Source organism: Micromys minutus (assembly GCF_963924665.1).
Source record: "Micromys minutus genome assembly, chromosome: 9".
Lineage (NCBI taxonomy): Eukaryota > Metazoa > Chordata > Mammalia > Rodentia > Muridae > Micromys > Micromys minutus.
This window is the reverse complement of record NC_137978.1, coordinates 36783684-36854699: the sequence shown is the minus strand read 5'-3', so window position 1 is coordinate 36854699 and position 71016 is coordinate 36783684. Positions and strand designations below refer to the sequence as shown.

At 51.3% G+C, this 71016-nt stretch overlaps 1 protein-coding gene across 1 annotated transcript; it reads left to right on the top strand.

Annotated features, from left to right (window-relative positions):
• The first annotated feature begins 27436 nt into the window (after nt 1-27436).
• Nucleotides 27437-47842, top strand: FOXO6 (forkhead box O6). Its single transcript, XM_080921826.1, has 2 exons — nt 27437-28278; nt 45837-47842. Exons 1-2 carry the CDS (start codon nt 27865-27867, stop codon nt 47100-47102), a joined length of 1680 nt encoding a protein of 559 aa, XP_080777952.1. The 5' UTR covers nt 27437-27864; the 3' UTR covers nt 47103-47842.
• The last annotated feature ends 23174 nt before the right edge of the window (nt 47843-71016 follow it).

Sequence of the window (71016 nt, the reverse complement as noted above, 5' to 3'; positions counted from 1 at the left end):
TCATAAGGATGAAGTAAGGGGAACACCACAGGGATGCAGGGCTGGGAGGAGATGTAACATGCAAGAGAGGAGACACATGTACTGTCTCAGAGGACTTACTCTCAAGGCCCCAGGACAGCACTCGAAAGTGTATATTACCATTCCTATTCCATGCATAAGGACATCAGGGCCCAGATTGACCATACAGCCCAAAGGGGACCCCAATCAGCAATGAGGCTTGTCTCCGAGTGCCTTCCACCACTCCCCTGTCCAAGTCTCCAGCTAAGGGCACAGGATTTGGGGAAGCCACTTAAGAATTTCCCATGTGCAAACGTTCACCTTTCAGGCTTATGAGGATAAAATGGGATAATCCGTGTTAAGCACCTGGCAGTGCTTAGCTGGGCAGGCCCTTGATGAGGAACAATATGGCTGTGTGTGTGTGTGTGTGTGTGTGTGTGTGTGTGTGTGTGTGTGTGCGCTCGCGCGCGCGCGTGCGTGCGTGCGTGCGACGCACAGCTCAGTCTCACAAACAAGGAGACCAGTGCTGGAAGAATGTGGCTGTGACCTGAGAGGCAGGCTTCCTGGAGGAAGTGTGGCATCAGCCAAGGACTCAGTGGTTTCAAAGGTAGATCTGAGACATTTCAATGTTTACAGAACCAAACAAGGAAAAGGACATGCAATGGATTTTGCATGAAGCTCCCAGTGTTTAAGGAAAGGATTACTTTTATCTGGAGATTATGTCTTTCCTGCATTGTTGGGATCGAAGCATCTTTTCCAGAAAATGGTCGTGAATGGAGGGTGGTTTCTCTATTGTAAACGTCCTTACCCACAAGAGGAAAAGCTGGTGACTTTCTGCCAGCATCTTTGAAGTTTTTAACTCGTTCCTGAAATTCAGTCCTGAGAGCAGCTGGCAGCTGGAGCTAGAAGACATTCTGGGTGGGGAAAGTTGTGCAAGGAACAGTATGGAGTGTCCTGAAACTGTCAACAAGCGCAAGCCACATGGGCTGGAGCTTCTAGTGGGATCTAACAAAGATCCAGGAAACAACATTCTTAGGCTAGAGTGGTCACCCACCTGAAGTCCACCCCCCCACACTTCCCAGCTACCCAAAGTGGTGCTACCTCTCTCTGGGGGATAAGACTGTTCCCTAGGACTTCATCATAAGTGTGCATGGTGTGTATACGTGTGCACATGTTTGCAGGAATCCTGATTAGAAAAGGCGAGGACCAGGGTAGCATTAAGAACAGGCAGGTTCTCAAGGCTGGAAAGATGGCTACTGGTTAGGAGCACTGGCTGCTCTTGCAGAGAACTCAGGTTTGGTCAGCAACTTCAACAGACACCCATTGGGGAGAGCAGGAAGGCTCTCTGAGCGGAGTGTGCAGCTCCTGAATGTCTGGGCTCACATGAGAGTGTGCTTACATGTGAAAATGTATCTACTGTGTGCCTGTTCCTGGGAACATCTGCTGGTGGTGTTGGCCTTGACTGGGGTGTATGCTCAGTGTTGGTTAAAGAGCTCCTGGCTGTTGGGAAGGTTCCCGTAGGTGTGCATCCTGCTTACACATTTGTGTGGGGAACATGTTGAATGTGTGCTGATGGTGTTGAATTTGTGTTGTGTATGTTTATGATTCTATATAGGAAACCCATGCTGTGTGTTGATGGTACTGAGTGTAAGCTGTGTGTCCCTACATGTCTGAGTGGGTTGAATGTGTGCTAACACTATCAAGTGTGCGATGTTGTTTGTTTATGAATCTGTACAAGAAATTCAGGTTGAGTGTGTGCTGATGGTGTCTGATGTGAGCTTTGTGTGTCCAGTATCTGGGCTGGGCTCCATAGCTTGAGGGTGCTGATGGTGTTGAGATGGTGTTGGAACCCAGGCCGAGCCTTTCTCCTTTCCTGGTCCTCTGGGGACCAGGCTGCAGCTCCTCTTTACTTTTATGGCTCCTTATTTATCAAATAAGGACCAGGGACCTCCTAAAGGGTAATGGTGTAGGAGATAGAGAGGCAAAGTCCCTATTGGTTCCCTCTTGTCCTCTCCTCCCTCCCCCCTGCCAGGCACGTATCAGCCTCTGGTTCTCAGGTTTAGAACTGTGGTTCTTCTCTGAGGTGGGAAGACCTCAGGGACCAGAGACAATCCTCACAAAATCCTGTTCCCAGACTGGTTCGGTTCTATAGAGTCTGAAGGTGGTACCTCCCCCTCTCTGTATTTTGCTTAGTCTGTTTTTCTGAAACTTGTCCCTGGTGTGACCTTCTCACTAACCCTGTGAGTATGCTGGGGACTGAGGCCCATAGCCTTCATTTGTTACTGTCTTTACTACCCACCCTGCCAGCCTCAGCTTCTTTCCGGGTCTTCTCCAGATTTGAGCTCTAGGGAGGTGTTAGCTCACCAGCAAGAAGCTTTCCCACCACACTGACAGCCTCCTGGCCCTTACCTGGGATCCAGTCAGGGAGAGATCCTGCCAGGGAGAGATCTCGGGGTATGGGGACAGGATGAAGCAGCGAGAGGATGTGTGTGGTACGGAAGAGACAGCCTCTGAGTCTGTGTGTTTGTGAAGCCGTTTATCAAGTGCTCACTGATATCCAGGCGGAGTGCTAACAGCTTAACTCACATTATCTCATGTAATGGGTGTGACAGTGTGTGAGAGGGTGAGAGAAACAGGGTGACAAGGGGAAGTCGTCACTGGCCATAGCCAGGAGCCCCCGGCAATGAATTCTCTTGCTCTACACTGACAGTGCTGCGCTTGTGGGTCTGAACGGAGCCCCAGGATGGGGAGCAGACTCATGAGCCCTCTCCAGTGTGGGCCCTGGCAGGAGGAAGGAATGAGCTATGGCCAGGTCCCAGGCCCACCTCCCTTCCTCACCCAAAGCCAGGTTTTTCTTTTCTATAAGGTATACTTTCATACTGTCCAGCACTCGGGAGGTCATTAGCAGAGGCAAGGCCAGCTGAGAATGGGAAATACCTGTTCAACCTGGTCCTCACTCTGCAAAACCCAAACAGGGAATAAGATCTCCCAGGACTCAGAGGTCAGCCCCAGAGACACGGGTCCTCTCTCCTTGGTTTGCCTGTGGCTTCGCTGAGTTCTCAAGTGGCCTTTTGTCTGTGTACCTGTGAGCTTCTTTGGCAAGCCACTCTTGGGATAAAGTCACCTATCAGATCAGACAAGGGCTCACTCTTAGAGCTTCATTTCAACTTAACCACAACCTATTTCAATGTAGCCACATTCTGAAGTTCTTGGGGGTTAGGGTTTCAGCATGTGAGATGTCAGGGGAGGTAGCCCACCTCTGCCACTCCTTTCCTCCTTTGGGTCATTGCTGATGTCCTGGCTCTCACTGCTAGCAGCACTGTTGTGAAAACCCACTGTCTACAACCTAAAGCTCAGCCAGAATCTTCTCCCTCCAAAATGCCTCCCTAACTAACTTCTGCCTCATCTGGTCTCCCGTGGCCAGCACACATAGGCGTGTATGGTGGCACATGCCACACACCCAGCTGTCATTTTTCATGCCTGTTATGACCTGTCCAGCACCGTTTGCTCCCCAATTGTCACCCTTCCTCCCTGTGGAGAAGTAATGCTCCTTCCCCTTTTGCCCCCATGGTCCCGAGGCCGCTTTCAGTTGTAGCTCCTGCTTCTTAGCACAAGGATGAGCATGTGACTTGGGTAGAGCCAATCAGAGCTCTCCCCTGAGATTGCCAAACTGTGGGTACTGTGAGAAGAGGCCTGTCCTTCCTCTGGGATGCAGAATGATGTAATCCTGGCACTTTGCATGGCCGCAGCACCTGTCTGCTGGGTACGGAGGAGCTTGGGCAAGCCTCTCTGTGCTCCAGTTTTCCCGCTGTACCACGTGTGATGCTAACAGCACTGACGGGACCCTTATGAGACTTCCTGTTAACGCACCAGCTGAGGCCCACCCACTGCCTAAAGTTTAAGATGGGTGTATATGTGTGCATTGTGTAAGAAGCATGGTTAAATGCTTCAAAACGCGATGCAGTAAACTATACAGTAGAGTCCTGGTGTCATCGTGGCCCCTTTCAACCCTGGTCTCATCACTTAGATACTCCACTTATTTTGTCCAGCTCTTTGTTAAGATGCTGTCTTACTATATAGCCTTCGCTGTCCTGACTCACTTTATAGATCAAGCTGCCTCCAATCGGAGTCCCCAACCTCTGCCACCTGAGTTCTGGAATTACACAGGTATGTGCCATCATGGCCAGCTTGGCAGTTGTTTTTAAAACCTTTTCATGGGAGCCTGTGAGATGGGTCGGCAGGCAAAGGAGGCTGCTTCTAACCCCCGAGGACCAGCGATCTGTCCCTGTGACTCACGTGCTGCAAGGAGAGAAGCAGCTCCTGCGAGTCGTCCTCTGACCTCCACCCACACACTAAGCCAACTTGATTAGTTAATTGAAACTTCTTGGAGCTCATTCTAAACGGTTCTATATGGAAATCTAAACACTTTTATTCTTTCTTCTGAATTATACCCTATCTGATCTGTGTCTTTTTAAATTTTTCATTTAATAACGTATCCTGGGGTGATTTCCATAAAGTTCTCTCCGTCTGACTCTTTCTTTCCCATTCCATGTATGGGTGAACACGCAGCTCCAGTGCAATGGTAAGCCGGCTTTGTGTGTATTGTTCCACATAAGTGCTGTGGGCCCTGTAGACTTAAGTAGCTAAACCAACCAGGAAACACACACACACACACACAAGAGTGTACGGACGGATTTGTCTTCAGAGACGTGAATCAAAATGGCTGATGGTGAGGAACAGGCAAAGATACTGTTAACTAACTAAAAAGCCACCCTGAAATTTGCATCACACCTACTGGGGTGGATATGATAAAAACACAGGCCTATCTGTCTTTGTCTGCTCTTCTTGGGCTGCTATGGGTGGCTTTGGCCACAGCATTTACTGCTGAGGACCTGGAGGCTATGAAGCCCAAGGTCAAAGTGCCCACTGCTGTGGTGTCTGGCATGGGCTGTCTTCCTGGATTGCAGACATCTTTACCTCACTCAGCATCCATGTGACAGACTCTTCATTGTGCTGGGTGTCCTCTTACTCTCCACCTTACTTCCTGTGACAGAGTCTGTAAATGAAACTGAACTCTTAATTGGCTACATTGGCTGGCCAGTGAACTCCCAGAATTCTCCTGCCTCTGCTTCCCCAGTGCTAGGATTATGAACATGAACCATCGTGCCTTAAGCATGATTTTAAGCATGGTTTCTGGGGATCAAACTCAGACCTCATCATACTTGGGAGGCAAGCATTTTTTACTGACTGAGCCATCTTCCTCACTCTACTCAAAATATATTCTAATATCCTTCTGTTTCTATTATTAACTCATGTTATTTCTCTTTCAAATGTTGAGGTTGTATTGGTGGGAGAGTTCCAAATACCTTTTTGCTATTTGTTTATGATTATATTGTTGTCAGAGAATATACTTTGATCCATTTCAAACTTACTGCACCTGGTTTTATGGTCAAAATATTATCTGTTTGAGTAACATTTTTATGTCCATTTAAAAGTATATCTTTTGTTGTTGGAAGTCTTTTATAAAGAATAAGTTAGGTCAAGCAGGTTGATAGTGTTCTTCAAGTTTATTACTATCTCGTAGCTCCTCCTAGTTGAAAATCCTCTCCTAGAGGTAAGTTTATAAGACTCTGGAGTATATGAAGCACACAAGGCTCAGGAGCCTCCTAAAAATTACAGGATTCACAATGTCCATTGGGGCCTCTTGAGTAGGGATCTCTGGGAATGTGGCCTTCACGACTCAACAGCCAAATTAGGGGTAGGCTTTTTAATGATACATCTGCTTTTGTGTCACCTACATTCCTGTAAATGACTTTAGTTAACTTACCAGTTCCCTAGGCTAGGCTTGGCTGAAGTTGTTTATTTGGTATGTCTTGGTTAAGCATGAGGTAAGAGTTGTTTGTTTATGTCTCCCCTCCAGGAAAAGCTACCCAATGATGATATACCCCTGCTGATTTTCTGGGGTTTTTTTTTTTGTTGTTGTTGTTTTTGTTGTTGTTGTTGTTCTGCCAGTCATTGTGAGATGGATATTGAAATATCTCCAACTATAATTGGAAATGTATCCATTTATCATTGTAGGTCTATCAGTTTTTCTTTAATGTATTTTAATGCTCTACTACTAGGGATATAAATGCTTAAGATTATTATCTCTTCTTGATGAATTGATCTTTTTATCATTATGAAACAACTCTGCTTCTGATAATATTGCTTACTTGAAATCCATTTTGTCTTATATTAATGTAGCCATTTCAGTTTTGGAATGATTATTTTAATAGTGGTATGTATTGTTTGCTTTATTTTAATCAATTTATATCATATTGGTATGCAATATAGGGCTAGATATTGCTCTTTATAAACAAATTGACACTCTTGACTTTTTGCTGTGATGTTTAGACCATTCACATCTAACTCAGCCATTGATATGAGTTTCAAATCTGTCTTCTTGCTCTTTGTTTTCTATTTACCCTGTATGGTGGCTCCTTTTTCTCTTTTTCTACCTTCTTTGACTTGAATAGTTTTATATTTTATCTTCTTTATTGGCTTAAGTAGTTTTTGAGATGATACTATACATTTTTTAAAATTTATCCAGAAGCACCTTCAAGTACCTGGCAGGGGCTGGAGAGACTTGCTTGGTAAAGTGCTTGCCATGAAAGCAGAGACCTGAATCTGGATCCCAGCATGGCATGGGAAAAGCTGAGTGTAGCACTACACACCTGGAATGCCAGCACTGGGGAGGTACAGACAGGAAAGTCTCTGAGGCTTGAGAGTGAGTTCCTGGTTCAGGGAGGGACTCTGTCTTACAAATAAGGCAGAAAGTAATTGAGGAATGTAATCAACATTGACCTCTGACTTACAGCCACACTCACACATATGTCTCTTTGTCAGCCTTTGTGGTGATGTACTTTACACTCTATATAACATAAAACCAAACTATGTTTTACTTTATCCAATAAATTATCTTCATTAGCATATGTTTATGTGTGCTATCCATGCATTTATGCTTGTTCACATGTGTGGGCATGCATATATATATGCATGTTCATGGGGAAGTCTAAAGTGGATGCTGGTATCTTCCTTAGTTGTGTTTTGCCTTCTATGTTGAGGCAGGCTCTCTTGCTGATCCTGGAGATGGCTGCTCTGGTGAGTCTGTTTGCTCTAGGAGTTCTTGTCTCTGCCTCCATGTGCTGGGATTGTGGAAGAGTGGTCCTCCCCACCACCACCTGGATTTTAAGAGGGTTTGGGGAACAGAGGTCCAGGCTTCAAGCTTGCACAGCCTGTGCTTCATCCTCTAAGCCCCACAGCGTGTCTTATTACAGAAACATGGATGTCTGGTAGTTTTCCCTGTAGTTGTCTTTTCAGAGGCCTTCATTTCTTTCTGCAGGCCCCAGGCTCCATTGAGGAATTATCTTTCCTTCCGTCTCAAGAACTTCAACCTTCTTGTGGACCATGTCCATTTGAGATCAGTTCTTTTGTCACTTTTTTATATCTTCCAAAAGTGTGTATTTCACTTCTGTTTTCATATATATATTGCCATTCATAGAATTATTGATTGACAGGTCTCTGCTCTGTGTTTGTTCTCACTTTGTGCTATAAAGATGCTCCACGGTCTTCTGCCTCGGAGTATGTCCAACCGGAGTCTGCAGTCACTCTGTTCCTTTGTACAGATGATCCTCTTTTCCTCCACACCTTTTAGAATTCCTCTTTATTGCTGGTTTTAAACAATTTTATCATGGTGTGCCTTAGCGAAGCTTTATGCTTGATTGTGCTGTGCTTGCTGGCCGCTGAAATATTGAAATACACAGTTGTTTCTCCAGGCTTGGTAAGACTTTTTTGTTGTTGCTGTTATTCCTTCAAATATCTTTATGTTCCTTCTTAAAAAATAAAAAGAAAAGGAAAAGAAAAAGAACCTAGTTGTTCGTTTACTTTTGGATGTGTGTGGGTGTTTTGCCTGCATGCGTGTCTGCACACCACATGCCTGCAGCGCTCTTAGAGGCCAGAGGAGGGCGCCAGAGCTCCTGAGACTGGAGTTACAGTTGTGAGCTCGTCGTGTGGATACTAGGAACTGAACTAGGGTCCTCTTGTAGAGCAGCCAGTGCTCTCAACCATTGAAGCATCTCTTCAGCTCCCCTGTCCCATCCTGTCTTGTCCTGTGTCCTGCCCCCCACCCCTATTCTTAGGCATTCTAACTATACTACATTAGCTGCTGGACTGTCCTACGGTTCATTAATCATTTTTTTAAAAATATTTTTATCCTTGTCCTTTATTTTGGATAGTTTTAATTGCTACAACTTTTTTGTCTGCCTGCTTGCTTTTTTTTTTTTTTTTTTTTTTTGAGACAGAGTTTCTCTGAATAGCCCTTGCTGCCCTGGAACTCACTCTGTAGACCAGGCTAGCCTCAAACTCAGAGATTTCAAATTCAGAGATCTGCCTGCCTTTGCCTCTGCCTGGCGTGTGATACCATTGGCCAGCATTGGACCGTTTTTAATTTTAATTTGTTTATTATTAGTGTAGAATGTATGTCATGTGTACATGTGGAGGTTAGAGGACAACGTTGGGGACTCAGATTATGTGGATTCTGGGGCCTGAGCTCAGGTGTCCAGGCTTACATGGCAAGTGCCTTTATCTGCTGAGCATCTCATGGTTCTCTACTGCTACATCTCTAAATTACTACTGTTTCTTTCTTGTTGACAACTCCCTGCAGTAGGCTCTTTCCTTCCCAAATACTTTCTCCCCACCCCCATACCCAGAAGTTCAATTTGGTTTTATATTGTTGGGTTTTTTTCCCCTTCCTACTTAGCATGATCAATCATTGCTCTGACTTCCACAACCTATGGACTATAGTCAGCATAATTGTTTAATGTCTTTTGTCCTAATTCCATCTTCTGTGCTACTTGGGGGTCCACGTCTAGTGGTTCATCACATCCTCACATAGGTCATATTGCCCTATGCCTTTGCAGATCTGATGGTTGCTGGCTGTCTGTGAGCCATTGTGAATTTCACCTTGGTATGAGCTGATCGTTTTAGTATTCTGATAATATTCTTGAGCTTTGTTCTGGGATGCAGTGAAGTCACTTGAAAAGAGTGTTCTTCTGAGGCCTGCTTTACTGCCCTCGCAGGCAGAACCACTCTTTGCCCTCCGGTACAGAAGCACTGCCCTTCTAAGAAGCCTACTTAATGTGCTGGGAGCGGAGAGGCTTTGCACCCGGGCTGCTAGGCATGTAAAAGGTACCAGGTCCGTGTGAACTTTGGAGATGATTTCCTTGACTCCTTTTGGGGTGGTCGTTCATTGTACTTGGGTAGTCCACTCACGTACTGGTTCTGCCCATGTTCAGGCCTGCGGGGAGCCCCACGGGTCTTTGAAGCTCCCCCCCCCTCCAGCTCTCTTCTCTCCAGGTCGCTGCCCTGTGCCCTCCAGCTGTGTTGGCTGCTCAGGCTCCTGGTTCTGTCTCCTCAGCTCAGAGGGAGCTGTGGTTCCCCTCTCCTTGAGCAGAGTCTGGAAACTCTCCCCAGGTGGAAGCCGGCAATCCTAGGACCCAGCTCATTAGTTTGTCCTCTCTCAGGGACTGCTGCTTTGTGCTGCCTGGTGCTCAATGTCTGGAAACTTCTCAGTGGTTGTAGAACAGAGAGTAAATCGGCACTCTATTTTATATTCCCAGAAGCTTTGTAACTACATATTCACAATGAATTATCTCAATAATCCTGTATTTTAGGTAGGATAGTCTTACTTTATGGGTAGAGAAAACTGCATTTTAGAGATCAAATTGCAGTACAGTAGAATGGAGAAAATGTACCAGCTAAGATGGACGGTGGGGTCAAAAATCTGGAATTTACTCTCAGATTCCCTACTTCCTAGCTGTGTAGCTGTCTCTCTCCTCGGTTGTCTCCCTGGAACAGCTGGGATGGTGATGTCAGAGATGAACTGAAGAGGCTAGCAGAGGAAAGTGCAGAGGAACCGCATAAGTCGTGCGTAATGACTATGTACTAACTTCTGTTATGAGAACAGACTAGTCCAAAACCTAGGCTTGACTGAGGGCAGCCCACTTGAATCCTAGTGCCATCATTAACTCAGTGTGGAACTGTAGCCAGGTGTGTCAGTCCAGGTTGGATTAGAGAAGCAGACCCATTCAGAGTCTATAACCTGAGACTAAAGGAAAGGGATTCTGGGAAATGTGGTTCTGCCGACCTTCGCTGACTCTGAATTCTTCCTAGGCCACCTGACTGCTCTAAGTCCATGTCCTCTTCTCCAGGGATTAATAGTGATGTTCTCTCTGGATTCGCTGGGTGAATGGTGGTCATGGGAGTACATTAAATACTGACACATAGGTTGTGAGTGATCTTTGATTTGCTGCAGGCAGGCTCTGTGCAGGCCATCCTGTGGTGGCAGCTTACCTGGTTGGTGACCACAATCCTGGTGAACAAATGGGCTGGACAGTATTGTTGTCCCCACCACTACATAAGGGACTCCGAGACCCAGACAGATGAAGTCATCTGCACGAGTTCACAAAGTGACCAGATGACAGATAGGTCCTAGGACATGGCTAAAACATTGCTTTTGAAGACAGACACTACCCTGAGCTCAGAAGTCAGGGCTGAGTTAGGAGCCCCTCCCAGATCTACCCTCGCATCCAGATCTGCATGCAGGCATTGAACAGAAGTGCTGGTAGCTGTGGTAATGGAGGTAGTGTTGGTGGTGGTGATATTGGTGGTGGCAGTGGCAAGAGTGTGGTATGTATTAGGATACCTAAAATGATGGCTGATGGCTGATGGTGGTGGTGACAATGGAAAGAGTGAAGTGAGTATTGCAGTGGCCATGTTGGTGGTGGTGGTGTTAATGGTGATGGTGGTGTTAATGCTGGTGGTGGTGATGTTAATGGTGGTGGTAGTTGTGGTGTTAATGGTGGTGGTAGTGGTGGTGTTAATGGTGGTGGTGGTGTTAATGGTGGTGGTGGTGGTAGTGTTAATGGTGGTGGTAGTGGTGGTGTTAATGGTGGTGGTGGTGTTAATGGTGGTGGTGGTGGTAGTGTTAATGTTGGTGGTAGTGGTGGTGTTAATGGTGGTGGTGGTGTTAATGGTGGTGGTGGTGGTGTTAATGGTGGTGGTGGTGTTAATGGTGGTGGTGGTGTTAATGGTGGTGGTGGTGTTAATGGTGGTGGTGGTGTTAATGGTGGTGGTGGTGGTGGTGTTAATGTTGGTGGTAGTGGTGGTGTTAATGTTGGTGGTAGAGGTGGTGTTAATGGTGGTGGTGGTGGTGGTGGTGGTGGTGGTGAGGGTGATGGGGTAGTAGTGGTGGTGTTGGTGGTGGCAGCAGCAGTGGCAGCAGGGAACAGTCACACCTCGCTGTTTTGTAAACTGTTTCTCACAGCTTGTTTGTTCCGGGTTAGGGCTGGAGCGGCACCGTATGGAAGTGTGACTCATTGTTTAATGTGGCAGCTCATTAGCAGAGCTTGTTGCTGCCTCTGATTTCTCTGCTCTTGCTAATTGGAGAGCCCAGTGGGGCCCTGGCTTCCCAGGAAGAACCAGTCTAGATCCCCCAGGACTTCAGCTGGCCCTTGCCCCCCTGACTCCCACAGGAGGACACCCCATGCCAGTAGACACTGGTGTCTGCTAGAGAGAGTTTAAACCCTGCTTTGTCCAGACTATAGCTTTGGATAAAAATCCTTTGAGCCTCAGTTTCCTTATCCACCTAACTGGAGCGGGTGAAGATCACTGTTAGCATGTTAGTCTCCTGGTTTGTAGTATGTGCTCAGTAAGTAGCATTAGGCAGACGTCTCAGAGAGTCCCTCCATCCTGAACTTCCAGGCCAGCCACCCAACCCCATGGGAGGCCCATGTAGTTAAAGAAAGAAGATTGCTTCCACTGAAGTAACCTGACAGCATCTCTGCTCCTCCAGTCTGGGGAATGCACTTGGAAACCCCAGGCTCTTCTTATTACTGTGTCCTGGCTCGGTGGCTAGTTCATCTGCAGAATCTTCTGGCCTTCTGCTCACACTGAGTCCCATCTCTCCTGAGCCACATAGAACACCTGCTGCACTGTCCTGTGACAGTTCTTTGCTAGTTTATGGTGGGTCATGTCCAGTTTCTTCAACTGTCCCATATATGACGTGCCTCCTGAAGTCACCCAATATAGCCTCATTCTGAGGGCTGCAACCCTAATTATGCTCTCTGGACAGGCCACCCTGTGTTGGGATGGTTCCCATGTGAAGCCCTGTATTACACCCAGTCGCCTGTACTGTCCTGCAAAGCCTGCACTATTCAGTGGTAACATCGGGGATGCTAAGTGTGTCATTCACATTTCCTAGTAGTCAGCTTAATAAAAGAGAAAGTGAACAGGTAACCACCACTCAAAAATATTTTTTCAACCTAATTTATTTAAAAGAATCTCATGTCAGCATTTGATTAGTCTCAAAAATCCTTAACTAGATTCTAAAAGAATACATAAAATTTATTTATTAAAACAAACACAATTTTAAAAAATTTTACTCATGTAACAATTCCAAATCTTGGGGCTGGAAAGATGGCTCAAGGTCAAATGCTCGCCACACAAGCCTGAGGACTGGAGTTCAAATCCCTAGATCCCATGTAAATGTCATAAGGGTGTGGCATTCCACATGTAATCCCAGAATTCTGGAGACAGAGACAGCCAGCTGCACTAGCTGAATTAGTGAGCACTAGGTTCAAGTGGGAGACCCTGCCTCAATATGTAAAGTGGAGATTAATTGAGGAGGACACTGGCCTTCATGTGTGTGAAGGCCACACACACACACACACACACACACACACACACAGAGAGAGAGAGAGAGAGAGAGAGAGAGAGAGAGAGAGAGAGAGAGAGAGAGATCTCACTGTGACCAAACTCGTTAGAAACAACTGATTTATTTGGGCTTATGGTTTCAGAGCAGTCAGCCCTTCCAGGCAAGGAAGGTGTGGTAGAGCATCATGATAGGAGGGGGGGGGGACTATATCCTACAAATTAACCCAAGACCCCCAGTGACTTATTTCTGTCTGCTGGGTCCCAGCTAATGGTGCATTTACCACTACCCAAAACAGCACCACCAGCTAGGGACCAAGCCCCGACGCATGAGCCTTTTGGGAAGGACACCTCTTATATAAATGGAAACACCACATATGTGGCAAATCCATGCCTCCTTCTGGGTCCATTTTCTCATCTGGCAAATGAGGCTGCAAGAATGTCCTCTGTCCTGGGGACCCATTGCTGTTGTGTGTGTTCTTGCAAGCCTTTGGGGAAAGCCATGCTGTATGTTTTCTTGGCTTGTTTCACACTTGACACTCACTCCAGGGATGTGGAATCACACAGCCGTTTGAATATCGTGGACACCAACATGTCCTAACTCTGCCCCTTCCTTCCATGAGGAGCAAGCCAAGCACAGGCAGTAGAATGTTCTGAGGTGACTCTGCAGGTGGTCTACCAGGTGGAAGTGTCTCTGTCTGCGTAGGCATTTTGTCTGTCCCGGCAGAGCTGGCACACCAGCAGGCTAGCTGTGACCCCAGGTCTCAGTTTCCCCCTGTGCCTGTTACTGCTCAACTGTGGCACAGACGGAGTGCTACCCGAGGCTCCCTGCCCTCATCCCTGTCCTCCCACTCCTTCAAACCCAGATGCTCACAGGCTTTCCTCTAGTCATTAGCACCTGTGTGACTGAACGGAACTGTAGCCTTGGCAGAATTTGTTTCCATGGGGAACACAGGAAACATCCACTCTTCTGAAGCTGGCATGGTGGCCACCAACACGGTAGATGTCTATACCTTGCTCTACGCTCTGGGCATACGATCACTGTGGCTGAATCTTCAGGTCTCTTTTAGAACAAACTCGTCCTTGCTCAGGTGCACTGAGCCCTTGCCAGGCTTTTAAGTACACCCCGAACACCAAATGCCCTGACACAGAGAGAGCGTGGCTTCAGGCAGCCACTTCTCCCCAGGAACAACCAGCAAGCCCTGTTGAGAGTTGGTAGTACCACCTTGGTGTGCCCATCACCAAGGTCAGTGATCTTTTAAAAAACAAGAGAGATGTGCCACTGGCTAAGAATCTAGAGTGTGTTTTATGAGAGTAGTTGACCTGACTGGGCCTTCTGAAAGATTGAAGATCACCGCTGGGCACACATTTCCACAACATGCTGAAAGCACTAACGTTTCCTCAGGATCCTCTCTGTCTTGTCGAATGAGGTCTTTCAGGTCTCACACAACCCTGACCAACGCCTCAATAGTATTCCCTTTTCACAGATGAGGAAACTGAGGCTCACAGATGTTTGCAGACTACCAGAAGCTTATGAAGGTCTCCTCCTTTCCTTCTCCCCATAGCCTTTTGAGGGCATGCAAGGGCCCCTGTTGACAGGAGTCCTTATGGATGTCCTTAGAGCATTCTGGTTTCTGGCACATGTTCCCTCTTCTCTCTGTTCTTCTTCCAACTTGCTCCACAATCCCTCCCAGGGATGACCTGCCCTACAATTTCTCTATTCAGCACCAAAAACTGACAATCCACATTTCTCACCTACACCCTTCCTGAAACTCTCTACAGCCTGCCCAGCTGGATACTCCCCTGGTTACATACACATACACACACACACACACACACACACATACACATACACACACACACCAGTCCATGGCTAAGCAATGAAGCCTCCACATCCAGTTATCCACTGCTCTCAAGTGGTCCCTAAGCAACCTTAGAGCTTGATGTAACCCAAGTTCACAGATGAAGATACACTGGAGGTTCCTGGTGCACAGTAGACAACTGGCCGAGGCTAGCTTTTTCTATGCCTGTTGGCTTTGCTATTGTCTAAAGTCGTGTATTAAATCTTCTGTGATCAAGCTGGGTACACAGCTAGCTCTCCCCACCAGGGACAACTCTAGATGTCCAACTGGCTCTGAGACTCCATTTGGCAAATTGATCCCTCAGGCTGGCTCCTCCTTGGTTCTGTGGAAGCCTGACCATGAGGCAGCCCTGGGCCAGCCTCCCCCCTCACTGTACTTTTTCAAGCAACAGCCTAGGGACAACCAAGAGCAGAGCTTAAGATGTGGAAACAGGTGGTAGTGAGCCAATGGGAAAGCTTCCATCTGCCAGGTGTGTGGCCTGTCACTGCAAAGCTGTTCTGTCACAGTGGTTGGTGTAAAGCCAGATCTAGGCCCCATGTGAAGTAAGTATTCCAAGTGCCACCTTGAAGACAAACAAACCAACAACAGAAAAACAATAACAACAACAGAACAAAAAAAACTGGGATTCTGAGAGACAAAGCAACTTGTCCGAGGCTGTGGTTCAAGCCAGGTTAGAAAGCAGGGCTGCCAGCCTCATCAGTTGGCATGTTACTTTCAAGTCAAATGCCAAAGGAGGCGGGTTTAGGGCGATTAAACACTTTTTAAAATGCCTAGTCAAGGGCTAGAAAGGTGGATCAGGTAGGAAAATGCTTGCTGCACAGGAGTGAAGACCTGAGGTCAGAGTTCCAGTACCCACATAAAAAGCAAATGTGCCCCTGGAACCCAAGTGCTTGGGAGGTGGAGACAAGAGGATCCCTGAGGCTTGCTAGACAGCTAGTCTGGCCAATCAACGAGTCAGTGAAAGACTCTGGTTTTTATTTTAAATTAGAATTAATTGAAGAAATGACTGAGGAAGACACTTGCAAAATTCTGGCCTCCACCCTTCATATGCACGTATACACACACACACACACACACACACACACACACACACACACACATTCTCTCTCTCTCTATCTCTTCTCTCTCTCTCTCTCTCTCTCTCTCTCTCTCTCTCTCTCTCACAAACACACACACACACACATTCTCTCTCTCTCTCACACACACACACACACACACACACACACACACACACATGCACATATACAAAATGACTTGTAAAATGTAGGCATCAACAAAAAATTAAAAGACTCAGAAAATGCCAAGCACAGCCGTCACTCAAAGCTTTGGATTCTGCAGACACCTGGCAAGAGTTGCCCACAGGTCCCTTCTCAGTTACATCCTCACAAGGGGATTTCCCTAGATCCCAGACTTGGAAAAGAAGCTTCTGCCAAGAGCAGCAGCGTGCTCAGAGCCCTACAGGTGGCAGGTGATGCCTGAGGATGGAAAGCCAAGGCTCTGAGATGCCAACCCCATGCTTATTCCTCCACAAGACTGAACAGAAAGGACAACGAAGGCAGATTAGATTGTGGATAAAGATAGGCTCTTGGCCAGAGCACCCAGAGTCAGGACCTGGGCCTTGAAATAGAGCCCTTTATGAGATGCACTGTTTCCAGCCACAGGATGCCCTTCACTATCACAGCCACTACAAAATAGCTACCATCTTAATAAACATTTCCCTGGAAATACGTGGTTAGGAACAGCAAGGATACCAGATAACTTGCCTAAGATCACACTACTGATAAGTGTGTGGACTGAAGATAAACTAGGAAATCACAACACCCATTCAAGTATCTGAGGTAGTGTTAAGTTGCTTTATTGTTTCTTAATAAAACATCTCTCACCAAAAATAAATAAATAAAATAAAATAAGAGGATGAAAGGGTTTCTTTGGCTTACACTGGCAGGTCACAGTCCATCACCGAGGGAAGTCAAAGCAAGAACTCAACCAGAATCTTGAATCAGAAACCATGGAGAAATGCTGCTTAGTGGCTTGTTCCTGGTCATACTTAGCTAGTTTTCTTATGCAGCCCAGAACCACCTGCCCAGGGAATGATGCTGCCCATAGTGACTTGACCATCCTGCATCAATGAACAATCAAGACAATCTCCTACAGGCATGCCCACTAATTTGATAAGGACAATCTCTCACCTGAGACTTTCTTCTTAATAACTGTATGTTGTGTCAAATTAACAATTAAAGTAATAGGACATGGACTTCTAAGATCAGGGCCTGAATGGTGGTCACAGGGCACAGATGAATAGAGGTGGCTCTGAGTGCTGTGACGTCTGAATTACTATGTTCTGAAAGACTGGGAATAGGCACACACATCCTTTAAGTGGCAGTGGTGGTGGGTACTGAGGCCTACAGAACTACGGTAACATTTGAAGTTGCATAGTCAGGGTAGTGTAGCATTCACCTCAAATCTGCCTGCCTGAGGCCTTTGTCCTCTGCACCAGTTCACACTGTGGTTGCTAAAGGCACACACATTCTTCTTCTGAGTCTCCTCTATAAGCTGTAGCTTGAGTCCATATTCCCCTCTCTTCCTCTACATCTTCCCTGTTTACACTGGTCCTGTGCTGGCTTGAGAGAGAAACAACAGAAGACAATGGCCATGTTCAGCAGGAGTCCACAGGCTAATAGAAGGGTGTGAGAACAGAGAATTGCAGCAGAGAACCTGGAAACAACAAAAAATGTGCCCAAGGAACAAAGGAGGAGCTGCTGGTGCTTAATTTGTGTGGACTTGACTAGGCCCTGGGGTGCACAGATTAAATGTGATTTCTGGGTGTCTGAGAGGTGTTTCCAGAGGGGATCAACCTTTGAATTAGTGAACTTGAAGGAGGTTGGACTCCATGTTGTGTATGGGCGCTATCCAAGCTGAACCTCCTGGAAATGGCATGTTCCATGGAGCATCTTCCTGTCCTTGGACTAGGATCTTCATCCCTCTCTCTCTTCTGGTTCTTTAATCTTCAGGCTTGAACTAGAACTTCACCACTGACACCCTACATCTCCTGCTTGCAAAGGGAAGATTGTAAGGATTCTCAGTCTCCATAATTGCATAAGTCAATTGTTCACTATGAGCTATCTGTCTGTCTGTCTGTCTACTGAACTACCTACCTACCAATCTATCTGTCTGTCTGCTTGCCTGCCTGCCTGCCTATCTATCTATCTATCTATCTATCTATCTATCTATCTATCTATCTATCTAAATTTTTCTTCTGTCTGCCTAGTTTCCAGCTTGAAATGGAAGCTTGTAGGAGTGCTCAGCTTGCATAATTACAAGCCAGTTGCTATGTGTTATCTACTATTTATTTATTTTTCTATTTTTCTGTCCATCTATTTTTCTGTCCATCTAGGTATCATCCATCTGTATCTACCTTCTTTTATAACTCTCTACCTTATATCTTCAATCTATATTTATTTATCTATCTTCTGTCTACATATATTTATCTTCTATTTATATCTATTTGGGGGACTCTAATCAGAAATAATCCTAGAGATTGGACCTAGGGTCTCAAACATGGAACTACACCCCAGGCTTTCCATACCTATCTTCTCTATCTACCTCTCTCTCATCTATCTCTGTTAATCATCTATGGTCTGACTTCTATCTCTCTTCTCTATCTTCCTATCTTTTGCCTGTCTCTATCTATCATCCTTTGTCTGTCTCATCTTGGTTCCATTTTTCCGAAGGACTCTGATAAATTCAGCACCCAAAGGAATCAGTCTTAGAGAGGCTTCACAGAGGAGGTGACAGCTACACTGACTCCCAAGGTGAGAGCCCTTGTGAGCATGAGGGTGTCGCCTTGCCAGTGTCTTTACTCCGAATGTGACTTGCTTCCTGCATCTGGGCTTCTTTCCCTCATTCATCATTCTTGCCACATTTACTTCCTAAAAAGGATTTGGGGTAGACTCTAATTTTCAGAAAATGACATATACAATAACAATAGGCCCATTCAGTGGGGGAAGGAGGAAGGGCTTTCTAACAAAATGAGAAGAGGGAATGAGCCATAAGCTTAAAGTGAGGGTAGTTACTGCAGTCAAAAACAAGATTTAGCTCTATGCTTCCCAGCAGGCAGCAAGGTATCACTTGTACCCACTGTACCATGGTGACAAAGAACCTAGACCACCAGTATGCCCCAGAATCACCCACCACTCTCTGGTGATGTTACTCATGTGTTCCTGGCACTCTTGTACATTTGTTTAGTACTGTCATTTGGACCTTGAATCCCACATGATGGCGGGTTGGTCCCCAGCCCATGGTACTATGAACATGTATGTATGTATATAAAACCTTTAAAAGGCTAGGGCATTTGGGGGTCATACTTTTTAAAAAAATGCTCCGGTACATGTATGTGTTTATGTGTGAAGTTACACATGTGTAAGGCATGCATGTGCATGTGTTTAGGTCAGAGAATTACTTTGGGCATCACCTTCAGGAATGGTAGCCCCTTCCTTTGAGATAGAGTCTCTCACTGGTCAGTGACCCCAGGGATTTTTCCTTCTATCTCTACCTCCTCAGCAGTGGAATAAGTGCATGCCACCATGCTTGGCTTTTTAATGTAGCTGTTGAAAGTCAAACTCTATAAGGTCTTTGCATTACTGAGGAGCCATTCCCTAGTCCCTGGTTCTTAGCAGCTGGTAGGACTGTGGTCTCTATTTTCTTTCTCTACTTCTGGCTGTACTGCAAAGCCTTATCTGACACATCACTCCAGCCATGATGGGAATCTTTGAAACCAAGAGCCAAGATCCCTTCTTCTTCAGATGCTGATTGGCTCAGGTATATTGTCACAATGGAAAGCTCGCTCACATAGCCAGTCTGTGTGCAGAATTGATCCTGTATTGCATCTTATTCATATGATGTTAGAAGAGCCAGTGGTTTTGGAGTTCCCACTCTGTGCCACTCCTTGACAACTGTCCCCTTCTGTGACATACTTAGGGGATGAACAAGTGCTGAGGAGTATAGCCAAACAAGGTCCAGTTATTCCAGAGTCCCACATCCACTGGCACCAGAACAGTCTACTTACCAGGGGAGAGAGAGCTAAGGGGAGATGTTTCAGAACAAAGAACCAGGCTGAATGATCAACTTGCCAAGATGGCATCTCAGAGCCAGCTATCAGATGTACCGGATAGAAGGCTACATGTTACTGGTCCTTGAAAAATGTCTTTGTCATTATATTTTCTCTTATCCTCCTTACCACAGCTCCATGAAGAAGGTACTGTCAATACTGGCTCCTTGCTAAAAAAATGACATGCCAATGACATTTAATTGGAGCCAAGATTATATCCAAGGATCATTGGACTGAATTCCTGTGTTCTCTCCATATTATGGGACAGAGGATGGGGATAGAAACCATGGCTGAGGACAAGCAAACAGAAGGGAGCCAAGCTTAGGGTAGGTGTGTGTGGGGTGAGGTCTCTTTGTTAGGTGAGGTACCTTTGAATGGTAGTTGAAGAGAAAACTTCAATGTACATGTGGCCCAGGGCCCTGCAGCTGATGTGTTTGTTTGGGATAAGCAGACACAAATTACACTCAGTACAAGAGGAACAGTATACAAGAGGCAGCCAGGAAGGTGGTGGGGGGCAGATCTCAGGATCCCAGGCAGGGTCAAGCCCACCGGAGGACTGCCACCTGGTACTTGGATTGATCAGAGGCCTGAAAGACAGGAACGGTAGCACTAGCGTGTGCCATGCTCATAGCTTGGCCTCAGTAGGTCTAACCCAAGTATTACATTGCAACGATTTAAAAGTGAGGTTAGGGCTGGAGAGATGGCTTGGCGGTTAAGAGCACTGACTGCTCTTCCAGAGGTTCTGAGTTCAATTCCCAGCAACCACATGGTGGCTCACAACCATCTGTAATGGGATCTGATGCCCTCTTCTGGTGTGTCTGAAGACAGCTACGGTATCTCATATAAATAAAAATTAATCTTTAAGTGAGGTTAAACAAGCATGTGGTTTCAGATACCACTAGGGTAGAAACTGGCAAGCCCTGTCTCAGACACTGGTCTGGGCAAGCTGTGCCACCCATAGTTAGCACCATCCACCTATATATGCCGTGGCCAGGTTTAAAAAAAAATCAGCTGTAGTGGGCGGGGAAAGCAAACATTTTGTAGTGGGAAAACCCTGGCTTAGAGTCTGAATCTGTGACCCACAGAACATAATTCTATCTCTAAGCCTCTGCGGCCCCTTTTAAAATACTATCAGACTCTTATGTTCAGTTAGGGATTGAGTGAAAAGTGTGCTTGCACTCAGTAAATGTTAGTATCTCTGTCGTTGTCATAGTTGGTTAGGACCAATGCAGCAAAATATAAAAATAGTATATGAAGAGTTCTGGTAATTAGTCTAAACTCTAGGCCTTAGTAAGCTCTGTGCCTTGTGGGGTCTTCATTCCCCTGGGAAGCTATGGAAAGAGACAGCAAGCATCCGCCTTAGCGGATATCGCGTGTGTGACTCGAGATTGGCCCAGCGTCTAGTGGTGAAACAGTAGCCAAGCTGGCTACAGGGAGCTGCTCGGAGACAGGCTCATTGGCTAAGGAAGGTCTGCTAGGTTCATGGAGGACCTAGGGACCTGGCCAGAGAGGCACAGCAGAATGAAGCAGCCTTCTAGAAATCTCATACTGGTTAATGCTTCCTCTTGATGGTTATGACATATATGAACTCACATATGACTGATGTGAGTTCAAACAACATCACATTTTGCAAAGTGACCTCAGAGCTTTGCACTCACCTACCTTTGGGATGACCAGCTTACCTGTCCTCCACCATACACACACACAGACACAGACACACACACTCACACGCTCGTTAGAGACAAGTGACTCTGCCAAGAACATTTGGCTCCAAAGTACTGTTGAGTCAGAGAGACAATAACAGACGTGGGGTCAGAGGAGAGGTCACAAGGAAGTGCAGTGAAGCTGAGGGATGCACCCATGCATATTTTATCATCCCTACACTGTGTTTCCCTTGCCACCACTGTGGGAGGCTGGTGAGACACACACCTCAGAGGCTCAGTCAGGCAACTTAGTGAGGATGGCAAAATTGTAACATAGACCTTCCTGCCTGCACATCCCACACAGTTTCTGTGACCCCTCCACTTCTGGGTTCACTTGCACCCTTAAAACATAAGTCCTTGGGTTCAGGGGTTAAGAGCACTGACTGTTCTACCAGAGGTCCTGAGTTCAATTCCCAGCAACCACATGGTGGTTCACAACCATCTGTAACAGGAATTCAATGCCCTGTTCTGATGTGTCTGAAGACAACTATAGTGTACTCATATAAATACAGTAAATAAATCTTTTTTTTTAAATGTAAGTTCTTCCTGGAGTCTTACCATATGATGCTCATTGGGGAATAAAATCTGAACTAATACAATTAATTAAGAAGAGGACATAGTAGAATAACAGCAGGGGCCCCACCGCCCTTATAGGAAGAGGAGACACAGAGACAGACAACAGGAGATGGACCTGAGAAGACAGGCTTGGGGGGGACACCATGTTAATGAACAGGGAGAAGAGACCAGAGTGCTGTGTCCTCGAGATAAGGCCACCGAGCACCGCCATTGCCACCAGAGCCCTTAGCAGCTGCACAGCCCTGCTTGCCTTAAGCTTGGAACCTCCAACAGCCATTTCTGTGAGACAATAGAGCTGCTTTGTTATGGTGGCCCGAGCAAATGAGTGTGCGTCCTCACATGGTGCAAAAGGAGGGGTGACGCACAGGGCTGAGCTTTAGGGTAAACATAGAGCAAAGGACACAGGGGACGGGTAGGTGCAATTGTTTGACATCTTTTGCCATGGTTGGCTCTGGGCTTGGTTTTTATTTTATTTTTGAGATTGTGATGCATATAGTCCAGGCTGGTCTCAAATCCTCTCTGTAGTCAAGATGGTCTTGAACTTCCGATCCTGAGATTATATGTGTGCATCACCACGTTTTGTTTCTGCAGTGCTACAGATGACGCTGCATCTCTACATTCTGTCTGGGCATCTTGATCAGACCCCAGTTAAGGACAGCCATTCTTTTTTTTTTTTTTTTTTTAAAGATTTGTTTATTTATTTTATGAGTACACTGTAGCTGTCTTCAGACACACCAGAAGAGGGCATCAGATCCCATTACAGATGGTTGTGAGCCACCATGTGGTTGCTGGGAATTGAACTCAGGACCTCTGGAAGAGCAGGCAGTGCTCTTAACCCCTGAGCCATCTCTCCAGCCCAGGACAGCCATTCTTATTGCACAATAAGGAAACAGAGGCTTAGCTCATTTCCTGCAAGAGACTAACCCAAGGCTTGGGAGATGGCTAAGTGACTAAAAGTGTGAGGATCTGAGTTCGAATCCCTAGCAGCCATGTAGCACGTGTCTGTAACCCCAGTAGCTCCTAGGCATGATGGGCAGAGGAGATAGGAGAATCCCTGGGAGCTCACAAGCCAACAGGCCTCTCATACTCATCTGTAAGCAAACAAAAAAAAACTATGCCTTAAGATGAAAGACAAGCACAGACACCAGACATTGTCTTCCAACCTCCATACACATGTATGCCTTTACATGCACTGCACACACACACACAGAGGGAAGAGGGGGAGGAAGGAGAGAGGGGGGGGTCCCTGAGTACAGTCTGAGTCTCAAGGAGGCAGGAGTTTCACCTTCCTTCTCTGAGTCTCTTTCCTCTCATTTTGAAAGTAGAAATAACGTGCCCACCTCTCAGGTAAGAATGGTGTGAGCTCATGCTTACATTTGCCTCTGTACCTCCTCCTCAGTGTCAGCCTCTCCTCGAGGTCCTGAGGACAGAGCTGTGAACAGGATGGGCCAAGTTCTTGCCCACAAGGAGTTAGATTCTCAGTCAGGAGTTCCACAGAGGCTGGCACTCCGTGAGTGCTGAGTGAAACCGAGGGCATCAGAAGGCAGTATGGAAAGGAATCGTGTGTTCCGGGAAGAAGGGCTCTCGCTGGCATTGATTCTCTATCCCTGTTGGTAGGTGGACAGTTCTCTGGCCAAAAGAGAACATCAGGTTCTTTGGGCACTGTCCCTGTGTTCTCGGGAACTCTCCGTGGCTACTTGAGCTGCTTTCCTGATGTAGGGAACCCTGTGCCCCAGGAATAGTTTGTGGAAGCAATTGAAGTGGCTTTGGATCTTCTAAAGGGGCCTTCCATGCTACTGGGTCCCTTCGGCCTCGCCTCTTCAGCTCAGCCCCGCCCACTTCCGGGCTCTGTCCCAGCCTGGGCCAGGCATGAGCCTACTCTGGAGGTTCTCCCAGCTGTCCTGATGTCCCCTCTGCCTTCCATAGACACTCCCCTTCTAACCTGGACACCAGTCCCTCCCCCTGCTTCCAGAGGTGTCCCCAGACATCACCCCTGTGGTATTCTTTTCCCCTGCCACTGTGGCATCAAATGTCAAACAAGCTCTGCTGGGCATCAGGAAGGTGGTTTCTTTCTTTTTGTTTGCTTGTGTGTTTTGTCTGATAACTGTAGCTTAGGGGAGGGTTCGCTTGAGAATCCTAGGAGGGTCAGATGGGTTTTGCCATAGTTTAGCTCTGTCCAAGTAAAACCTATTCGTCTTCAAGCCCCTGGAGGGGAGGTGGACTCCTCGCTTTCACAGGGTGAGAAAGATGAAGATCAGGATTCCCTGGCAGGGTGGGTGCAGGTAGCAGCAGCCAAGCCCAAGTCCTGACTCCTGGAGTACAGAGCCGCTACACACATCAGAACTCAGAGAAGCCACCTTCTTGTCCTCACTTGCCCCTAAGTGAGCTGGTGAGGCTGGCACAGAGCAGCTGGACACAGGCTCTGGAGGGCCTTGGCGGCTCAGCAGTGGTGGCAGGGGCTATTCTGAGAGCTGGGAGGGGCTGAGACAGGGGAGGAAGCAGTTGTTGAGGGCCAGGGTGGGGGTGATCAGGGAGGTGGATGCATCGGGACACATACACATAGGTGGTATGTGCTTGGTCTGGACGGGGGTGGACCAGCTGAGCCATGGAGCAGGCTGAAACTGACCATATAAGCATTATAGAGCTGTATGGGCAAGCACACCGTGCCAGTGATCAAGTGTGTGTGCTTCACATGGACCTGTATGTTCTGGCTGAGGAAGGTGTGAAAGCAAGTGTGCCTGCCTGTGTGGGGGAGGAGGAGATAGAGAAAGGTAAGCAAATAGGAGCTGAATGGTTGTGGGAGTGGGTCGCAGTGAAAGGACACTGGGCTGGAGTGCTGTCGTGGGGGAGGGGAGGGAGGAGCCCGATGGTTAGGAAAACCATGGGAAGATAAGGATTATGTAACTAGACTTTGAGTAAAGGGCACTGGGTAAGTGTGTACTTGAGTGAGCCAGTGAATGTGAGTGGAGGTGTGTGCTCATCATACAAGCATCGGAGACTATGTGAGCTAGGGAAGATACACATGAGCAATAGGAATCGTTTCTGGGCTGATTCTGAGCCTGGCACTATTATTCAGAGTCTTATGAGTGTCTTGTGAATGCAGCGCCATGGTGATACCTGCCAACAGGGTATAAAACGAGCTTCGAGCAGCTAACTGACTTGCCATACTCCTTTAAGTCACGGTCAGAGTACCTCCTGATGAGTGTGTAAGCCAGGGTCAGCCTGTGAGTGAACAAGAAAGTCAGTGTGCCCTCATGAGTGTGCTAGGGAGCTGACCGTGCCAGACATAGGCCCAAGAGGAGAGGTCAGGCTGCAGCTGTGGCCACTAGACAGGCAGAGGCAAAGCAGGTCCTGAGTCAGCCTCTGGGCATTTCTGCCAACCCAGCTTCCCAGCCCTGCAGTGACAGCCTGTGCCAAAGCCCCCAGCTAAGTTTCTTCCAGCCATGGTAGAGTCCCCAGCAAGCTCTCATGTCACACTAAGAGCCAGGGCTGACCTCAAGGATGGCAAGAAGCTAGCCTCCAGAAAACTCAAGAGGCAGAGCCAGCGTTGACTCCCCAGGCAAGAAGGGCATCTGTGAACTGTGGGAAGGGGCCAGCAGTGATTTCAGCCCCAGATGGTTCTAAACCAAACCACCTGGAGCATGTGTATATGTAAGGGGGTAGCACATAGTTCCCGTACCCACCCTTGCCTTTGGGATGTGACTCAGGCTGATGACAATAATCTGCAAGATGGGCCGGCTCCAACCCCCACCCCCTGGGAGGGCTCCAGCCTGTCAATCAAAGCTCTACCTACCTTCCCTTATTTTCATTTTCATCCTCTCCCTGGGCTTCAATCTGAGGAAAGGAAGTTTTTAGAGAGGAGGCTGTTCCCCTTGGTGAGAACACAGCTCTTCTACTGCCCAGAGAACTCTACCTCTCTAGTCCCTTCAGGAACCAGGTACTGGCGAGGAGGGGGTTAAAGCTTGAAATTCTAGTGCTGGGGCATGCTAATTTGGGTAGGTTGCTTCCCCCACTCTGGGCCTCAGTTTCCTGACTGGCAAAACAGGGTACTGTGCCAAAGGGACATGAAGGTTTGCTGGCAGGGCAGCAAACATCTGGGCAAGCAGGGAATAGTCAGGCATGTGAGGGAGCTGGAGTTAGAAGAAGGGCCAGGATTCGATTGCTGCAGCTGAGTTTTGGTGGAGACCTTGTGGATGGGAATGATTGTAGACATATGGCATAACCTGAGCAAAAGCTGGCAGATGGAGTGGTGACTCGAGACTTAGCCTCCTGTACCCTGTGGGATGAGGTAATGGACTGCATAACCTCTCAGGAGCTGCTCCCTGTGAGGTCACGTGATGATGGGATTAACATCTGAGTCCTCTACTAGTCTATACAGTATGGACCTCATTTGTCTCTATTTGCTGCTCTTGCCATAGAGCCCTGAAAGGAGACAGGAACAATGGAGATGTTCAGTATATACCCACTAAATGAGTGAGTTCCTCCCCAACCATTCTTAACTTTAGGGGTAAGCACTTGTTCCAACATCCTCTTTGAGAACCTCCCACAGAGTCTGGAAAATAGTGATTTGTAAAGTGGGGTCCCTAGTGCCTGTGAGCTTGCTAGAAATGTGAAGTCTCCGCCCCAACACAGACCTGCTGCCAGACACTCGAGGGTGAGGGTCGGGGTTCACGAATCTGTTTTAATACTCTGCAGGATAAAACCTGCCACAAGATGAACTTTAAGAACCAGCGATCTAAAATTGTGCTTACAAGCACCATAAAAACTCAGGAAGCCCCATTTGCACAGAGAACAGGTAGGGTTGTGGCAACGCCTGGCCTACAATCCAGGAATCATTAAACCATTCCTTTTCCCTAGACCGGTCCATGGCACAAAGAAAAAGAGTTAGATCAACCCTTGGTCTGGCTTTTGGAAGGAAGATATGGAAACGTCAAGTGTCTAGAAGAGGAGGGCGGGGCATTTCTGGGGATGGTTAGAAGCGGGGAGGGACAAGTGGTCTGAGCCCCGCCCCATTTCTGTTGCCCCGGGAAACCCCGGGTTGTAACAATAACCTGCTGACGCGCTCCTGGGAGGAATCCTTTGAAGGTTGTGGGCGGGACAGCCCCGCTGTGCACCAATTGGAGCACTCGGGGTCCGCCCCCACGTTGCCTTCCCAAGCGCGGCAGGGGGCGGGGCCGCGCCAGACGTTTCTCGCCTGCTCCCTAGGGGGCGCTGTGGCGTGCGGGGCTTCGGCGGGGTCGCCCTTAGCGGGAGCTCCACGCCCCCCACAGTCTACAGGCGGGGCACCCAGTAAGCAAGGATTCCGCGGCCCCGGGCGAGCACGCCCCGCCTCTTTTTGCTCCGGGCCCGCCCCGTCCCCGTCCCCCGCCCATCCCGAGGTGCAGCCGGCGCTGAGCGCGGCAGGCGCGGGAGCTGGCGCTGGAGCCGGAGCGGCGGCGGCATTCACCGGGCGGCGGCGGCGGCGGCGCGGGCTCTGGCACGGGCTCGGGCTCCGGCATGGTGCAAGCGAGCTTCGTCCCGGGAGAGCGGGGCCCGCGCGCGGGACCGGCGCCCGCGGAGTGGCGGCAGCGGCGGTGGCGGTGGTGGCTGCGGGCACAGACAGGCGGCAGGTGCTAGAAGCCGGGCTGGGCGAGGTGTGTGCCCGCTGGGCTCCCGGGCCGCCGCCCCCTCACTGCCTAGGTCTTTGCCTCTCTCCGTGCTCACCAGTTCGTCCAGCCCCCTGCCTCCGCGTCCCAGCCCATGGCGCCCCGCGGTTGAGCCGGCGCCGCCAGGGACCCCTCCCGCGGGCCTCCCCGGGGCGCGCAGATCCCAGAGCCGCGCGCCCACCCTCCGCGGATTCTCCCTCCCTGCCTCGCCCGAGCCGGGCGGGACCATGGCTGCGAAGCTGCGAGCGCATCAGGTGGACGTGGACCCGGACTTCGCGCCGCAGAGCCGGCCGCGCTCGTGTACCTGGCCTCTGCCGCAGCCGGACTTGGCCGGCGACGAGGACGGAGCGCTGGGCGCAGGAGTGGCCGAGGGCTCCGAAGACTGCGGGCCGGAACGCAGGGCGACGGCCCCAGCGATGGCCCCAGCGCCTCCGCTGGGCGCTGAGGTCGGACCGTTGCGGAAAGCGAAGAGCTCCCGACGGAACGCGTGGGGGAACCTTTCCTACGCCGACCTCATCACCAAAGCCATCGAGAGCGCCCCGGACAAGAGACTCACGCTCTCGCAGATCTACGACTGGATGGTCCGCTACGTGCCCTACTTCAAGGATAAAGGCGACAGCAACAGCTCGGCCGGCTGGAAGGTGGGGCATCCGGGCTCCGGGCAGGCCACAGGGAGGGGGGCTCTGGAACACCCCTAGGGGTCATGGAGTGCGCGCCCAGGGCGTGGGGCAGGTCGGTTGACAGGCGGGGGCGTGCTGGCAGCAGCTGTATTCATTCACGTCCCCTAGGAAGGATGCGCGGGATTGGAGGTCTGGTAAGGTGACAAGGGATACCTTTCTGAGGCATCCCAGAGGAATATCCCTGGCCTGTCATTGAGGGTATAGTAGCATAACTCATTTCCAAGCCACGGACAGTAGGGAACCCCCTTTGCTTTGTGTGACTTGTTTTACCCTCTCCACCAGGGTATCTGCTTCAAAGAGCTGGAGTCATGACCCAGGACTCCTGTCTGCTTTCCCCCTCAAACCTCCCCTGCCCTTCCTGAAGCTGGCCCCATGGTGAAGAGTGCTAACAGATCATGGGCCCTGCAATTCTTTCTGTGGGGTCGAGAGAGTTCACCCTGACGCACCTACTAGTCGGGATGAAAATCATGGCAGGTCACCCGGGTTGAGTTCTTCACGGGGCAGGTGTTGTCAGCCCCTTCCCTGGTTCAGCATGGGGTGGGCAAGGGGCTTAAAGCTCCTTGCTGGTACTTATGGGAAGGGTTTTGAGGCCTGGGGGTCTATTTCTTCCCACTCTAGGCAACTTATCTTCCACCTCCCTGGCTTGCTGAGCCCAGAAGCACTTAAGGAGTGGGGCACTCCTAGAGAGTCCTCAGTGGCAGGCTGTGGAAAAGGGAGAGCCATCTTGGGAGAAGACTTGGATGGGGGCTTCATTGGATTGTAGCTTCTAGCTCCAGCTCCTTCTGGCCATCTTGTTGGGAAATGGGGCTAGCCTATGCATTTGAGGGTGAGGAGGAGGCTTGAGGGGACCTCTTATGGGAGAGGTAGTCACTATGAGGAAGACATGCCTGTGTCCAGAGATGAGGCTGTTCAGGGTGTTGATTGGCAGCAAGATCTGAGGAGAGGGGCAGGGGCCATGGACCTGGCCAGATCTAGATGCACTTGGGTGCACTGTCCTGATCTGGGAGCCCACAGCTCTTGGTATGCCTGTGTGCTGTCATCTTCTTTGGCTCTGCCTGACCATTACGGGGCAGGGACACAGGACACAGAAGTAGACCTGAGTTTCACCCCCTCCATTTTCCAATCCCCTGCAGCTCAGTTCCCACCAGAACACAACTTTCTTTCAACTGTGCCCTGCCCTTTGGGGTTGGCTCTGCTCCTCGTTTGCCGGGTCCACCTTCCACTCCTTCCTGGAGATGTAGCTGCTATCCTCAGGGGCACAGAGTCCTAATGTCTCCTCCAAGAAGCCCTCTTCAACACTTGTTAGTGAGATCAGGGCTCCCCCACTTTTTTCTTTGGTCCTAAGGCATGCATCATGAGTATGTGTGTCTTGGTTCCCACTCCCTCCCCCCTTCACCTTGGAAAGATGGTGTCAGTGTCAGGACTGTTCTGTCTCCATGACACCTTACATAGAGTCTGCCCAAGAAGCCATCAGTGTATGGGTACTGAGAGTAAAGAGATGGGTGGATTGTAAAGAGGCTGTGGATTGACAAAGAGTACCAGGACTAGAGCAGATCAGGAGGGCTTCCTGTAAGAGGCAGAGCTCCAGCAGGTTTGGATGGATGAAGGAGACTGGGGAAGGATGGAAAGCAGGGATTTGAAGCTGGAAGCCTGGAGACAGCGTCGGTTCGCTGAGCAAGCATGTTGGGGCTGAGCTCTGTGCCAGACTCTAAAGCTCTCAGTAGTCCCTGAGCTGGGTTTTACTATAACCATGTATAGGGGAGGTCTCTGAGGCCCGGAGCACAAGAGTCGGTTAACTGCCTAAGGTGCCACTCCAGCCCAGGTGTGTCACCCACCTCACCAGGTCCCCGCCATGCCTCTGGAACATGCCTTGCTGGCTCCAGTGAGGGTGAGCTGCTGCTGGCTTTGAACAAGGGCAGACATAAACCTTAGGATATGACGGTAGTGCACTTGGAGATAATTGAGCCCCATGAGTTCATTTCTCAAACTGTGAGACTGAGGCCCTGGGAGGTAATAGGACTCTCTCCCGAGAGTGTCAGGAAGCAGTAAGCCCTGGACAAGGGCCCAAGTCTCCTATCTGCCCATTGACTGTAGTTCCCACTGTGCACCACACTGCTGGGGGCCACACTGGCCCTCCCTGTACCTCACTCCCAGTCCTGAATTGGGGCATTGAGTGAGCAGCCCCAAGCTTGGCCTCTTGTTCTTGGTCCTGGCAAAAACCACTCAGACAGACCCTGGAGGGGATCTAATGTGGCCGGTCTCCTCAGTGGAGGTCCCCCTTTACCTTCCAGCTCCCCCAGGGTGCCTCTACTCTCTCATTCCTGGAACTTCTAGCCCTTGAACCCCTCTGGCACTCCCAGTCAGCTCCTTCAAGACCTGGAGGAGGGGCTATCTCCGGCTCTCAGTCTCAGCTTGACCAGGGCTTGGAGCATCTCAGGTGCCAGGAGCGTCTATTATTCCTCCATCCATTTCATCCTCCACAAAAGTGTTGCTCTTGAAAGCCTGAGTGGTGCCGTACCTCGATTCCACAGGGAATGTCGGCAGTGTGCTATGACTCCTTAAGGGGACCTAAAGTTCTCGGCCCCCACCTTCCGGAGGCATTGCTCTGAGCAGCTTCCACACTCAGACCCTGTGCTTTGAGACAGGAAAGGCTAGTGGGTGGGGCAAGGGGCTGGGGAAAGTGGGCTCCATATTCTAGGGAGTCTGATGTTCTCTCACAGAGGGGGTAGCCTTGATCTAGGGTGTCTTTTTGGTTAGGGAAAATTAGGGAGATAGTTTTGTGATGGGGTGAATGGAGTGCATGTTCAAAGGCAGAGAGGACGAACAAACTGTGCCTGCTGGATTTGGGGGTGCTTGGAGTTGCAGACTAGAACCTAGGGCTCTTGGGCTGGCAGGAAGTAGTCCTGGAAAGGTGGAATGGTCACCTTCAGAAAGGAAGGGAAGAGAACGGCTGATGTACTTCCTGGGCCTTTGCCCCCAAGTTCCATCTGTGGAGAGAATAGGGGGTCCCAGTGCTGCGGAGGACAGCGGCAGGCTCAAGCCACCCAAACCAGAGGTCTGGAGAGTTAGGACTACCTGTGGGTTGTACCATAAGGGCTAGTCCCATTCCCCTGGGGACAGAGAGTATTAAGCCTGGAGTCAGTGCTTGGCCAGGAGTGTAGTGGCCAAGAGAGTTTTGGCTCCCAGAGTAGAAACTCCCATTCCCTCTCAGCTCCTCCATAAGACCCCGCCCCGTTCCTTTGGCCTCGGCCTCTTACGGGAAGCCTTCCTGGCTGCACTGTCCTGTTCTTTCCACTGAACGCCTCTGGAGTTGTTCAACTCCTTTTGTGTTTCCTGGCTGCCAGTCCTTGTGGAGCTCCCAGGCCAGGCCTGGGCGCCTCCCATTTCTGTCCCTAGGCCCAGAGGGGTGGAGCCCAGTGTATGGGGACTTCCCCTCTCCCTCAAGGGCTGGTGCAGCTTAGCTGCTGAGGGGTGGGATCAGAAGGCGGGTGCTAGCCCCATCTGGCCCAGGCCTGGCCCTGTAAGTTCCAGGTGGGGAGGGGTCTTGAAAGAGGGGCTGATCCCAGAGGCCAGCAGCAGGGTCCTGCTCTTGGCTCTGAACAGCGGTTGGGAGAGCAGCGCCCCCTCCCCCCAGCGCGCTCCACCAGGATGCCTTTCCCCTCCTTTGTCCTCGGGGATCCCCAGCCCCAAGAGCTTGTGGGGGTGCGGGAGGAGGCGGCGTGAGCCCCGATTGGGGGGGTGTCCTCACCCCCCTCACTGCACGAGCGAGGGGCTGGCAGCTGCCCGCCTCCTGGGCACGAGCCCGTGCCAGCCGCTCCTGGCACAGTTGCTGGCACGCCCGGCAGACTCCCACGGCCACCTGCTCACACCCACCCACGAGCGCTGGCGCGCTGCGGGCCCTTCCGGCTTCCCGGGCCTCCCAGCGCCCCTCCCCCGACGGCGTGCCCGAAGCCCCCTCCCCAATTCTCGGCTCCCCTAGGCAGGCCCTATGCGACCCAGGCCCCCACCCTGCACAAGTTGGGGAGCTCTCGAGGCGGGGCTGCTGGGGGCCTCCGGGGTTGCCGCGCCGCGGGAGAAAGGGGGGCCGAGAGGCAGCAGACAGACCGACAGACAGGGTGAGGGCCCCGCCTGCCACCTGGCGCCGCTCCAGCGGGACGATGGCGGGCAGCGCCGTGCCAGGCGGTAATTGCAGACAGACTAATTTAAAGAGATGAGACGGTTATTTTTAACTCGCGTTAAGGTAATGAACGGCGCGGGGGGTTTGTGGGTTCGAAAGTTCAGCGCCCTCCTGCCCCCACTTAATGCGGGTGGGGGGTTCTCTGAAGACCTTGAGGGCTCCACCTTTGGACTTACTCAGATGTAGTGTTGAGAGAAACTGAGGAACTGAGACGCAGGGAGGCCCTGCCAGAGGACAAGGCTAGTGAATGCACCAAGCACATGTCACACCAGATTCTCACCACTGCCCTCTTTCCAGATGTGGAAGTGACTTGCCTAGAGGTCACATACCTAGTAAGTACCAGCCCTAAGTGACAGAACCCAATTCTAACCCTTAAACACCTGCATTTTCTGTGCCATTGGGTAGGACTGGGGGTTCCTTAGGCTGGGAAGGGTTTGGTTTGGGGTTTGGATTTGGAAAGGACTGGGGCTCCTTCCTACAACCCACCTCCTCCTGTTTTTGAATGACAGCTGGTGATAGCCTCTCCTGAGGTTTTAGGGTTTGTCTTGGTGTTGCTAGGGCTGAGGAGTCAGGAACTGTCAGTGGCAATGAGCCTCTAAGTGGAGCTTCCCTGACCTCTCAGCAGACTCACCAGCCCCTCCCTACACCTTCCGTGTGCCTGCCTCCCACTTGGGTCTGAGTGACTGGGAAAAAAAAGGGGGTATAGAGCTGACACCTCCCCATTAGAGCCTCCTCCACCCCCATGTCAGAGTTGGGGTCACTGAAGAAGTTGAAGGGTCTGATGCTGGATGTCAGAGTCCCCTGGGCCACATTTCTCTCCGGGACTGCCATTCATTGGCAAGAGCATCCTGAAAAGACTTGTCTTCTTCCCAGCAGTGCCCTGAAGCATCACCCACGGTGCCCAGGTGTAACCCTTTGTGGTCTTATGGAGTCAGGGAGTAAGGGTAGACAGGGCCCCTGTGGGAAACAGAAGTCAGTGTGTATGAGCTGGACTGAATCCTTCTCTCTGACCCTCAGTGTCCTGTGAGTCCACAGGACCTTAACACAGACCCTGAGCCCTTCTGTACTGTGACTTACAAACCTTTGGGTACCAGGTGCTGAAAGGACTTCTCACTGGTGGACACCTGTGACTATGGGTGAAGATAGTCTTGAACCTGAGCCTTCTACTTAAAGATGACAGCCCCTGCCCATGGCAGTACCCATGTGGCAAACATTCGGCTAGCACAAGGGAGTGTTCATGACAGCCCCAGCTGTCCCCAGAGTAGGCAGATGGGGGGCTCAGGGTGTTGGGTGGGAATCAGCTTAGGCTCTGGGGCCTGAAGAAGGTGCTTGGGGGGACAGCTGGATCTGGAGCACCCCCCTTCTCCTGGCACCCCGGTTACTATGGAAACCCACTCCTGTTTGGGAGGGTTTGGCTGTTTGCTGCCTCTCCCCACCCCCCAACCCATATGTGGAGGTGGGAGGGGGCCAGGTGGTGTGTGGGGGTGGGGCCTCCCACACCCTACCCCCAGGGCCTCCCTCTTCACTAAGAGAAACCTTCCTGGTCTCTAAGGGGGCCTGCCTCTCGTGGGAAGGGGACTGAGAAGAGAAAGTGGGTGCACACATTCTCCCACTCCACCCTTCCTGAAATCCTTGCCAGGTAGTCATTTGTAGCTCCATTTTGCAGCCGAGGAAATCAAGGCATAGCTGGGAGAAGGCAGAGCCTAGATGGAGATGCAGGCCAGTGTGTGTCTCCCCCATTCCTCCCATCGCCTCCCGCTGTCGGCGCAGGTCTTGCTCCCACATAGCCTTCCTGCTCTAAGATCTTCCCGATCTGTTTTAGGATTCTAAGGCTCCCAGATCCCCCTGGAAGCCAACCAGGCCAAACTGCTCTGGGTCCCCCGGCCCTCTGCTGGACTTATCCAGGCCTCCCCTCCCACCCGTGTTTCCTGCCACCTCTATGCTTAGGCGCCCTCACACTGCCGCCTTCACAAGCAACACTGAATATCTCAGCCCACACCCCTGCCAGTCGCCACATGCCCACCAAGGCAGCTCTCCTTGGTCGATCCCTCGGGACACCCTTCAGAACAAATAGCTAGGGTGCTTGAGCATTTTGATTGAAGCCACTACCATCCAAGTGGTTCTGGAAGCCAGCACATCTCCTCGAGGATCTTTGCTTCAAATCCTTAGCTGTCCACAGGCCTGGCTTGTCATCAGAGAGTCCCTGAAGCTTTGTACCAGCACACTTTCCAATTCTTTGGGCACGAGCTCTGAAATCTGTATTTTAACAGGTACGGCTGGTGACCATTCATTCAGAAGCCATTTCTTAGATTGTGGCCTCCTGGACTTCTCCCACCCACTGCAGTTCAGCTTCTTCAATAAGCTGCTTCCTCGTTGAGCCCCTGCTCCCTTTCTGCCCTACTGCCCTAGGGACTTGGACCTCATGCCACCAGTTTCAGGGCACTGAGCCCCTGCCCAGCACTTGTGTCTACCCTGTGTATCAGAACCACCCTGTATAAGACATGACTGGGGAGAAGACAGCCACAGCCAGCACTGGCATCTCCTTCCTCTGCCAGCCTTGGATGCCAGACAGAGGGAGGTGTTAGAGGGTGATACTCAGAAAGCTCTCTGGGCCTGGAATGTAAAGAAAGTGACAGTCACAGACCCTGTCCTAGCTAGTTCCCCACTGATGGGAGAGAACATATGTACAGCCCAGCGCTGTCTGTCCATCCTTGAGATGCCTACTGTGCTGCTCGAGGCCCAGCCCCCAACCTTGTCAACCTTTCCTGCCCTCCTCAGTCCTCCAACACTTGCTTTAACTACATTGAACTACTTGCAGCTCAGGATCCCACCTGCTATGTGCCAAAGCAGAATACATTCTCTCCATGGGTCTTTACAGTTGATCCACGATGCTGTCATTGTGACTGTCTACCTCACTGGCAGATGAGGAAACTAAGGGCGAAGGAAAGCAAGAGGCTTCAACTATGTGTGGCAGGCAGCACTGGAATGTCCCAGCGCTGGCTTCACCCTGGTCTAGCACTCTCTCTGCCCCTGCAAACTGGCTTTTGCTCTCCCTGAGGCCTCTAGCATGGGCAATGGGCCCTAATTTCAAACTGCCTTTCCCAGCAGACAGTGCCCCAGAAACTGGGCTTTTTTTTTTTTTTTTTTTTTTTTTTTTGCTTCTCTGGCTTACAGACCCAGGGTCGAGGGCACTATAATCTAAAGCTACACACCAGTGGGCACCTGCTATGCAAAGCTGTTAGGACTGGCTCCGACCTTGGCGGGCAGGGATTAAGCTTGAGAGTTGAAGACACAAAGAGTCCTGTGCTAGACAAACACCATCAGGGCAGAACTGGACGGAAGGCCAGATCATCAGCTGTGGGTGTTTGGAGGCAGGGAAACAAGTCAAACCCTTGGGGCTCTTTGAGGAACCCAGCAGGAGTAGAAGCTAGGAAGGCAAGAGTGGCTTGGGATTGCAGGCAAGCTCAGACTGAGCTGGCCCTCCAGTGGGAGCGGTAAATGGGATGACACCAGCAGACAGAGCACTCAAGAGTGACTTGTGTGGCGAGCACACAGTGGGGCAAGACTAGCAGATGAGCCTGCGTTAGGGTCCAGATGTCAGGCTGACTTCCCTGCAGCCAGCCTACCCTGTCTTAAGACTGGTGAAAATGGCTGGTATGTAGTGCGCAGCTCAGGAAGTCAATGGCATCCATGGAGCCTAGGTCTGCTTCCCTTCGGGGCAGCTCTGAGTAGTTTTCGTCCGAGTTTCCTTCTCAATGTCTGCACTTTCTTAGAATTTCAGGAAAGATACCTATAAAGTCCCTAAGAAGTCTTATCAGAGGTCAGACTGTTTGTTATTCATTGCTCTGTGAAGAAAAGAGCTATCTGCCTGTGTATAGAGTAGGACTCCCTATGACTGTCCCTGAAAGAGAGATGTGTGTGTGTGTGTGTGTGTGTGTGTGTGTGTGTGTACAGGTGGGCTATGTGAATGGAGGCCACGTATTAATGTGAGGTGACTTTCTCTATTGCCCGCAGCCTCTTTTTCTTGACACAAGGTCTCAGTGAATCTGGAGCTGTCCATTTTACCTAGACTGGCTGGTGAACAAATACCAAACATCTCCTTGTCTCCGACCCCAAGCACTGGAGTTATGGCTCTATGCTTCCACACCCAGCTTGTACATGGTTGCTGGGGATTTAAGCTCAAGTCCTAGTATTTGTGCAGCACTTTCCCATTGACACACATCCCCAACCCCAAGGATCCTCATTTTCACAGATAAGAAAGCACTTGTTCTAGGTAATCCTCAAGCCTCGGGCTACCTGTTCCTGGCATTCTGAGTTCTCTTTGCCCCACTGCCAGGCTGTGTGATCTTGGGCAACACCATTCCCACTCTGGTTCCCCTCCTCCAATAATATGGGAAGCTCTGAGGCCTCCTCCCTCCTGTCCCCTCCCCTGTCCTCAGCTGGCCTTGCCACCACCTCCTCTTGTAACCTGAGCTGGGCCTTGGGGAGGAGGGGCTTGCCCTCTGCCAGAGGCACCTGCCAGCTAAGCAGATGTGAAGATGGAGGCCCCAGCAGGGAGAGTGAGGACTTAAAGCCAGCTAGGCCGGACAGGGGTAGCCACACTTAGCACACCCAGCCCAGCCTCTGGCCTCTGGCCCTGGAGCTCACCCAAGCACTTGTCCATTTTTTTTCAGTGGACATTTGTGATGGTCCAGTATGTTCTAAAGGACCTCTGAGGCTTCAGGAGGAGACAGATGGCAAATGAGGTTGCTGCCCTGGTCTGGGTGGGCTGCCCTGGGCTCTTGGAGTCCCTTGTCAAGGAAATAGAGGGCCAAGGGCAGCCCCTGGGGGCAAGGCCAGTGTCTGTGCGGGTGGCTGTGCCCCTGGGAGAGCAGATGGTTCTCTTGGCACTATGCCTGCTCCTCCTCTTTCTCCCCCAGGAGCCAGCCTGCAGGGTTCGGGCACAGCTGCTAGGCCTTCCCCAGAGCTGGGTCCAGGGCAGGGCTGAGTGAGGTCACTGCAGCTGCTCCCAGGGCCTGGGCAGTGGAGCAGGGAGGAGCTGCCTGCAGATAAAGAAGGTGATCAGACTAGAGGGGTGCAATGCCAAGTCTGAATGGCTTTGCAGCTCGGGGTTCTGGGGAAGGGCAGCTGAGAGCCCCACTTCTGTTCCAGGACAGCCCCAGAGCTTCTGCCAGGCCCGGGTTTCTCTTTAGAGCAAGGGTTCTCAACCTTCCTAATGCTGTGACCCTTTAATATAGTTCCTCATGTTATCGCAACGCCCCCCCCCACCCTGAGCCATAAACTGATGTCATTGCTGCCTTATAACTTTAGTTTTGCTACTGTTATGAATTGTAATGCAAATACCTGATATGCAAATCCCAAAGTGGTGGAAACCTACTGGTTGGTTTAGAGGCATCTCAGGGCAGGGGCTTTGCATTGGTACCTGTCAAATGAGGATGCTGAGCTCAGAAGGTTGGCTCAGATGCTTGGTGATGCAGTCATAACGTATGATGATGAGGTGATAGCATTTAATATACGGTATCTTACCCTGGCATGGAGATCCTAGCATTGAGGAAGGCGAGGCAGTGTGCAGCTGGGCTAAATAGTGAGGAAAAAAAAGTACTTTTTCCCAATTATGGAATTCTCCTGAGGATCCAAAAGCTCTGAGATAGGCACAGGAGGCCACGGTGGCAGGAGCCCCTGGGGAGACCATGCCAAAAGGGAGGCTCAAGAGGACCCTGGTAGCTGGTGGAAGGATCTTAGGAATTGCTCAGTGGAATCTTCACTAATACCAAACATAAACAAGTCATACACTATTGAGGGCTCCCTCCTTCCTCCACACTTCTGTAATCTCCACAAACTTCAGTGGAAGAGGCGGACTCTGGGATAGTTGAACTCTAGTCTGTAGTTAGCACAGTTGTGGGGCAACCCACTGTCTCTGGGGCTGGAGAGAGGGTTCAGAAGGAGCTCAGATCAGGCCTCATGGAGGAATAGAACCTGAGGGGCAGAAAGGGACAAGAACATGGGAACAAAGCATGCAGAAACACCAGGGGTGGACATGCTAGTTGGAAGCCCAGACACCTGCCATTTTGGGGAATGTGGCTCTTGAGTATCTCTCTGGAGTTGTACTGGTGCCCAAGGCTGTAGGGCAGGAGTGAGCTTGGACTCCTAATGCTGGTTTGTAGTTTGCCCAGATTGGCTATGTGCACTCTTCTGTGGGGGAAGGGAGGAGAGAGTGGAATATGGCCGTGTATTCTGGACCTTGATTTCATGTCTTGCTTCAATATTTGATTCATCCTGGACCCTGGCTGCTCACTGCTGTCCTGATGACCCTAAGCTCCCTAATGGGCACCTGTGGCTCTTTGCCCTCAATCTGCCCTTTGAATCCTCCTCCATAGCAGACCTTAGTACCCATGATTTACACATGACCTTCAGATCCTGACATCATCTACCAGGAAGCTTGCCTGGACTGAACATCCCAACTCCACCCCAGACAAAAGGGCAACCCCACCCCCAGCTGTGAGTCTGTCTGACTCAGATGTGTGCTCCTGGAAAGGTGGGGACTCTAGGAATAGAGTGAAGGGTAAGGCACAAGGTCAGGTCTACTCCTGGACCTCTGAACCAGGAAAGATGAGAGCTGGGACTGTGGAATCTTCCCTATGCGTGCTGGAGTGGTTTGGAGACCCACAGGCATCTCTGAGGCACTGAGGCTGGTCATTGTCACTATCATGCAGAAAAGGTCAGTCTCTGAAGAGAGGGTCTGAGCTGAGAGTTCTGCCTATGGTGGAACCTGTAAAGACTGCACCTGATGGTGTTTGGTGGGATAATAGAAGACCTAGGACTGAACTCACCATCATGGAATCCCCTAAGGACCAGGGAGGAGAGCAGGAGTCAGGGTTGGGTTGGTGGTAGGCAGTGAGTACAGAGTTTGCATATCCTGCCTCTGAGGAAAGCCAGAAAAGTCTGAGTTTGTGACCCAAAACAGGAATAGCTACTGGATGGACATCAAGCAGAGACCCCTGACATAGTGGGGACGGTGGGAAGGACATGGCTTTGGAAGCTAATAAGCAGAGACTTGAATCTTGCTTCCTCACTTCCAGCTTTGGGGCTTCAACCTGGAAGTCATTAAGCTCACCAGAGCCTGTTTCCCCCGTTGTAAACTAGGGGTCTCTTGTGGGATTGTCAGGATAAAAGAGACTTGCCTACACCTGGCATGTAGCAGGTGACACTTCTCTCCTGTATCAGTACCGGAAGCCCATGCCAATGGCATGCTTGAGCTGAGCTGGCTCACAAGAACAGTTGTGCACACTTCTTTCCAGTTCTTCACTCTGTGACTTCACACTGGCAGCCTCGCTGGGCTATGACGGGAGGATTCATGCCACAGAGCAGTAACAGCTACAAATCCATCAGCTGGGTTCCCTCCACCCACGGAGTGCTGGCTGTTAAACATTTACCAGCATCCTATTGAATGTGCCCCCCCTTCAAGAGGCCAGCCTTCCTCATGCCCCCTTCCCAGGACTACAGGACCACAGCAGAGAGCAAGGAAGTTCATATTCCCAGAATCCACTCTGTTGGCCTCTATCATCCTAGTGGGGACAGAATGAGAGATGAGACAGACAGTAGTGGAGCTCTGATTAGGTCAAGCAACTTAAAAGGCAAAGCCTGTGCCCCCTTCTTGGTCTGGAAAACTTGCGTATAGTTGAAGCATCTCCACGCAATGCAGCACCCTTGCAGGCAGGGATGCCAGAAGAGGGGACAGATCTCTTTCCTTTTCACTCATCATTCCCCACCCCTCTGCCAAAACCTGGCAGGTCCTGGTTGGAGAAGTAAGATTGGATGAGGTTGAGCTGTTGGGGAACGAAGCTGCGCTAGAAGGAGAAATGAGGTTGTACCTGAAGATAAACGAGGTGGTACTGTCAGGGAATGAGGTGGTACTAGGAGGCAAGGTGAGGCTGCACTACTAGATAAATGAGGTTGTACTGTCAGGGGGATGGAGTGTACTTGTAGGAGAGATGACGTCCTGCTGGATCAGCTGGGTTGCACCATCGGAGAACACAGCCACACCACGGGAGGAAGGAGCGTGTCCGACTTGGAGGATAAATGAAGGTGTCCTGGTGGATAAATGAGGGGCCCCGTCAGGTGAATGGAGTGCTGTTAGCAAATGAGGTTGTACTTGCTGGATAAATGGGACTGGTGTGCTGGATAAATGGGGTTGTGCTGTCAGATGAATGCATTACTACTCGTGGGCGAAGGGTGTCCTGGGAATAGATGAGGGTGTCCTGATGGATAGATGAGCTGTCGCCACCAGATGGATCAGTCCCTATCCGTGGGGAAGGCACCAAGGTCGAGGTCATTCAGTGTCTTCTGGCCAAAGGGAACAGTGTAGTGGGAAGTCTGGGTGTGAACCAGCCTGGGGCAATCTGGGAGCAGGTGGGGGAGGCCTGAGAGGCAGCAGCTGCCTATGAGCACTTCCTCAGCATGGTTAGGGAGTCTGTCCTTTCTCCACTCTGCTGGGCCTGAGTTTTCCTGCGTCCCAGCTTGCTGTTCATCCTATCCTGAGTTTGCTTCCTAACCTAGTTCGGAAAAGTCCCTGTTGTGTGCCAGCCAGGGCTAGTTCACCCAGAACCCCAACAGCCCTGTGTCATGTATGCACGTCTCTTATTCCTTCACTGAACAAACTTTTCAGTGCCTAGTATATGCCAAACACATGGAGTAAAGAAGAAAAATGGGGTGGGGATAGGTCACTACCTTTACAAAAGTCTTAATGCAAGGCCATCACACAGTAGGCAAATGATCAACAAGTTATACAGAGGCTGAGTATCCCTTACTCAGAATGTGTGGCCACAGATGGTTTGGGGATATTTGCATAGACTCGGAGCGTCCCTAACCCACAAATCTGAAAGCTATAACTTAAAAGTTGGCAGATTTCGGAAGGTTTTTCAGATAGAAGATTTTCAAGTTAGTATTCATTAGGTACTTATTTCAACTTGAATTAACCCAGAAGGTGATAGCTGTACTGGCTGGTTTTGTGTCAACTTGACACAAGCTGGAGTTATCACAGAGAAAGGAGTCTCAGTTGAGGAAATGCCTCCATGAGATCCAGCTGTAAGGCATTTTCTCAACTAGTGATCAAGGAGGGAGGGCCCAGCCCATTGTGGGTGGTGCCATCCCTGAGCTGGTAGACCTGGGTTCTATAAGAAAGCAAGCTGAGCAAGCCAGGGGAAGCAAGTCAGTACATGGCGCCCCTCCATGGTCTCTGCATCAGCTCCTGCTTCCTGACCTGCTTGAGTTCCAGTCCTGACGTCCTCTGGTGATAAACAGCAATGTGAAAGTGTAAGCTGAATAAACTTTCCTCCCCGATTTGCTTTTTGGTCATGATGTTTTGTGCAGGAATAGAAACCCTAACAAAGACAATAGCCTTAGAAAAATTCAGACTGGGGAAAGGGAGATGAGAGAGTTCTGTGAGCATCTAGAGGGAAAGACATCTGGCCTGGCAGGTTGGAGGCAAAGGAGGGAGTGTGGAGGGGACACTTGAGAGGTCATGGAGGGTGTGTGGGCTGTGACTAGGCCTTTGTTCATTGAGGCACGGGGTGGGGTGGGGAGGAAAGGAGCATTGGAAAGGATCTCAGGTGGTTAAGTGTCATTGTGTGAGGATGCTGCGGGGAAGCAAAGGTGGAAGCCATAGCTGTTAAAGGAGCTGGAACTTCAGAGTACCTTGCCCCAGGGTTGTACCACTCCTGAGTGTTGGAGCTGAAACTGACATTTGGATCCAGAGCCAGAGCCCAAGCACTTGGCCGTATGCCATTCTTGCCAGGCTTCTCTCCCTAGTGGGTGGGCCCCAGGAGAGTATTCACCCAGCCCCGGTGCTGAGGAAGAATGAGGAAGGCATGAATATAACCTGAGGTCCTTTCTTCTGCCCCTACATCATTTCCCTGGGGCCTGGAATCAGGGAGGTCTTATCTTCCCTAGGAGACATGCCAAGCCTATTCCACATGTGGGATGTGGGAGGCCCCAGAAGCTGAGCCCAACCCTGGGCATCCAGGGAACTTGGGCATGCCTGGGCCGTGGCTGTGGTGGTGGGTTGCTAAGCGACTTCAAGAGGGAGCCCTGGTTACTGCTGCCTGGCAGAGGCATCTCCCTCTTCTACCTCCCTCCCCTCCTTCATGGCCTCTGGCCTCCCAGGAGGCCCTGTGGGCAAGCCAGAGTTGTCCTCAGTGCTTGCCACTGGATCTTGGCTGAGAGCTCTGATTGGCACCAGGTGTCTAGAACCTAAGGAGGCATGCTAAGGTGCAGGGTGTGGGCCTCTCTCAGGGGCATAGCCCTGGTGCGTATCTAGTACAGAGCCCAGCTTCGAAGTCAGGCCTCAGCTCCAGGCCACCCCTCGGGTAACCCTGAGCAAAGCCTGGCACCTATCTGAGCCCAGCTACCCTATCCATCTGGCTTGCAGAACCCTTCCACAGGCCTCATTCATGGAGAGTGAAGGTGCTGAGTGGGCAGGGCTTCCCCACACTAGGGCTTGAGTGTATAATGATTCAGATTTGCATCAGGTTTCATTTATGACAAAAAACAAATCCCGCTTTGGGGGGAAGTGGGTGCTGCCGACTTCTAGATTAGACCATTTGAAAAACCGTCCAGAGTCAAACTGAAAAACACAGAGAGCATTTGGCCCAGGTCATCAGTGTATATAAAGAGAGTCAGCCCTGAAGAGGAGGACTGGCATCCCCCGGCCAGACTTGATAGAGTGGGTGGGAGGAGTGCCAAGCTGGGGGTCAGGAGACCTGAGTGCCTTTCCTGGGACACCAGGTCTTAGGCCACTTTGGATACATTGTTTCTTTTCCCTGGGTTGTGAGAGCCACAGCAGGAGGCAAGGGCTTGAACTCCTAGCCCCCTGGCTGAGTCCAGGGTAGGGGCAAGGGGAAAGAGCCGCAAACCTTCGAGGGCCTCTTTAAGGTTATAAAGAATCAGGGTGTGTTTAAAGCACTTGCAACTTTCTAAAGAGGAAGCACAGAGCTTGTAGGCTGTCTTGACCTTGCAGCGCATACTTAGCCTTCTACATGGGTGGCTCCTGGGCATGGTCTGCATGGGAGTACTAGCTTTCTAAGAGTCTCTTCAAACTCTCTGACCTTCCCTGCCCACGGCAGAATGGAATGTCCTCTACAAAGACCAACCTGAAATCACATTTGGGTTTGTGCCAGACAAGCTTCTGTGACCTTGGCAACTTGTCTCTGAGCCACACCCTCTACATTCGGGAACTAAGCTTCCCAATCCCTAACCCTATAGGGTTTAGGAGCTTAAGTTCTTTTGGGCCCCCGGGGCCAAATGGACTGGGACTGTCTAGGTGCAGTTACCTGGCCATGTTCTTCCTCAACCCCCCTGCACTCAGCCAGGCTGACCCATGACATAAAGCAGTGCCACCTGATGGACTTCCAATCCAGCAGGATTGGAAAAGTGGGAGGTGTAGCTTCTAGCCAGGCAGATAGCCCTGGGGGGAGGAGATAGATAGCTGAGATCTCCTAGGGACTGGAGGCAGGTGTGGGGGAGGGGCAGGGAGCCAGGTGGATGGGCGGGCCAGGGAAGGGAGTATCTACCTGAGGGAACATCATTCCCTGGGGGTTCAGATTCCCTCCTCACAGGGCCCTGGGAGAAGCCAGGCAGTGCCAGGCTGGCAAACTCCAGCTGTTGCCTCCAAGTCCATAAAGTGCTAAAGACAGCCAGCCTGGTGGAGCTGGAAGGACGGAGACTGTTGGGGACAGGAGAGAGAACCCTGGCAGATTAGTGGTTAGGGTGTGCCTAGGTGGATTAGCAAGTTAAGACCGAGTCCAGGGGTCTGGGCAGAACTAGAGTAGTGCCTGGCCTAGCCATGGGACTGTGGGCAAAATTACCTCATGCTTCTGTCATGCGGTGGACAAAATGGAGTGATGCTGGCTTCCCCAAGTGGTTGCTGCCCAGCACAGCTTAAGTCTTGGTGTTGAGATGGTGACCAAGCAGGTTTGTTGAGTCTACGGGTAAGGTCTGACTAGACAGAGTGGTTTAGAAGCACCTGGGGTGTTCACAGACATTGAACCACACCCATTAGCTCATGTAATGATCCAACAGTCTTAGGAGATGGTGGTGACCACTGTGTGTGCTTCAGAGTAGCTCAGAGACCGATGCATAGCCATGGTCACACAGCCAGGTGACCAAGCATCCTGCCCAGTCTTCGGCTAGCCCGGCCTAAGCCGTCTGCCGAACAGTGCCTGGACAGGAAGGTCAAGGCTACCAAAAAGAGGGTCCAGCAGAAATTCTACACCAGGCTTGTGTGGAGATCAGGATGGTGGAGCTGTGAGCTCACTTTGCCTTCCTCCATCCTCAGGGCAGGGCTGTACAAAGCAGATAGTGACCCTGAGGGCACTTTTGATTGGCACAGTGGAAATTAAGCCCAGGATACAGGCAGGGTGACAGAGGTAAAGGCCAAGAGGTACTGAGGGAGAGCAGGAAGGCCTATGGAACCCTACTTAAGCAAGCTTCTCCGGCTGTTCGAAGCTGTCTTCCTGACTGTAAAGTGTGAGAAATTGTAGAAAGGTCTTACAAGGAAGGGGCTTTGGAGACAGAATTGAGCCAGGTGGGTCAGAGGGACATAGGAGAAGCTCTGAGGCCTCCTTGGTTAATCCTGGGGTCAATCTCCAAAACGTCTTGGGTTTATAGGCTTACGCCTGTCCTGGGCATCCCCACCTCAGCCTGTTCTGCTTTCTCTGGCCAAGCCTTCCCACAAAGGGTTAACAGTCCTCTCTACCTGCAGTTGCATTTTAAAGACACGAAATTAAAGCAGGTAATTTATTCTCCCCACACACGAAAGAGCAATTAGTTCTAAACAGGGCTTAATCAGTCACCGCGAGATTGATTTCTGGAGCCCTGGGTTTTCGGGCTCCTGGCTCCATGCCAGGCTGGGGAGGGAGGGGGGCGGACAAATGAGCCGCGGCAGTGGCATGAGCCCTTACATAATCTGCTGGGGGGCCCTCACAGTCTAGCCAGCCCCTCCAGAGGTTTGGCTGAGTTTGGAAGATGGGGTCCTGCTCTCCTGCTGAGGGATGGCACAGGTTCAGAGCTCAAAGTGGACCTTATCCCTTAAGCACCAGCCCTGCCCTTTGGCAGTATCTACTTGGGAGGTGGGGCAGGGAAGGGAGGGGGCATATTTGGGGTAAAGGATGGATATTATGGGTTTGTCAAATGTGGTACTTAACTTGCACTCTCGTTTTGCCTCCCTTTACCCCCATTGATCCTTCTATTTCCTCCCATTCTTTTCTGACCCCCCCCTTTTTTTTCTTTCCATCACTTCCCCTGGATCCCCTCCTCCTGCCACCCGTGCCCTATCTCCTGGCCACAGAACTCCATCCGGCACAACCTGTCGCTGCACACCCGGTTCATCCGCGTACAGAACGAGGGCACTGGCAAAAGTTCGTGGTGGATGTTGAACCCCGAGGGCGGAAAGACGGGGAAGACCCCGCGGCGCCGGGCCGTGTCTATGGACAACGGGGCCAAGTTCCTGCGCATCAAGGGCAAGGCGAGCAAGAAGAAGCAGCTGCACCTGCCAGAGCGGAGCCCCGACGACAGCCCTCCCGGCGCACCGGCTCCAGGGCCCCTGTCGGCCTCTGCCAAGTGGGCCGCCAGCCCGGCCTCACATGCCAGCGACGACTACGAGGCGTGGGCTGACTTCCGCGGCAGCGGGAGACCCCTGCTCGGGGAGGCGGCCGAGCTGGAGGACGATGAGGCCCTGGAGGCCCTGGCACCGTCCTCGCCACTCATGTACCCAAGTCCTGCGAGCGCGCTGTCGCCCGCCCTGGGTGCGCGCTGCCCGGGCGAGCTGCCGCGTCTGGCCGAGTTGGGAGGTCCGCTGGGCCTACACGGTGGCGGCGTGGCCGGGCTGCCGGACGCCCTGCTGGACGGCGCGCAGGACGCGTACGGGCCGCGGGCACGCGCCGGGACCCCCTCCTACTTCGGCGGCTGCAAGGCGAGCGCCTACGGCGGGGGCGGGGGCTTCGGGCCGCCGGCCCTGGGCTCACTGCGTCGCCTGCCCATGCAGACCATCCAGGAGAACAAGCAGGCCAGCTTCGCGCCCGCCGCCGCGCCCTTCCGCCCCGGGGCGCTGCCTGCGCTGCTGCCGCCGCCTCCGCCCGCGCCGAGGCCCGGCCCGCTGCTAGGCGCGCCTGGGGAGCTGGCGCTGGCGGGCGCGGCCGCTGCTTACCCCGGCAAGGGAGCGGCCCCGTACGCGCCGCCGGCGCCCTCGCGCAGTGCCTTAGCCCACCCCATCAGCCTTATGACGCTGCCCGGCGAGGCGGGCGCCGCCGGCTTAGCCCCGCCGGCCCACGCCGCAGCCTTCGGGGGTCCGCCCGGCAGCCTCCTGCTGGACGCGCTGCCCGGGCCCTACGCGGCCGCAGCAGCAGGGCCTCTGGGTGCAGGGCCGGACCGCTTCCCGGCCGACCTGGACCTCGACATGTTCAGCGGGAGCCTCGAGTGTGACGTCGAGTCCATCATCCTCAACGATTTCATGGACAGCGACGAAATGGACTTCAACTTCGACTCAGCCCTGCCTCCACCTCCTCCGGGCCTGGCTGGGGCGCCGCCCCCTAACCAGAGTTGGGTGCCGGGCTGAGGGCCACTCTGGGCAGCCTGGGTGCCCCGGTCCCGTCCCCATGGGGCCTCTGTCTTCCCATCCCGATCCCCGGGTCCCCACTTCCCTGACCCAGCTCCACGGGAGGATCCAGGAGGCAACATCAGCCCAGCTGGAGACGTCCCTCGGAGCTGAGCACAGAGGGAGGTGGGAAGGAGCGGCTGGGACACCAAGCCATTCCTGTCCGAATTCCTAAGACCTCCTGCTGGGGCTGGAGGCCTGGGAGATATGGTTGAGGTCCGGCTAGGTGGGAGTGGGAAGAGCGAGGTGGATGGCCCACTGTGGATGCTTACCCTGGAAGCCCCCTAGGAAGTGGGGCAGGGGCGTTTCTGAATCTTCAGTTTCTATTGCTGGGGCCCTTTGTGACGCTTAGGCCATCCAACTCCAATCTGATTCTCAAATGACACTTTCCCTCACTGGCCATAGCCCCACCACAGGAAGCCAGCAACCCTCTCGTTCACACCCATCTTGGTCATCCATTCTGCTCAGTCCTCTGGTCCTCAGCTACCCTCTGGTTCATTCTCCCATCCTAACCAGTCGTGGCACCTCCTCTCTCCTGTCAGTCAACCCCACAATCCTTCAGTACAGGTCACAGCCTCTCCAGCGGGCCTAAGTTCCAGACCCATTCCCCAATTCGACACCCCTAGTCCTGGCCCCTCTCTCCCATATTTATAAGTGTCCGGTCGGGGCGGGCGGTGGGCGCGGCGTCCCCGGCGCGTATCGTAGGCAGTGTACTGTGGCCGTGCCGTCAGCGTGTGCGTGTGCGTGTGTGCCGTGTCGAGGCCGTGTAGAGTGCATTGTACAGCATATTTTCATGAATAAAATTGTTTTAAATATTTCCCGAGCCTTGGGTTAGGAGGATGGGGTCGTAGTGACGAGAGGGGTTTGTAGCGGGTGACGCCAGGGTCCTTGTTGGTTGCAGCTATTGCGGCTTTTTATGGGGCACAGGACCGGAGATCTACTTTAGCTGCACATTGGTTAAGAACCTACTGAGTTCCTGATGCTGGGAATAGTCTTTGCAGAGTTCTGCACCTGTTTTGTTTATTTGTTTTTTGGGTTTTTTTTTTTAAACACATGCAAACAGAAAGTTTCCTGCCTGGGGAAATTCCTTAATAAAGGGTTGGGAGAGGGGTGCAGGTGTTAACTGAGACGCTGTGACTACCAGGCCTTGTATTAGCACAGGTTTCATTCCCACTAAACAGATGAAAACACAAGGCCAGAGAGGGAAAGTAATTCTGAAGGGTGTTGGTTAGAAGAGGAGGAGGAGGAAGAGGAGGAGGAGATGCAGCAGCAGCAGCAGCAGCAGCAGCTGCTGCTGCCGCCACCTTGGAGGCACAGACTTCTCTAGGAATTCATCCAGTTCCCTCCTTTTGCCAGCTGTGTCACCTGGGGCCCTGTGCTACTTTTTTCATTGCTGCAACAAAGTACATGACGAAAGTATCAAAGTGAAGGAAGGAAGGGCTCATTTTGCCTCACACTTTGAAGGTGAAGTCCATGATAGTGGGGGTGGGGAGGAATCATGGCAGCAGGAATATGAGGCAGCTGTTCACATTGTATCTATAGTCTGTAAGGATGGGGGTGGGGGGAGATATTGGAGCCCAGGAGCACACTCACACTACAAGAGCACATGTAAAAGTCAGAGAACAAATTTCTGGAGAGGATTCTCCTTCCACCCTATAGGTCCTGGGGATCGAACTCCAGTCATTAGGATTGGTGGCAAGCTCCTTTACCCACAGAACCATCTTAAGGGCCTCCTGGTTTTTATTCAGTCTGGGACCCTAACTCATGAGGACAGTCCTCATATTCTGAGTGGATCTTCCCTCTTCAGTCAAATCTCTTTGGAAACAAGCCTCTGGGTGTGGCTCCTTGGTGATTATAATTCTAATCAAGTTGACAATAACTAACCTCCAGGAGCATGGCTCACTTTCTGTAGCCTCATCTGCCCCGTCTGTACTAGAGCATCTTTCTTCCATCTCAGCTACAGGATCCTGCTCTGGCTCATTTGTCAGGAAGGAAGCACCTACTCAAATCCAGTCCGTGTACCAAGAGTAGCATATTGTCTCTGCCTTGGGGACATTTTAAGGCTCCTGGGTGTTGGCTTGGGTGACGACACTAGATCAGACTGCAATGAATGGAGGAGTCAAGGGGATGCTGCAGAAGTGCCCTCACCATTGGGCTCTTGAAGGATGGTTGACATCGGGAGAGAGAAAGATCTAGACAGGAAATGGCATAGCTAGAGTCAAGAAGCTCATAAATTTCAGCCATTTTGAGTGGGGTTACACATTCAGAAATGGTGGCAAAGACACCAGCACGCAGTAGAGGAAGAGAGACAGGGCAAGACCATGGGTGCTGACACTGAGTGACACTACCAAGACATGAGGGAGGCCATTAGAGCCGAAAGGATGAGGCTTTTTTTTTTTTTTTTTTTTTTTTTTTTTGCATTTGGAATGCCTGTGCCTTGGTTGTGCAATGGACATGGAGTAAGCCAGTGATTCTGTGTATCTGGTCAGACAGGTGTTCCCTGAGATGGGCGCACAGGGGCAGGAGAAGCCCTGGAGAATGATTGCATTTGAGTTACAGCCTGTGGAGATCCAGAGGAAGGTACATCCAGGAGCCCTTCCATCATGTGAAAGGCATTCTCAGGCTTTGGGCATCATGGTAGGTTAAAGATTTCTCTCTGAATAGGGGGAAGTCAGAGCCCTGGAAGACATCTATCAGAACTGGAGAGGGAGTTCAGCGAATCAGAAGCAAAGTTGTTAACATGAGGTGTTGGGAAGGCTCGAGGGGCAGTGCAGAGTGGGGTAACCAGAGAATCTCTGATGCAGTAGGGTTAACTTCATCAGTACCAGGAGAGACCACCAGCTATGAGGCGATGGAGTGGGGAGGAGAAAGGTGAGACACAGAGGTCCTTGCAGTGTGTGAAAGACTGTCAGGTGCTAGAAAGGATACCCAACTCTTGTCACCAGGAGCTCCCCACCCCCCTGCTTTTTTGGGGGGAAGGATCTGCAAGGCTAGACACTAGCACATGTCTTGTAGATTTGTTTGAAGAGCAAATAAGATTAGTGTGATTGAGATTACACTACCAGCAAAGGGTAGAGCCAGGCTACCCTGCCCTGATTTCGTGCCTCTACTGCCCAGGTTTCTGTGGTACTGCTGCTTTAGAAAGGTAGCTGAGGGCAGGGGGATGAAGCAGCTCCAAGCCAGCAGGATATACACAGGTTCAGGCTTAGAGCTGAGGAGCTGAGACCTCACTGTTGTGCTATAGTTTCTGTGCCCACTGGGGAGCACGTAGAGACTTAAAGGCCTCTACTGGGGTGATACGCCACCCCGACAGCAAGACTCAGACATGGCCCGAGTCTGGACTCCAGATGGGCTGCAGAGCTGCCTCCACCCTAGGCTGCTGGAGGGTGGGCTGGTGATGTGCATGTGCAGGTCTGTGTGTGTCCATGTAGCTCCATATGCATCTGTCTGTGTGGCCCCTCATGTGTGTGTATGTGTGTGTGTGTGTGTGTGTGTGTGTGTGTGTGTGTGTGTTAGTGAGCACATGGGGGTGTAGTTGAGATCTTGATTGAGTGCATATGGCTGAGTGTGTATATGTGTATGTAAGTGTGTGAATTGCTGTGTGTATTCATCTCTGAGTGTGTCCACATGTGTGGAGGCCATGCGTGTATGAACTGCTCTCAGTCTCCACATGTGCACTGCACGCTTCGCTCTCTGGGTGTGCCTGCCTGACTTGGCACATCCCCCTCTCTCGGGAGCACCAGGCTGGTGTTCCCCTGCCAGAAACATCTTCTGGATTGTTCTGCCGTCTGTGAGAGTGTGGGGGGCAGAGGGACACTCCAGCCCCTGGGGTCCAACCCAAATCATGAGCATCGAGCCAGGAGACCACCTCAGTGAGGACTGAGCTCTACCCAGTTCAGGCAGGCTAGTGAGAGTTCAGAGACAGCTTCTGTCCTTCTGGGCCCAATGAGGAGAGGGAGCAACACCCTTACAGTTGGGGGTCTGTCACTGGCCCTCCCCACCAGCCTTGGAGCCCAGCAGACGCGCCCCCCTCCGTGCCCACTCCCTGGGAGGCGTCTGACACATGATTTATTCATAAAAAGCCATTATTTGTGCCAAAGAAGAACTGAGCTGCTCGCTTTTTAAGTGCTGATAATGCTCTCAGCCTTCCCTCCCTCCCCCTTCCCCTCTCTCACCTCCTTCAGACTTCCTATCCTCTCTCCTCCTCCCCTTTCTTTCTGATCCCCTCTTCCTTCTCCATCCCTTCATTGTTCTCATCTCTGCTCCCCTCCCCCATCCTCTGGCCCCATTCATCTCCAGGCTGCCACTCCCTTTCTACAATTCAGGGTGACACCATCCCCCCCCAGTACTTGTCTCTTCAGGGTCCTAGGAAGGTTGGGAGTAGTGGAGTCAGATTGAGAAAGGCGAAGGGTCACAGGATACTGTCCTAACTAACTCCCTGTGAACTAAGGAGTGTGACTTTCGTCCCTCAGTATTACCATAGGTTTCTTAGAACTCCAAATAAATATTCACTCTAAGTGAAAACATTGTACTTGGAATGCAAATGAAGCAAGCCCCTTAGGACTCCTTTCCTGGCTAAGAATGCCCCCAAGCTCCCTGGATTCTGGAGGTGGTCATTCAGGTGATGCCAAGAGAGGCTGGGATGGAGAGAGGTACATGGGTCTTGCCACAGAGACAGGAGACAGCCAAACATGCTCCCAAATGGCAGCTTGGACATGGCTACACACACACACACACACACACACACACACCAGGCCTGCACTCAGCCACCCACTTCCTATTCAGATGGAGCATCCTTCCTCCCTCCCCCACACCCCCTGGAGCATTCCTCTCTGAGCACCTGCAGCAGCAGGGGCTGCAGTGCCCTCCCCAATCCAGACACCTGTTCATTCATTCATGCATTCATTCATTCACTGCATAAAACTTGCTCTTGCAACCCCTGCATCTGCGCTAGCCTTTGTGCTGGATGTTGGGTGACACAGACGAACAAGATTGGTACTAGGGAAGGGAACTGGAATAGAGGGGCTCTTGCAGGCCCTCCCCTACAGCTTTGGGCTGGGGGCTGGGGGCCCAGCAGGCGAGGGGTTAAGTCATTTGGCATCCAGAGCTGGAGCCATTAGGCCTCCTAATTATGAAATTATCGAGGTCCTCAGGTGACTGCTAATTTCACACACACTGTTCCTCTCACGGCTAATGAACGCCCGCAGAACCCACGCCTTGTCTTTCCTGCTGAACGGTGACCTGCAGTTAATGAGCTCAGGAAGGCAGACAGGGCACCGGCTGGGTGGGTGGGGCGACAGGCCCAAGGAGGGGGCCACTAGCCCCTTGGGTCCCTTCTGCTCCCCTTGATAGCTGTCAGCCCCAGACCTAAGTCTAGCTCAGGGGTCCTTCAGAGCAAGCTAGGCTTGTGTGTTGGGAGCAGGAGAGGGATCCCAATGGTGGGGATAGGGAGAGCTTGTGTTATGATATACCAGAATGAGTCTAGAACATCATGAGGAACAGCATGAGGCAAGGAGACCACAGCACACACTGGAAAATCATGTCTGCATTCTTCTAGAGCCGTGTCACACACATTTAGGGAGAAGCAGGAAGCGTGGTATACCAATAGGCTAGGGATGGGGGGGAGTGGGGCACAGTCACCCCTAACGCTGGTGCAGGTGAAGACTTTGGAGTTGGCCGTGTTAGTGATAGGGATGCCAAGTGACAGAGCTGAAGTGCTACTGCAGATGGGTGTGATTTTATTTTAGTTTTTTATTTATTTTATTCATATGAGTACACTGTAGTGTCTTCAGACACACAGAAGAGGGCAACAGATCCCATTTTCAGATGGCTGTGAGCCACCATGTGGTTGCTGGGAATTGAACTCAGGACCTCTGGAAAAGTAGTCAGTGTTCTTAACCACTGAGCCATCTCTCTAGCCCAATGGGTGTGATTTTAAAGTCTTAGTTTTTAAGTTTAAAATGTTTTTGTGAAGCCACCCTCAAAATGTAAACAAACAAACAAGCAACAACAACAAAACAGGCACGTGTACGCCTGCAGTCTCAGTCAGTGCGGCCTAGGTCTTGGGGTCATTCTTTCATATGGTGACACAGTGGGTCATCTGGTGGATATAAAGACCCTGTGACCTGTGCAAAGATGGAATCCCACCTTCCAGGTGGTCATGGCAGCCAAGTAAGGGACAGTGTGGCAAAGAAGGGGAACAAGAATGTGGGAATTCGGGTACAAGGAACCTCCGACCTTAGCTTTTTCCATCCTGTGGCCTTGAGCAGCCATTTGTTTTACCTTCCAGGGAAGGTCTCTTTGTGAGTACATGGTGTGCCGTTTGCATTGAACTTATAGAGGAGGACGGGGCTGTGGTCCCGGAGAGGTTGCCCTCACAGCCCAAGGTAGGCATCCCAGGCCGGGGCTCCGTGAAGAGCTCCTTGTTCTAGGCTTCAAGGTCTATGTGTGGTGTGGGTGACAGTGTGCAGGCTTCATCTCCCTCTGGGATCAGGCTCAGCCGGTTTTAGGCTGTGGCCTTTGACAACAAGCCCTGCTTTCTCTAGTTCCCGTCTACAGTTCCTTTTGTGTAATAAAGAAGCATGAACTAACTTTGGGAGTGGACTAAGATCTCAGGAGTCCCGGCTATGGCTCCAGACCTGGCCAGCTTTCACCACCGTCTTCCGAGTCTCTTCTTGTGTCCCCTCCCCTGGCTGCAAGGCAAGCCCACAGGAAGGTGTGTCTGCCCAACGGAGGACGAACAAACCGAAGAGGGACAGCCTGCCTCAGCCACTGTACACACATACATATCTCCTGTCCCATTTCTCACTCAGGCATCAACTCTTCCCATTGGGTCTACGTGACAGGATGGGGACACACATTTCTGTCACCTCCATTTTCCAAATGAGAGATCCAAAGATGAGAGGTTATGTAACCAACCGAAGTCGAGGAGCTAGCAAATGGCAGAGCAAAGTCTTAAATCCAAAGCCTTGGGTCCAGCCTAGTACTCCACCTGCCTCTGCATGCCATCCACAGATACTACAGACACATACACTGCAGCACTGGGAGGCACAGGTACCCAGACTTGCTTATTACCCTGCTTGCACGCCCTCCGTGAGCATCTATACCCTCCCCTGGGTTTAAGCAGTATGAGCCTGCATTTCCACCGGTACATATGGACTTCATTAGTAAACTTGTAAATATTCTCATGGACATGCCTATGCACACCAAACACGTATATGCATGAACACTACTGCATGTGCATACAGACCCCTCCGCTCAAGAAAGTGTACACATTCACACCCCCGAGCACATTCACACTGACATACAAACACAGGTACAAACAGGGTCGCATGGGGCGACCCACTAAGGAGCCTTTATGCACATGTGCACTGGGATCTGCTGGGTAGAGAAAGCCTGTTGACAGCAAGGGAGACAACCGGGTGTCCTCATGTCACACACAGACACACACCCACACCTGTATGCACTCACCAGAGCACACAAGCTGGAAACCCTGGTGCACAAAGGTGAACAGATTCCTTATACCAGGGCTGTGATAGATGGACCAACGTCCTAAGTGGCTATCAAAGTGTCGTGGCGTGTGTGGCACAAACACCAATTAGTGAGGCCTTTGAAAGCATCGGCTCATTAGAGAGGAAGCCGAAGAGGCTGAAATTGGCATAAAACACGAAGCTATTTAACTCTCATGGGGCGGGTGAGGGGGGCATACACAGTGGAAAGGCCTTTGGGTAGAATTCCTCTCTCCATTCCTCACTTGTTCCTGGAGAAGGACCCTCACAAGGGGCCTTGGCAGGAGGCTTTGATGCTCCTTGAAAATGGGGGTGGGGATAGCCTCCTGCCAGCGAGAGGCTGGCACTGAGAGAGCGGGGGCCGCGCCAACTGGTGATCAATTTCATGCACATCGTAAACCTAAGTGCTTTCTGGAGAGTCTGGCAGATTGCACATAAAGTCCCCCTTCTGTCCCTAGCACACGGGTGGGCGTGTGAGGCAAGGGCTCACCCTGGCTACCAGAGACCCAGGTAACCTGATGCCTCAGTAGGAGGTATCCTTGGGGACTTGGGGGACTCTCTCATCAAGGCCTGCACTGCTGGGAACAGCTGGAGCTGTGAGCAGTGCATGAACCTGGGCTCTACCAGACTCTGCTGCTCATTGGTGGAATGACCTTGGGCAGTAAGCTTTGCTGACCCTTAGTCTCCACATTTGTGAAGTAGGATGACTTGAGATTAATTGAGCTCTGTCTTTGCAACAAGGTGTGGCAGAGTCAAAGAATCTCAGGGTCCACATACTCACAACACAGCCTGGACTCTCCTTAGCAAAAACACCCACTGCTAGCAGGCTGCTGGCCATGGCAGGTAAGTATCCTGTGGCAATAAACCTCTTTGTCCATTCATTTGTCCATCTCTTTCTCCAAACACCTATTTCTTCATCATTATCCTGGAGCATGCTTTCTGAAGCTCCCCAACCCCCAGTCTGTCTCTCCTACCCATGTCACAAGAAGGGATGGCCTCTGGCTCTCTTCTATTCCTGTGCTGTGTGGGAACAGCATGGAGGTTGTGCTGATGCTTGGGCTTCATGCCTGTGGTCCTTCACAATGAGTGTGTGTATCACCTTCCAGACACCCTCAGAAAATCAGTTTCCTTAGCTTCTGCCCCTGCCTTAGCCCTGAGATCTCAAATCCAGGCAGGTTCTGGCCTGGGGAGGAACTCCAAACTACGTATGTCCCAGGAACACATAGGGAGGGGCAAGAAACAGTGCTGAGGCCAAATTGTGGTTTCAAGTCCTGGCTTTGCTGTTCATAACAACCTCAGCCCTGCCTCCACACCCTTATCTGTAATATGGGAGTGATTTTGTCTCTCTCAAAGGCTACTGCTGAGGGGAAAAAGGGCATCTTGGGAATGTAACTGGAGTAGTGTTTGATATGCCTATATGAATGTCTCTGACATCACTGTTATGATACTAACTCGAGAATAGTTCAATCACTGTTCTTTCTATTTCTGGGGTGCCCTTTCCACATCCCCAATTCCTCCTCCTCTAGGGACCAAATCAAAGTGTCAACATTTAGAACTGGGCCAGATAGGGCTACTACAATTCACAGCTCTAAGAAAGTGGCTCTCACGATGCACTTTGTAGACGGTATCTACAAACCTGGCAGCTGAACATAGTTGTCTTTTTCCCTCTGATGCATGGAGTTCTGCTTTCTTAGAAGATCTCATAGTTGGGTGGCTCACAATGAGCATAGCCTTCAGTAGACACTCACAGAGTGCAAGCCTTTCATAGCTATCCAGCGAGGAGCTGAGGACTATCCTCTAGCTACCAACAGGGAAAGTAAGGGAAGACAAAGCTCTGTTAGTCAGGACAGGAGAGACCATGCTGCAGTAACAAACAGCTCTCCCCCATCTGGGGCTCTCTCTTCAAGGCTGCTGTTCTTTTGGGGATAACTTGGTGTTCTCTGGTGAAGACATCACAGCAAGGAGGCCAGATACCCGCGCTTCAGTGGACTGGCCAGGTAGAGATGAATCATGACCACAGTTCATCGGTCAGTGGTGACCCACTTGTCAACTAGAAGCCTGGGAAATCACACAGAATCTGAATGTAGAGGAGAGTGGAGTCCACTGAGTGCCCAGCTGGGGCCAAAATCTGGGGTTTCCTGGGGGAAGGGCAGGGGACCAGCTTTGGAGAAAGGGGAAAGGTGGATTTATGGTTTGGACAAGCAGGAAAGAAGAGGTCATTCCACAGCAGGGGAACATGAGGACAAACACCTGAAGGTAGATAGCTTCTGATGCCATAAGGTACCATGGGAACTCTGAGGCTGGGGCAGATAGAAAGAGCAGCCTCAGAGACAACTCTCTCAATACCTTGGGTGGAAGGGTGGAAAATGGAGGTTCCATCGGGGATTCTGAGGGATGCCAGTCCAGTCCTTAAGTTTGGGAAACCTGGAGAAAAGGTCAGAGGGAAAGTTTGGTGAGGGCTAGGAAGACTTTGCCAATGCTATAAAATACAGACAGGTTCCTGGCTCATGAGACACCCTGGGCTGGACCTGAGGACCACAGGCCATGGAGATATAGAAAGTTCCTAAAGCTTTGGGGTCCTGTGAAGGAAGAGCAGGAAGAGGGGTCCGGGCTGGACCCCTATGAGGCAAGAACAGAGGAGGCTTCGAGAATGTCCCTGTAGGGGATGGGCTAAGGGAAACCAGGAGGCACCATGTAGGCATGCATCAAGGCCTACAGGAAAGGGAAGGTCAGCAGTGCCCAATGATGTCTTGGCATCCAGTTGAGATATGGCCAGGGATAGGTTGCCAGTGACCTTAGCAAGGATGGTTCCACTGGAGAAGGCCAGGAAGCACTGGTAAGGCAGCCAAGTCTAAACATGCAGTGTAGACAGCTCTCTAGAAGCTTCTCTCTGGAGGGAGGAATAAAAGTTGGGCTAGTAAGAAAAAAGCACTTTTAAAAGTTAATTTCAAGCCAGGCAATAGTGTGTCAACCTTTAAGCCCACTCAAAAGGCAGAGGCAGGTGGATCTGAGTTTGAGGTCAGCCTAGTCTACAGAACAAGTTCCAGGACAACCAGAGCTACACAGAGAAGCCCTATCTACAAAAATCAACAAAAACAAACAAACACGTTGCCTTACAGGCTGGAGAGATGGCTCAGCGGGTTAGCTGCTTCAACATCCTGACCTGAATTCAAATCCCCAGCAAGTATGTAAAGAGCCAGGCATTACTAAACATACTTGCAACATCTCTGTCAAAAGAATAAAGCAGAGAATGACACAGAAGGACACCCAGTGTCTTTTTTCTTCCACATGTGCATGTGAACACACATGTCCCCCAATGTGTATGCATATTCATACACCCCAATACAAAAAAAAAAAACCTTAAGAATAAATTATTTTATTATTGCTTGTTAAGAGGGGGAGGGGACTAACTGTGTAGGAGCCAGGCAGGAGGGAGATAATCAGAGACTGATCAGAGATGTGACATCAACTAGGGGGCAGTGAAGAGGCATCCAGGAAGATGGGCCTTTAGAGCAGTGTGGGCCCCAGAGGTTGGGATGGCAAATCCCAGTCAAGGCTTTAAGCGACAGGAGTCTGAGAGCAGAGGAGAGGGCACAGAAAGAAGGTTGGACTGAAGTTCAGCAAACAGACCAGGAGCAGACACGGCAGGGCCAGGGTGTGGCTGAGAAAAGAATGTGTTGTTTTCTCAGGGTATCCTGACCCAATGTACAACTCAGATCCACCAAACCTTAGTTCTTACATTCTGTGCCTTACATGAGGACAGGAGGAAGGACTCTTTGAAGTAGGGTGCCAGGCAGGGCCGGCCTGCTAACACTGGGCAGTTCCAACCGACCCTCTGGTTCCACAGCAGGAGCGGGACCACTGAGCACAGGGCGAGCCCCATGGTTAGCCAGGATTCTAACCTGGCTTCTGAACCCCACCCTTCACAGCCCGGCTCCAAGCTCTCCTTGTCCCGGTGGAGCCCAGGCCACCCTGACATTCACCTAATTGTCTTCTAGCTTTGATGAGCGACTCTGTAGAAGCGACTCTGTGGATCAAATTAAATGTGAGCCAGGCAGGCAGCCGGGGTGATGAGAGAGAAATACCACATTTACATAGCCCAGGCAGGGTGCGGGAGACCCAGGCCCAGAGCGGCAGGGACCTGGGATCCAGCAAGACAGGGGAAGAGATACAGAGTCAGTGGTGTGGGGGAGATGGAAAGAGGTGGGCAGTGGGCGGGGTACCCCTATTTCTGTCAAAAAAAGCCAACTAAAAGGTAAATCACTACAGGTAGAGAGGGTCTTGTCATCCTCAGGCATGTGGCTTCCTCCATGCTGATCCCACCCAGTTGGTCCCAGAGGTATAGGGGAGGGAGGTACAGTGAAGCTATGGCTGCAAGCATCTGTCCTCACCCGGTCCAGACCCACAGCTGGCTTGCATAGCCTTGGTGGGTGGCATTCAGGCTTCTCCCTCATCTCTTAGGGACAGCAGCACAGCTGCCCTTTCCTGAGTACAGGAGCGAGCTGGCCTAGGAAAGATGTGACTGTGAGTGTGTGTTCCTGTGTGTGTGTGTGTGTGTGTGTGTGTGTGTGTGTGTGTGTGTCTGTGGGTGATCACAGGAGTCGCCTGTGTGAGACCTGTGAGCAAATGGGTGGACATTCACTAGGCACTGGGAGGACTGTCAAGGCCTGAAGGTGCTGAGGTGGCCAGGTACTTCTCCCTGCAGACCCTAAATGAGGACCAGGACATGTGTGTGTTAGGTGTGTGGGGTAGGGCTGGTGTTCTGGTCAAGGGGTTAGGGCAATAACTCTTAGCACTCAAGGCATGGTTACAGCTGCAAACCAACTCCAGAAGGCGGCTGCTTCCCTACCCTACTGAGAGGACAGCTGAGGCTGGTGGGTAAGGGGAAGCAGAAGTGGCCTCACCCCTCATGGGTTGTGGACAGGCACAGCAGGACCCAAACCCAAGCCCTCAGTGGGAGGGGCGTCCTGACCTGGGGACCCTGGCATTCAGCACAGAGCCTTTGGGCTCAGTTGGGACTGATAAATGCTTGCTCAGCCCTCCTTCAGCTTCCTAAAGCTGTTCCTTAGTAACACCCCTTTCCTACCTCTTCGGTCCGAGAAAGCCAGTAACTTCACCAGCACTGCAGCAGTGTGCGTTAGTGAGAACAGGCCATGTAGGAGCCACACCCTAGGCACTGCAGGACATTAGTCAAGCCAGACGGACCTTTCCTTCCTTTCAAACTGTCCCAAGGGAGTCATAAAACCTGTACTCCTGCCCTCCTGGTAAATACTAACACTGACTTTGACACGGTGCAAACTGAGGCTCCTGGGGGTTAGTGAGGCTCTGTACCCTTTCTTTGAGTCTGTTCCCCCTGCCAGTGAGACACACTGGGCATCCAGGGAGGTGGATGGGTATGGAAGGAGAGTACTCGTGTGAATGTGGGTACCAGTGTGTGAGCCTGGAGCCGGGGCCTCAGGACACCTGCCTGGTCTGATGAGCCCTTAATCCCCACTGACACCTCACAACTCTACCCCCAGAAATGTGGAAATGAGCAAAATGTGGGTCAAAAATGGCAACCAATAGGAAGTGGCGTCAAGGCTGATGCTAGGACTTGAGTCTACAGGTTGCCAGCTCCTTATAGAAGGCCAAGCCTCCCAAGGCAAAGGCAGGCTCTTTATTTCTCTGCTTCCCTGGTGTGCTGAGGGCTGGGCTGGACCACCTCACATTGGCTCCAGCAACTCCAACCTAGGCCCCTTCTCCCAGCTCCAAGGATGCCAGTCCCCAATGCACTTGTGAGCTCCACCAAGCAGCCCTTCCCCCTCACCCACAGGTCCAGGGCAGCTTTTACTGGGAAAATAATTAGAAATCTAATTCTTATTTCTCCCACTCCACTAATTGTCTGTGGACAATTTGATTGTAACAGTCGTCACTGAAGCAGAAAAAACACCTTATTTCTGCCAGATATCCTTCCTGCAATTAACACCAGCAGCAGCCTGCCTCTCCTCTCACCTGCAGAGACCTGGGCCTGGAGGTGCCCACACTGCCAGGTCTCCATTCTATAGTAAGGAGATACCTGGGCCTGACCAGGGGGAGAATGGGCAGAGGGGAAAGAGGGTGGGAAGGAGGGAGGGAGGGAGAGAGACAGAGAGAGGGAGGGAGGGAGAGAGGGAGAGGGAGAGAGAGAGAGAGAGAGAGAGAGAGAGAGAGAGAGAGAGAGAGAGAGAGAGAGAGAGAGAGAGTGAATATTTGAGCATTTGGGAAGGAGGGAGAGATGGAGACAGGCTAGGGAGAGACAGAGGGGCCTTAGCCAAGCCCAGGGCAGAGCACAGAGAAGTGGGGAGGACTGGAAGGCAAAGCCCAGGGAATAAAGTGCCTTGAGACCCAGACTGAGGAGGGAGGGGCCAGGGCCTCAGCCCAAGAGTCCTTGTGCCAAGGTAGGGGACACATTTCTGAGACAAAACCAGACAGTCTGCTTGGTAGCCAGCTGCTGTGGGCTCCCCAGAGAGTAATGGCCTCCTGTGGGAAGTGGCTGGCTAAGAAAAGAGGCGGGGGTGGGGGTGGGTGGGTAGGGGGAGGGATGAGCCTAAAGGGAGTTGGGGGGATGGGAAAGTGACAGAATCAGGGACTGGATAGGAATCTGATTTCAAAGGTCCCAGGAAGCAAACAGTAGACCAGTGCTGGGGTAGTTCACTCTTTGGGCCCCCTGCAGTGTTACCCCAGTCTTCAGAACCCCCATTCTAGATCCTTCCCCTTTCCTGTCCTGACTTGCCCTCTCCTGACAGAGCTCTGGCAATGGCAAGGACTTGAGAGATTTGGTCCCAGAGGAACCAGGTCCTTTTGTGGGGCAGAGGTGGCTGATGCCCGGATGGGAGGCAGTCGGGGGTGGGGGGCCGGGGGGGGGGGGGAGGGGAAGGCCTTCCTACGTATGCACACTGCTCCTAGGTACACTTCTAGGTGGGTGGTTTGAGGGGTTCTACACTTGGTCTGGATCCTTAAGCAGACTCCCACGACTTCGCCCCAGTCTGGGGAAGGCTTTGCTCCAGCTCTCTTGAACTGAGCCAGGAGCCTAGAAGGGGACGTGGAGGGCACCGAGCACACAGTTAGCTGCCTGGACAGTGAAAAGTGGGGACCTGGGGGAGGGGTGGGAGCAAGGGGAGCTTCCTCCCAGCCCTCCTCCTCTGCTACCTCCTCTTCCCTTGGCGAGATCTCAGCCTCCCTTTCCCTCCCAGGCTTGTCAGGGGAAGACTGGGCCAGGGGCTCCTGTCAGTCTGGAGCTGGAGAGCTCCCAGGGCTTCATTAACATGCAAATGAGCAAGTTCTGACTGGCTGTGGCAGCAACGGGCAGCCTCCCCTCCCTCTCAACCCAGGAGTATGTGAGTGTGTGAGAGTGTGTGTGTGTGTGTGTGTGTGTGTGTGTGTGTGTGTGTGTGTGTGTGTGCTCTGCAGCAGGGCTGGAAGTGGAGGGGGACAGCTCAGTTCTCTCTCTCTCTCTCTCTCTCTCTCTCTCTCTCTCTCTCTCTCTCTCTCACACACACACACACACACACACACAGGCAATTTGCCCGCAAGAACATTCTCACACACAAAAATACACATACAGCCATTCATTGAACACCCAATCTATAGCCTTAGGGACGCTCACAGGCACACACACCGACCTTCACCGTGCTCGGTCCTTCCCTGACTTCTGCAAGCACAGCGAACCCTAACGAACCCTCCACCCACCCAAACACACCCTCACACCTCACACCATCACACTCACTATTACTGAAGTACAAATCTACCAACATGTGGTCTCCATGAGTGCCCCCTCAGTCACTCACATATCACCCACAGGTCAATGAGGGGGAAGAGCTCCGATGCCACCACTACTGAGAAGCCCTCCAGGCTTATCCTCTCCAAGGCTTCCTTCACCCAGAACTGACCAAGAACAGCTCAGATGACCTGTGTGTCCCCATTCCCATTTCCCACACACAAACACTTGTATTGCCAAGGCCCCTCTACTCTGTCCCCATCCCTTTTAAAAAATAAGCATTTATTGATGTAGCGTATCATATGATATAGCATTATTGAATATGTACATGTGCATGTATGTATGTACATGTATGCCATAGCATGTTTGTGGAGGTCAGAAGACAATATGAGGCAGTCAGTTCTCTCCTTTCTTATGGACTCCCAGTATGGAATTGGCAGCAAATGTACCTTAACCTGCTGAGCCCTGTTTGGTTTTCACCCAGACACCTTGTATTGTCTGACAGACCTCATCTCCACCAGAGGCCCTGCCCCGGGTCTCTCTGTGGGGTTAGCCTCTCTTCTGACTGTAGAGCCCCTGCCACCAGCCAGCTTAGACTTCCCTGGGGAGTGGCCCTGGTCATGCTGAACTGCAATTGCCTGTTGATGTGTCTGCTTCCACCGGGATGGGGGCAAGGAGGACAGACAGGCGTCAATCAGTCTTGTTTACAGCTTGGTCCCAGCACTCAGCTTTCTCCTGCAGAGGTCCATGCCATTTCCGCAACAGGATGGAGTGGGAGCCAGCAGGGCTAATAACATGAATGGCTAATATTTGCATTTGTTATGTGGCGGGCCACATACAAAACAGCCTTGTGAGATGGCTGCTCTTATCGGTCTCACTGTGAGGAAACTGAGGCATGAGGGCTGGGTTGCGGGAGGGTCTGAGGGTGATCACACAGCTAGACTGGAGTCTGAACCCTGGCTGCCTGCTCTGGATGTCTGTGAGTGTTCTTCCCGGGACAGTGGACAGAGCACTGGAGGGTCAGGGTAGCCCTGAGCAAGGAAGAAGAGCAGGAAGAGTTCCTCAGTCCTGAATGAGAGAAGCAGCCTCCAGACCTTTGAGAGACAGTTCCCTGCTCCCTCACCTGTTATGGAGCTCTGGGCTCTGGTGCCCTGTGGTATCAGAGCTGGAGGAATTAACCAGGATGCCTCATTTTAGGGAGATCCCAAGTTAAGTTTGTTTTCTACACCAGAATGTACTAGGCATCCTTATGTGAGTTATCTGACTTCATCCTCAAGGCCCCATTTTACAGGTCAGAAAAGTGAGGCTCAGCGTATCTCCATTTCACCAAAGTTAGTGTGGTAGGTATCTGTAGCTTTGTCTTCAAGATCCATCTCTGCATATTTGTACCAGGGAATCATGGGTGGGCAGGTTAACTAAAACATCTCTGAGACCACAGTATCACTCATGCCCCATCTCCACGGAGAGTGAGAGTTGGCTTGGAGCTTACTTGGTCTTCCTATGGCTCCTTGCCTCTGGAAACCACCTTAGTGTGGGAGTGGGGCTTGCAGATGCTTTACCCATTGCTCTGTCCTCAGTGATCTTTCTGGCTAGTCTAGGGTTAGGATGTGGAAATGGCAGCTATTTCAACGCAAGTTGCATACAGTTTTTAACATGTGCATGTGTGTATTCTGTAACGTGTGTTCCCACATGTCTATGTGTTTATGCTTCTGTCTGTCTATGTATTACTGTGAAGGCCAGAGGTCACCTTCTGATAGCTTCCTTTGTTGCTCTTCAGTTTATTATTTTAAGGGTCTCTCACTGAACTTGGGGCTCACAGATTGGCTAGACTGGCTGCCAGCAAGTCTCAGAGATCCTCCTGTCTCTGTCTCCCCAGTGCTGGGACTCCAAGTGCATGCCACTATGCCTGGCTTTTACTGTAGATGCTGGGGGTCCATACTCAGATCCCCTGCTTACACAGCAAGCCCTTTGCTTACTAAACCATCTCTCCAGCCCCCATTTTAAAAAAAAAAAACTTAGGTAAGTCTTTCTGAATGTAGAAGGCCAAGAGTATGTATGTATGTATACATATAGGCATATGCATATAGATACACATATGTATCTTGTCTGATATGAGTGACCTCAGTGTCCCTGCCTATGATGGTGCAGACTGTGAATGGTGCCCCTTGAGTTGGGTAATATAGCAAGCTCAAGGCCAAAGCCAAGCATTTGATGAGAATAGCCTGCTAGTTAATGCCTCAAAATGTCATCAAGTGATATGTCAGCTGTTGAACTGGTGCTTGAACCCAGGGCTCCTGACAACCCAGGACTTCCAGAACCTTCTTCTTGCCTTTCCCACATCACTCAGAGAGATTGTTTACCTTTGATCATTTGCTTTCAGAAGGGAAAAAAATATGTTCAGGGCTTATTCAAAGTGTTTTGATACCGCCTCCCACCCTGTCCCCTGGGCACATAACTTTCCAGACCCTGCAGGGTCTCAGAAGAGACTTAACTGTGACTCACCAACCTGGGCCAGACCTTCCCTTTCTGTTTATTTTTCTTTACCAGAAGTGGGTCTCGGGTCCCTAGAGAGGAAGGAAAGGGTCAGTCAGGCCTGCCCATTACCTCGGGTACCCGTGTGTGCTGAGACTGACCCCAGATTCTGTTGAGGTGAAATTTGGTTCTCATGTTTTGGCTCTTGCTCTCCAGCTTGGCAGCTGCCATCTGCATCTGGCATAGACAGGAGCATGGCATTCATTGGCACCACAGGGGCAGGACTTGCAGCAGCAAGCCCAACAGACTAACCCAGCCCTGGAAGAAAAGGGTTAACAGGCTGGGGAGGTGGGAGCAGCCGTCATTTGGCTAAGGAGCCTTGTTAATTGATTCCCTCATTCCCATTTGTTCCTGCTAAAGAGAGACAGATGAGAGGGAGCCCGCCAGGCCCCGCTTGGCACCCGGCAGCTTGGCTGGGCACAGCTGTGCTCCTGGCTCTGGTGTCTGTGGGGGAGGGGCAGTGGCAGTAGAGGTGAGGAGGTGGGGCAGTCCCCTGGCAGGCCAGTGCCCTCTGCTCACCCTCAGCCAGGCAGAGATGTCCTGAGAACACTTCTGAGAGGCAGATCCTTTATTCAGCCTTGCGGCACCTCTTTGATCTCTTGGCCCTGCCTGTCACCACTGGGGCTGGAAGCTCAGTGAGACACCAGAGGCTGCTCCCTCACCACCCAGCTCCTGATGGGACCCTGCCAGCCTGAGGCCCGGACAAGAGGTTCAGTCTAGAAAAGGGTCAGCACTGGTCTGGCCAGCAGAGTCCTGTGCCTCTCTGTGGCAGGCTGGAATCCTCAGCATAAAGCTAATGTCTCTGCCAGGGCCACGGGCTCTGCTCAGTCCTGATACCCCCTCGCCTCTTGTTGTTGCTGCTGTTGTTTGTCTCCCACGTGGTGTGTGTATGTGTGTGTATGTGTGTGTATGTGGGTGTATGGGTACACAGCCATGAGTGTGGAAACCAGCGGTGGATGTCCAGGGTTTTTCAGTTACTCTCTATTGCTCTTCTGTAACAAGGTCACTCCTGAACAGGGTCTCACAGACTGACTAGACTGTCTGGCCAGCTAGCCTTAGGATCTCCCTGATCTCTGTTTTCCAGCCCTGGGGTGCTGGTGCATGTCACCAGGCCCGGCCTTGTGGGGACACAGGTCCCCATTTTTTGAATAGCAAGTACTTTTCTCACTAGCATCCCTCTTCAACCCCTCCAACCCAACTCTGCCCCTTTCTCCTGCCTCATCTTCGTTTTAGCCAAGTCACCAGTGCTTGCTAGAGCAGGGCCGCATCACTGTCCCATGAGAGAATGAAATTTGAATATCGCCAGTCAGATGTAAGACTCTAGAGTTCAAAGCCTGCCTCTGTGAGGTGCTGGCTATACAAAGTGGGCAAGACATCGTTACTTTCTTGAGTCTTACTGGCGAGATCACAGTTCTCAGTCACACCCGTATGGAGCCGACACACTTGGTTTCCTTAAGAAAGGATTCCCTGCCTCTGGGATCTACCAGAGCCTTTGGGTGGGGCTTGCCATGTAAGATGGCAGTGGGAGTGAGACCTATCAGCAGCTGCAGGTAGCTCCAACTGTTGCCAGTGCTGGGAATGTTTTTATTTATTTATTTTTTTGTTTTGTTTTGTTTTTGTAACACAGGCTGACCTTGAACTCAGAGATCTGCCTGACTCTGCCTCCCCAGTGCTGGGATTAGCTTCTTGGGCCATCACCACGCCAGACTCTGTGCTGAGTGACTCTCGCTCACATCATCACAACTCTGTAGTTTCTCTGCTCTCCTTGGCTCTAGGCTGGCCTGTGACAGAATGTGGTAGGGCCAGTTCTGAGCCCAAGTCTCCAGAGGTCCCGCATGCTCTTGGTTGTCCTCTTGGCACACTGCCCAACTGTGGTGTGAACAAGCTGGGGCTGTCCTGCTGGAGGAAGAGAGACACATGGCCAGATCCCGCCCATCACTCTGATGACAGCCGGCCAAGCCCCAGAAGCAGAGCCACTTAACTGACAGCAGCTGATTGCTGTTGTGTGAGCCCAGCCAACAGCAAGAGTATCCCGGCTACATTTGCAAGCCATAGAATCACAAGCTTAACAAATGAGTGGCGGTGGTTTTTAAGCCATGAATATTGGGGTGACTTATTATCCAGCGCAAGCTAGCTGATACACTGTCCCCGATCGTTGCTGTGTGAGATAATGGAAGAGAAGGGGAATGTGATGAGAGGAAGTCACCTGGCACTGAGCCCAAGATTGAGCAGAAGGTCAGGAAGTAGGACCTCTATCGCTTGCTCAGGGCAGAGTCCGGGGCCATGAACGAAAGCCTCCTTGCGTTCCAAAGTGTACTCTCATCAGAGCTCAAGAGTTCAGCCCACTTTCCTGCTTGCCCCATGTGCACACCATCTCTGTAAAGGCAATAAAAATAAAAGGTGACATTATTGTGTGCATCTTATCAGCTAGCCTGGGGCTAGTATTTTACATGCAACCCCCCCCCCATCACATCAGTGACAGAGGCACCCTCACTTAGGTCTTATTTCCATCAAGACATTTACCATTTTGGTACTGTCTATTTATTCCTTGGAGACAAGGTGTCATTATGCAGACCGGGCTGCCGTTGAACTCATAAACCCTTGTCCCAGCCTCCCAAGTGTTGAAATGAAGGGTATGCACCGCTGTGCCTGGATCACAGTCACCATTTTCAAGGCAAGCAAACTCAGGCTGCTTGGAGATAAGAAATCTAACATGTCCACCCTTACAGAGCTAGTGAGCATGAAGACACCAGCTTGCCTGGGTGCATTGGGTGTGGCTGCACAGTGGCCTTTAAGTCTAGTAGTGGAAAGCATGCAGATCTCCATGAGTTCAGGGCCAGCCTGGGTTACACAGTGAGACCCTGCCAGGAAAAGAAAAGATAGACTTGTCAGCTCCGTGGAAGGTAATTGACTACCCGCCACACAGCCTGCTTTCCCAGGACAGCCCCAGTCTGTCTCTAGGCCCTTTCCTTGGTAACCTAGGCTCCAGGGTTATTCTTAGTCTTTATTAGTAATGCCTGGTTACCCAAACCTGGCCGATACACACAGAAGAATTCTGAAGTTGACTCCTTCCCTTCACCAAGGACAATGTTGTCATTCCTCTGCCTTCAGGCTTTTCCTTCTACAACTCTCTCAACTTTGTAGATTTTCCTTGTCTTCCAGCCTCCTTTGGGGATTCAGCTGACGCTTCTGTGAGGGGCACTGTCTGCTCAGTACCCTTCCCTTCTCTGGGGAGTGGCAGACAATCTCTGCACTCAGAGCATGGACTGCCATGTTCTTCTTGGACCCTGTCAGGACCCTGTCAGGACCCTATTGAGCACAGGCTGGTATGTGGTTCTAGTCAGTTAATATTCTCTCAAGTCATGGAGGGGAATAAAGGGGTCTCTTTGTTACATCAAAGTCAAGAAGGTGCTGCTATAATTTCTTTCCCCAAATTTTGTTTTGTTTTGTTTCAAATGACTTTAACTGCTCTTGTGGGTATAGTGGTTTGAATATGCTTGGCCCAGGGAGTAGCACTATTAGTAGGTGTGGCCTTGTTGGAGGAAGTGTGTCACCATGGGGATGGGCAATGAGACTTTCCTTCTAATCAACTGGGAGCCAGTCTCCTCCTAGTGGCTTTCAGATGAAGATGTAGCACTCAACTTGTCCTGCACCATGTCTGCTTAATGATAATGGACTGACTCTCTGAATTTGTAAGCCAGACCCAATTAAGTGTTGTCCTTTAAGAGTTGCCTTGGTCATGGTATCTGTTCATAGCAGTAAACCCTAACTAAGAGAGTGGGTAAATAGTTTTCAGAATAGTGAAATTTAGAAACAAATGGTGTGTGTGTGTGTGTGTGTGTGTGTGTATCATAGTCTACCTCTACTTACTGCATTGCTGAGGATGCCCTTGAACTCCTGATCTTCCTTCTTCTACTTTCTGAGAGCTGGGATTCCAGAAGTTCCTCACTGTGCCTGACCCATGCAGAGCTGAGGCTGGGGATTGAGCCCAGGGCTTTGCACATGCTAGGCAAGCACTCTGCCACCAGCTACGTTCCCCGGCCATAGAGACAGTATGGCTAATTCCTCACTCTGAGGCCCAGGCTGACCTTGAGTTCAGGATCCTTTTGCTTTGGCTTTCTGAGTGCTGAGATTTACAGGTGTGCACTGCCACTGCCACCTTCCGTCTCATCTTTACAGATGGTCCACAGATGGCCTGGGTTTCCAGGTCTTAGAAATAGGCACCCCCAGTATTTACATCATCCCACAACCAGAGACTGGAAATCGTCTGCTTTCCCTCTCCCTCCACATCTAGACCCTGAGTGAGCCCCAGTGAATTCAGCTCCATGAACAATCTTTTCATCTGTTTCCCTCTCTTCTTCTCCGTTACTTGCCCCCAGACTCACACCACACTCATCCATGCTCTGTACCTGGCTTGTACTGGGACAGCCTCAATGGTGCACAGGTGTCTGGGTGCAAACAGCACCCAATGGAGGCCAGACCACATTGCTTCTCTTCTTAGCTTCCTGTCATATTGGGAATAAAGCAGCCAGGACCATTTGGTGCTTGTCAGGCCCCACCCCCCCTTACAGAGGTGCTCCCCCTCCCCCTGCTGCAGTGCTCCCCCACCCCACGTTTTCCCTCCTCAGCATAGTTATCTTCCACCTGGGAACCTGACTCTAAGAGTCTCCAGCTCTTCAGTGAGTTTGAAGTTGAGATGCTACAGTCTCAGCCTCTTTCCTAACTTCAGCCTCAGCCCAGATGTTCTAACTCCTGGTCTTCTATTGTCCCAGTGACACCATGTCCTGTCATCTGTGCCTAGAGTCTGTCCCTCCCATTAGAATATCAGATCAAGGAGGGTAGGAAGCAGGTTAGACCTGCTCGCTGTGCCTCTAGAATCTAACATAATGCTTGTGAAAATGGGCTTAGGTAACATAATAATGGTAATAATAATAATAATAATAATAATAATAATAATAAGAAGAAGAAGAAGAAGAAGAAGAAGAAGAAATTTTTGAGACAAGATTTTACCCAGGCTGGCCTTCTAACTCATTACATAGTCAAGGATGGCCTTGAACTCCTGATCCTTCTGCCTCTAACGCAGGAATTCAGAGTTAACATCATACACTGCCATGTCTGGCATCTGTGGTACTAAGCTTTGCACATGCTACGTATGTATTATAGTAACTGAGCCTCATCACCAGCCTGGGAAATTTTTATTGCACGAGTGAATGGATAGTCGAATCCAACGGAAAACACAGCAACATTCCAGCCCATTCTGCAGAACAGAAAGTGAGGGCTGGCAGGTGGCAAGAAGGACTGGAAGCCAGAGCAGAGGCTGTCTGTCCATAACAGCCATATCTGTGTAATATTTCAGTCACAGAACAAGCCTGTGTTATTTTATTTCTTCTTTCCTACTTAGCCCATTCTTCCAGGTTACAAAGGGGGGAGTAGTGGGAGCTGGAGAGGACCCAGAACAGGCCATGGGTGGGGTCTCTAGGGCCTTGCAGGTTTCAGAGGACCCTAAACATATCCTGCCTGGCGAGCTTCCATGTGAGCTTTCCCCTGTCTGGTCTGGATCCCTTTGCCCACGGGGCACCACCTCCCTCCACCCCTGTGCAGGCCGCCTGCCAGTGTCTGTCACATCAAGTTCAAGTGATGCATGTGGCAGCGGCTCCTGGACTGCCTGTCGGCAAGTCAGCCCCCGTCCTGGTTACCATGGCAACAGGATGCAAGGCACCAAGGCATCAGTGGGCTGTGGCTCTCAGAGGGGCAATGCCATGGGTGAGGGAGGGGCTCCTTTCTTGTTCCTGTGGGAAGCTTGGCAGGGGCTGCTGCCGCTGGGGGCTGAGTGGCCCCTCCCTGTCCCTGCCTTGGCATTTCCTTCCTACCATCTGTGCTGGGAGCTGGGGGAGGGGCCGAACGCCATCCCTGGTGGGAGGGGTTTGGGAGCAGATGGGTGGAAGAACAGCCCTCCCTTTTGCTAGGTTGTGCCCCACTATTGGTTCCAAGGACCCTTTCAGAGCTCTGGGCACATCACAGCCATCCTCTACTTGGCAAAAATGACAAGTTCAGGGCCCTGTTCAGCCAGACTTGGTTGCTGGGCTTGAGTCAAGCCCAA

Bases quoted from the DNA above. Each gene is read 5' to 3' on its own strand.
- FOXO6 (XM_080921826.1), top strand. From the start codon at position 27,865: ATGGCTGCGAAGCTGCGAGCGCATCAGGTGGACGTGGACCCGGACTTC. The intron at 28,279-45,836 runs GTGGGGCATCCG...TCCTGGCCACAG, and splicing joins ACAGCTCGGCCGGCTGGAAG to AACTCCATCCGGCACAACCT.